Here is a 72,089-nt window from a genome sequence, read left to right as displayed (position 1 = left end):
AAATGCATATAAAACAGTCAGAGCCAGATATAAGAAGATTACCTGTAAGCTGTGAGAGTTAATGGCCAAGAGAGGGAGTCTATGCAAACTATGTGGACTTGTGAACTTGTCACTGAGAGGTTCTACTGAGCTATTGGGCTAAGAGGATTGCAGGCCACTAATCCAAATCAAAAGACATACCATGTGAATTATTACATTCTGAGACAGATTATTTTTCCCCCCAGATTAGGGATTCAAACCAGCCAAATCTTCTCATGTCTTGGGTGATGAGGAAAGAAATATGCATATTTGGAAAATCAGCCGGCGTTTCTTCATGTTGTCGTTAGTGTTTTAGGCCATCGCACTGAGGGTGATCCCTTCGATCCCTGAGATATTATCTCGATACAACTAAGACACACACACACACACACACACACACACACACACACACACACAAATGAAAAGAGCATTACACATACAAAACCTTCACCACCAGGACTTTGCGGTGCAGACCCAAGCTATGCACTATAGCTCCTCTTGACGGGTATTGCTTTACTTTTAAAAACGGCCTTTTAGAAATGATGTAGCACGAGTCAAAACATCCGCAAGATGGGGATTAGCCTGAGATAGTTAGAAACATGATGAGGACTAAGTCCGTAGTTGAGTACTACAACCAACGTCCTACATAGAAACCAACCTTTACACATGTGAAGGGTCCACCAGGAGTCCCACTGTATTTAGTGACTATGGGCTATAACACTACTTGGTGTATTGTTAACTCGTTGTCACAATTAGGTGTGGACATTTCATGACATTTAGCCTCGGCCTACCCTCCCCTCACACGGACCCCTGCTCCGTTCACTCCCTACACGGCTGTGAAGATTGGCCAAATCTTGTCGTGTGTATCTATTGTAGCGTCTCTTTTATGTGTGATGTATTTGAAAAACTGGACGGTGGTTTGGATATGCGCTGTTTCTCAAGGCAAAATGATCTTTAAGCTTTGGCAGCAGCACAACAAATCTATTCAACCACATTAAAAGGAAGTAGCCAAAGTAATATGATGAGAGTGATCATTGACCGAAACAGGGTCATATTCTATCTTGCTCAGAATATGTGAGATTTTAGACACTAATGCACATTGATGGATGCAAAGTATGATCTTCCAGTCTTGAATTCAATATTGTGTTTTCAATTGTGCAAATAGTGTTAATATGTCCAACAGGTGATCTGGACATTCTCATTAGTACGTACAATTGAAGTTTAGATTGTGGATCATGATTGTATGTTAAAATGATCGGATAACATTTCTTTTTGGGAAGACTGCCCGCTACTATTCACTACCATTTAATCCCCACTGGACAAATTGAATATTGGGCTGCGTGAAACTGAAAATTAGGCTGCTCTTTTCTGCTCCTGCAAACTTTGAAGATATGAGATTCTAACCCAACAGCATCACAGTTACATGAGCGAAGCAGAATACAAAAGAGTGAAAGAGAGAGACTGCAAGCCAAAGAAGGTATTTTTGGCAGTCGGTGGAGAGAGAAGTAATCCCCCATGGATGATTCATTCTGTCGCACTTTGTAGACAAGAAGAGTCGGCAGGAGATTGAAGAAAACACTGAGGGGGGGGAACTGATTCAGACAGAGACAGTGTGTTCTCACCAAAGTATTGGATATTTTCTGCCCAGTGTCTGGACTGAGAATATACCTTTAAGAGCTTGTTAACTAGATCCTGTCCCTCTTTTCTTCCCAGTCAGCCTCATGTCAGTAGTATCCGACGATATGGATGAGAGCGTCTACAGACGTGCAGCCTGTCTGAGTGATTAGCTGCTGAGAGGATTTACTTTAGCCGCAGAGGCGCTGTGTGTGTGTGTGTGTGTGTGTGTGTGTGTGTGTGTGTGTGTGTGTGTGTGTGTGTGTGTGTGTGTGTGTGTGTGTGTGTGTGTGTGTGTGTGTGTGTGTGTGTGTGTGTGTGTGTGTGTGTGTGTGTGTGTGTGTGCGTGCATGCGCGTGTATGTGTGGTCCCAAATCTAGCGTTTGTTTACAAGATGTCAGGTTAAGTGGTCATTGTTGATCATTAGCCAGTGCAGAAACATATTCACACATTTTTGTAAATGCAGACTCAGACTTAGAGATTTATTCAGACTCAGGCGCGCATGACACACATCTGCACACAAAAGCGCTCCGCTGAAAAGAGGTAGAAGTTGAGTGACAGTTCAATTCCTTTTTTTCCGTTTTGCAAAGAGCTCTCTGCTCTCACACGGGGCAATCATACTTAATTTAACACGATCTGCAAGGGGGAAAGAGGGATTTTGGGAGATGCCAAAAGGGAATTAGAGGAAAAGTTGGATTTCTTACCGAAGACTAGGGGAGTATAGCATGATGAATGAAAGTCAAATTGAATGTGATCTTTTTGTATGTCTAAACTATGAGATGTGAAGGGATGATTTGTCATTGCAGCTTCAAGGTAAGTGGTTTTTGGATGTCATTGTAACCTTGAGAACTTAGTCATACACATGACAGAATAAAATACCCCCAACGCAAAGTAGTCTAGGAAGGTAAATATGTTGCCTTGTGTATCATATCTACCGTGGCAAATATGGTTTTAAAAGTAAGCACTCATTCACAGCCACCTAGGAACAAATGCATTTCAGAAAATATAATTATAAAAGTGCTAAAACTGAAAGTCTCCGCTTATTGTTACCTGGATGATGACATCATGTATCAATATGTGACCGACACGGCACGTTAAGTGGGCGTGGCTCACGGTGATAGGCGGAGACTTTCAGTTTTAGGACTTCTGCTTTGGGAGATAGAGTCCAGCTCCATGCGATCTTACAAGTGGCTGTGAATGAGTGCTTACTTTTAAAACCATATTCGCCGCGGTAGATATGATACCCAAGGCCCCCCCCCGCCCGCCCTGCTCTCTCACATCTCAGCTACAAGTGCAGATCAGTTTTGCAACACGCTGACTGCAAGAGATGTTTCAAAAGTCAAGGCGCAGATTCGTCACTTGTGAAGTTGCAGTGGCAGATTCGAGCGGTTGTAATGAGTGAGTTGTGGCTGTTAAAAAATAGTAATCGGTAATGTTAGATTACAAGTTTGCAGCTGCCATTATATTCATGTAAATATCAATCTACACATTTGTGACTTCAAATTCAGAACACAGGTGTGAATTTTTTCTGTGAGTGAAAATGTCAACATACAGGTTCAAATTTTTCAAAATTCTACAAGTTCTCACATTGTTTCACAAATCCAGTCTACAAGCTCTTGCATTTTGCAACATATTTACCTACATAGTAATCCTTCATCCTTGTTTGTTTATTTGTCCTGATACTGCGTTTTTTAAATTTTTTTTAAATTTTTTTTTTTTTATATCGTGTTAGAATTCAATGCATTGTACAGGTGTGTGTAATAAACTCAGTGCAGTCTTGGTATGAACATAAACAATATTCATTGCAAATACCCGCAGGACACAGTGCTATCTGAGTTTTATAATTTGCATCTTCTGCGATAACACTGGCAGTTACAACGGATACAGTTACTCTCGTATGATCACACACCACCCGCCTTGATCACAAACATACAGACCTGCCCTCCTAATCTTTTACTGAGTGTTCTATAACATGATTATCTTAGCCAATCATTCAATTGAAAAGTTAGTCAGTTTGGGAATTTGAGTCTATTGTTGTTTCTCAGACCCTGTGACCTGGGATGTTCGTTTACGACGTCATGCTTTATTTCCATCCTGGTCGGATAAATGCAAACAACTTGCTTTGAAGGCAAAATGAAATAGGTGCTGCTCGCCATCCATTTGCATAGATGACAGATGGCTGCTAGTAAATCTTCACATTAACGGCCGCTAAATACAGAAGGGATAATGCTGACACTTGCACATAAACATTTCACAGCTACATGTGTAAAAAACGGACACATACGTAACTCAGTCAAGCAAACAGTGGGAACCCCAGGCTTAGAAAGCGCACAGTGTCTGTCATTGTCTTTCACCATGTTCACAGACCTGCTCAATACCCACACTAACAGTCATTCGTGTTAGCCATTACTGTTACTGGTTCAATTTTTCCTCTTTGGTTTCCATGGCGCCTGCAGAAGCATGTCAATCATACACAATTTCCCCAGTGGGAGCTCGCTGGTACAACAATTGAGTGTGTTTGCGCATGTGAATGTGGGTGTGTGTGTGAGTGGCAGGCAAACTGCTAATTTGCAATGTGTACATAGCACATGTTCTAGACTTTATAATGCATTTGTGTTACGCTGTGCGTGACTGTTAACGTTTGTAGTTTAAAAGATGTTATTTCAAAAAATAACATAAGAAGTGGTTCCCACCCAATTTGTGTTTGATGAATTCATGGTAAAAAGAGGACACTGGCTTTTATCGCTGACTTACATAATAAATATACTTATACCAATAATATGTGCATTTCTTAGTAGATCTGTGTGTCGTGGCTCCTGTCCAAAATAACTTTAGTTCCTACGTAGCTTGAGGTAAAACAAAGAGATGGGGCATAATGTATTATTTAAACCTGCTGTCAACAATAAAAAATCTTGGTAATTGTCAAATTAAAATGTATGACAAAAAGATGAATAGAAATTCTTAAAATGTAAAAATGCCCCAGAGTTGAATTGTGCTCTGGACCAAAGGGTTGCCAGTTCAATCTGTGGACTGACAAGATAATTCTGAAGCAGCTCCCTCTCGTTACCACCTCTGAGGTGCTGCTCAGATCAGACGGATCAGACTCTGGTTGTTCTGGGAACCAGTGTAACCAGTGTGGGACTGTGAACAGATTTTCTTTAACATTTCTTTAAGAGTAAATGAACACTAAATGCCTATTTTGATTTGGTAAATTACATGCACATTCCCCTTTACACTATCTTTTCATCCTGGACCCATTTTACACTGTTGAGTTATTTTCTCTTTTCCATAGAACATCCATTATTTTCATCCACATGATAGCAAAATAATCTAATAATAATCATTCTAGAACAGTCTGACAGTTCAAACTAAAACAGACTGTTGAGTTTCTCTTTAAAGGAAAATTGCTCGTGGCAAAACGTTCTATTTTTGATCAAAATAAGGCGATTTCTTATATTAATATTGTTAAGCTAAAGCGTGTATCTAGCAATGAAAAGGATTTCATTGTCACAGAAAATAGTCATGTGATTTTGAAAGTAGAAAAATGTAGATCTGACAAACATTAAGCTCGTGTTTGAAGATGATGTTACCAGAGGAATTTACCAGGATGTGGTTTTCCATAATGATGGAAAAGTCACTGCAGTTTGGCAATTTGTTTACAACAAGAGAGGTTATGACACGGCCTCTGAGCAGCGCTGCTGCTTCAGGGTGGACTGGACGTTTGAGTGACTCACTCTGAGAAAGTGAGTAAATGGGCCGATGCAGGTTGGTGAGCACGGTAACTTCAGTAGACATTCATCATCATGATTACGATAATGAACATGTGATTAAGGTTCAGGAACAGGATCTTTAGGTGACTCCTCGAGTCAACCCGACTTCCTGCTTACGCAGACTTTGTCTCTCCATAATGATGTCAACTGACTTCCTGCTTTGCTCCCGTCATCATGACTACAGACGCACATAAGTCATCTGAATGTAAACGTATGTGGTTTTGGGATACTTGCTGAAATGACGGATGCTGGCACTCTTGTTGGGAGGACCGTCTCAGATGGACTCATTTCATTAATTGTAGGATTGGTGGTTCGATACCCGGCTCCTCTTGTTCACATGTCCATAGTGTCCACGAGCAAGACACTGAACAGAGAATATGTTATGGCAAATACTCTTTGTTTGGAAGTTTTATTCAGTAAATATTGTTCATTTGTGTTTTAATAATCAGTCGGTCATTACAGATGGCTTTCCCGCAGTGTAAATATCTGGATATTAACACTTCACTCCTATCATGTAATCCGCTGTTTGAAGTCTGATATGATGGAAACACAGCGCTGGCTCTAACCAGCATTTTTTTGTGGTGGCCTCGCCTCGGTCTGTGGTTTCTGTTCGTTTAATCACGGTGCCTGTCTGTGCTACTTGATTACCGGGGCCAGCGTGGTGTCCACGAGGTGCTTGAGGTGAAACCGGCATGGAGCAGTGGCCAACAGCCAGGCACAGGGATTTGGCCGTGACGCTTTCTCTTTTTCATCCCAAAGTCTTTGTTTATGTAAAAACAGGAGTGAGCCCTTTACCCCCAGATTACTCCCTGCTGGGAGGATAAAGACACACACACAGCCTGGGAACAGGCCCTGGGCCAGGGCCAGCTCAGTCCAGGGATAAAGAGATTGAGGCACAGAGACAAGAGGCTTGACTAAAAACCATCTACCCTTTGCCACAATGTTTTCACTTGTTTTCAGCATTAAATATTCACAATGCAATTCTGAATGAAGGAAAAATATTCAAAGTCTTTCAAACTGTAGAAGTGAGAAGATTGGATGTTGGCTGGAAAGTAAATGGGCTATACAAAGATGTATCCCCTTTATACCTTAACAGAGAAAGCACTTCACAATTTGATTTTGATTAGTTGTGGCTTTAGAGCTGTGGATCCTGGCGAGCACAATGCATATAGCTCTCTTCCACACAAAATGCTAACACTGTTGAATGTATTCCTTCGGCTGAGGAAGCTCATTCAGCACCTTGGACAGTGCCCATTTTCCTAATGCAGAAAAGGTGCACTGGTCAACGTGGTTGGGTTTTCTCCCCTTTGGGGTGTCAGACATCTTCAGAAACTTCTTGCAATAAATATCTTGACCAGAAAACTTATTTGTTAATAGCTAAATCCATACTACTACATTTTCATTTAAAACGATCCCCGTCCAGACAAGTGTTTTAGCCCTGAATCAGAAATCCTCTCCGTCCATACCAACACACCTGAAAACGCATATCATGTTAACGTTTGCGTACACTGTGCATGCGTGTGCCTGTTTAGACAGGAAGCAGAATGTCTTCTCTGCAGTTGGTTACTTAGCTACAGAAAATACTATTAAAGAGAAACAACAATGGTCAAAGGTAAGGACAGGGATTTCTTTTATTGGACGCAGCAGTGATGCGTTTTAAAACTAAAACATAGTAATGTGGATTGAACTGCGGTTGTGTCTCTCTGTTGGATTTTCACAGCACAATGTAACTTCACCGGAATCTGCTTTTTAGGTCAGTATGAGAGACACTGTTAATTTAACTATCAGTTTGCTGAAACAAGATAAATACAAATAAGAAATTATATAATAGTTTAAAAGGATTTTTTTTTTTTTTTAAACTGGTGAAAAGTTTGTCATGTATTAACATGTTAACATAACATGTCAGCATTAGGCACCTGAAGATGATTTTTATTCCAATGTAGTTAAACCCACCTGTGGCCATAAACACAAAATGTTTCATTAGCGTAGTACACTTGTGACTGACTGCCCACTGTGGGACTTATCGACGAGTTATTATGTACAGCATGTAATATCACAGCAGTTAGCAAATAAATAGCCAGGAGATTATGATCATTTCTGAAAATTCTAGTCTTCAGTGAAAGAAAATTCTTATCTGCAAAAAATGTAGACGCATTGGAAACTAGTGTTTCCTACAGGTTGAGAATTGACTCATGATGGTGGGTGGTGTGACAGATGTACAGGTGGAAAAGAAAAGATCCTTTTGCAGTGTTAATAATTAAAAAGCTTTACTGAACATTTTACTTAGAGCTATACATTGCAGATATTTTTTGCTTTTTGTGTGATACACATTGTTTTGAAAACAAAATTACAAAGAGCTTTATAAGTTTCAACAAGGATTGAAACAGATCGGTCAATAACAAAGACTATCTGAAATTATATCTGAAATATTTGCATCAATGTATCAAAAATTGCAGGTGGTCTGACTATTTAGACAAAATACTTTAACACCAGCTTCCTTCTTTCTGCTTTTACCTTTACAACAATCCTCTGTACACCTTGGCAGTGTTACCCACCTGCCTCATCTTCATCTCCCACCACACTGAGCTAATCTGGAGCTGATGCTTCATTCTCTCCAGCACCTTGTGTAATACCTGAGGGACATGTAGTACGACTTGACCTCACCTACTTCTCAAACACGACAAAGCCAGTCCATGCGGCCTTCAGTCCGCCCAGTAATCCTCCGATATAATTACAAATACCTCTCCCCTCGGACGTCTCAGCAATCTCCCAGCAAATACACAAGAGGCTGGAGGTGGGTGGTGGCAGAAATCAGACTAGGAGGCCTCTCAGCTTCATCCAGTGTTCACCTATCAGAGACTAAAGACACTTAAACAGTACATGGACACGAGCACATTCACACAAACACAGAAGTACGTTCTTTCTCCCAGATAGACGCACATAATGCAAACAACCTGGACAAAGCATGAAGACGAATGAGGAATAAATAAATAATTGTGTTCAGCGGCGGCACCCACCGTTTGACAGTGATTGTCGGCAGAGCTGATTGACCGATAAATTCATGCAAATGGAAACCTTTTTTCAGACGACCACTTAAATTGCTGTTTATCTCTCCCACTGGGAGGGAGCAATGGAAGGAGGGTTCCCAATCACCCACCCGTCCGTGGTTGAAGCCTCTGGAGGGAAGAGGGGGGAAAAGAGTGGGAGGCTTAAGTAAACACAAGAGAACAAATGAGCTCTGTGACAGCTCAGCGAGCACTGCTTCCCTCCGTGCCTGTCTGAATGCCTGTCCTTTGTTGATGGCTGAATAGGGGGCTAAATATCCCTTGAAATCAGAGCCAGCGCCACCTCTCTGGAGGCTCCATTCTGAGGCTGAAGCCTTTCATATGCAAATAGTAACTGGGTTAGGATTGGTTCTTCCCCAGTGGTCGGTGTGCTATAGTGGACATCACATTTGGGGTCAGAGGACGAGTAATGGGGAAATATTTGGGCTTCTCATCCTCAGTTAGCTTTTAGAGTCTTTTGTTGTCCTTTGGGTTTTTACCATTGTGCACTTTTTCGTGCTGGATTGATCTGATCTCCCTTTTGAAGGGAGGAGACCAGATGGTGTCCCATGAAGTGGTGTTTAGTATGGCAGGAAGAAGGGTTGAGGGTGAGAGTAATGCTTGGTTACAATTCACTGAAGGATTAATGTGTGTGTGTGTGTGTGTGTGTGAGCGTTTGTGTTTGACGAAGACACATCCATGTGTGTGTGTGTGGGTGGGTGTGTGTGTGTGGGTGTGTGTGGGCTTGGCATCTCATTCATTAGGACCCGCATCACCAACTAAATACCCTCTGTGTTCCCTAAATGGGTTGGCTCTTCAAAGCACAAGCACACAATCAGTGGTGACTTTGGTCTCATGTTGTTACACACATACAAGCACATAAACATCTGCTGAAAAGTAAAGTTATAAAAAGCTACTACTACACAGACTACTTCTCCTCCGCCATTTTCGCAGTGAGATAGAAAAATGACCAAAATGAGCAATCAACAAAATTCAAAAGTCCCAACTGTGTCTCTTCACATTTCTCTTGCACAACACACAACAGAACATTTTCCCAGAATCAGAATCATCAAACCGTGGATGAATTTTAAAAAGGGCAATAACAATTTTTGTTATGTGAAAACACTGTGCGTCATTTTACTGTAGAAAAAAGGTCAACGAGAGAATCAAAACTACTTAATAAATACCAAGGTCTTACCATCATGTCCTGGTGGTAAGCCCAGAGCCAAATTAGAGTTCAGAGGTCTTCATTGTCCCGCGAGGTTAATTAGATTCACTGTAGAGGGTTAAAAACAAAGACTAGATTTCTAGCAGGCTAAATATCTAGAGAAATGAGCGACACCATAAGCCGATCAGAGCACAGGACTATGGAGTAGTCAGGGAATCCTCCTGGTGTAGTAACTGCAAAACGACCGCAAGAGTCCAGATCACAAGTGAGCAAGTCGTGTAGTCTGAACTTGGCCTTATGTACAGTAAAGAGGTCAAAGTGGAGAAGCTGATCACCAGCGCTGTACACATTCTACATTTACATAATAATCTGGTCCATGTGAATAGTCTTAACTGACTTCGTCCACTATTTAGACACAAACTGCTAATTAGCCATTTCACATTTCTGTGTGTGCTGAGTGAACAAACACCTATTGCGATACAGTGAAAATGTTATACAACACAAGTAGGAAATAAGTTATTAAAACAGAATGTAATTCAGGAGCATCACATCAGCTGCCTTATGAAGAAGAGAGAAGATAGTGTGAATACAAGGTTTTTTCAAATGGGGAACCTCATCATATCCTCAGATTGGAAGTTGTCTTGGGGGGAAAGAAAGAGCCATACAACTTTGTGCAGCCTTGAAGAATCATTGACTGACACTCAGCAGTTTACTTAAAGAGCAGCCAGAGCATTGGCCTTTGTCCTTGGCAGAAATGAGGGCAATTACCTGTGCCCTCTGCAATCTTGCTGTGGACAAGCTGAAAGGAAAATATGAGACTGCCTAAGTACATGTACTCTCTCTATCAAGATGATGCACAGCTTTGTGTTTGGTCAAGATAGAAGAAGTAGAGGACATCAGGTAAGGGTGATCCTCATCTGAGGATATAAACACAGATACCTGGTTGTCTCTATGTACTTTCTGAGCCTTTGTATAAAAGCTTGTCCGTTCTCTTGCATAAATGTTGCCCTTTGCAAACATTTGTTATAGAAATGTCTGGAGTAGGAGAGTGCATTGTACAGTGCTCAACAGTAGACGTGTATTATTGACCCTCTGAAAATGCACTTGGTGCCTTTCTGTGTGAAAAAACTGTGACTTGTTGTGGTATTTAATAGATGTCTCAGTCTTATATATATATATTTCTTAAGGGTTTGCTAGAGAATGGAAAAAACCCTTGGCTTGTGTCATATTGTCATTTTTGATAGACCAGTATAAATTTTACTTTGACAAAGTTTAGCAAAATCAAAGGAGTGATAATATTTGAAGTCGTGACTGTAAGCACCCCATCGGGAAGTGAAAGTGGATTTCTGTGACATCATTTTCCATAATGCAGTTTTCAAACTAAAACTAATTCTCCATTTTAGGGGCTTGAAAGTTCTGGATTGGTTTGGATTCAAAGCAAAAGTGATGTTTTTTAAAACCTTAAATGTATTACTGGCACTGTAGCCTGAGAATCATGAATGTAATAAATAAAACATTTCAGTTTGTTGCTATTTCTGACGTTGCCCCTTAATTGGAGCAGAGTGGCAGATTTGAATTAATTTGCATTCTGAGTGACGGAAACATGGCTCAGAGATAAATACACGTTGTACGACATGACGTTCAGCAGAGCCTTTTGTAAACAATACACACAATTCACTGTCAAGTGTGATTCAAGTCGTACTGTGATATGCGTCTAACCTCCCATCCATGCATGAAGGCGCACACATGTAGAGAAACACCAACAGTGCAGACAGAGCTGCATCAAGTTGAAGGGAAAATGCCAGTGTACTTAGAAAACTCAAGGGGACCTGTTATGTTTGTCCATATATATATATTTTGTCAAAATATATTCTGTTTTATATATGATGTTACATTGCTCATCAAGTTAATGTATTCAACAGTTCTGCTGCTACCGACTTGCTGCCTTTTGGAGACAATCAGCGTTTTGAATCCCAACAGGTTGTTTGTGGGATTCATGTAAGTTTGAAACTGGAGGGTTAACCATGGCCCTCACCCACATACAAACACATTAAGAGTGAATTGCGGAAGGCCAAACTTTTGTGTCAGCAAGTTTAAAGTCAAAGGATTTTGTTGAGAGGGAGGGCGACAGAGAGAGAGACAGCGTTAGCCAAATAGCACTGCACACAGCTTACTTGAGTGAAAAGTGACACTTATGTGTTGTTTGTGTGTAGTTTGTGTTTTCATATCAAATTAAACTAATAGCTGTAGTGTCCTGTGAACAAATCTCTATTTTTATCCAAGCAATTCTCTGAAAATTAAGCTCTTTTCCATTGTTCCACTCAGCCTTCTGCAACAACACAGTCTGCACTATTTGTCCCTGCTCACCCTGTGTTAGCTCTGTGACGACTGTGCGTCTATTGGATATATACGCAGAGAGAACCATTGAGATTTGTGTTCTGTCCAAACACACATCCTTGCTCGAACCCATTCCAGACATAATGAATTAGACTCTGGGTTGAGCAACTCAAGAGTTGGTAGTGACTCTGAATCTGGTGCTATGACTCCAAGGTCAAGAAGTAATCTCAAACATAACGAAATTATTTCGGTGAGTTTGGTGAAGAAGAACTTAAACCCTGACCTCAGCCCTGTTGCACATTTACGTTGATGTGGATCGCCCTCAGTGAGCCGGGCCTGTTCACGCTAAATCAGTGCACAACCTCACTCATGCTCTTGTGGCTAAATGGGAGCAAATCCCTGCAGCCAAGGTCCACAATCTTGTGGAAAGCCTGAGAGTAGAAGAGTGGAGGTTGTTGTGGCAGCAGATTAGGGTGTCCCCATACTTTTGGCCACATAGATTAGCAATATATGAATTATCATGGATGCGTGGTGAGTGGGACGCATCACAACAGACCACTGACTTAAAAGAGAAAGGGTCAGTGGACTGGGAAGCTGCAGTCAACTGATTTGTGTATGTGTGTGTGCGCGCGTGAGTATTTGAGAATTAAACTACTCCAACTCTGTCCACCTGTACATGCTTTTCTTTTCTCTGACTCACACACACACACACACGCACACATAGGCACACACACACGCATACGAGACACACAAAAACCATTTTGCACTCTTCCTGAGGACAATAGCTGTGCAGTGAGGTGATACTGCAAGAGGAAAAGCATTTATCCTCGTGGTGTAGTGCTGATGACCTTCCCTGCCGGCTCTCTCTCGCTCTCTTTCTCTCTTGGGGCTAAAACAGGAAGCTTTTGTGTTGCCTGGGGGGAGTCGTGGCGGGGCGGGGGTGTTGGGCGGTCGAGTGCGTTAGCGGCAGGCGGACTGCTGTCACACCGCACACAGCTTTTTCAGGACACAGGCTGTACTTTTGACATGTGTCTACTGACATTACCCATGATGCCGCCCCTCCTCCCCCTCTCCCCTGGCTTGGGTTGTCTCCTCGCCTCAGAGGGGTAATGGTGTGTGAGACAGGTCGAGAGAGGGAGAGGGAGTGTGCTGTGCATGTGTGACGGAGAGAGAAACTCAGACTGAGAAACCGAGTCGACACACCGAAGGAGAGGAAGAGCTTCCTTCTTCTGCAATTCTAGAAATGACCTGTTTTTTACAACAGGTTTGGTCACAAGCGGAGAAAACTATAGTCTGGTTTAGCATTTACATTTGTGTTTACAGAATCAGCTTGTCTCTATGTGTGAACTGTATGTTAACCGAAAGCTCACTTTAAATACAATATTCTGAAATCTAAGCATTGTTTGAAAAGCTCCTGAAGCCTGAGGGTGTTCTGGAAAAAAAAAGATAATAAGTGTTCAGTGAAAACCTTTACGTCTTAGCCTCTGAAGCAGATAGACACGTGGAATAAAAAGCATTTGGAAGTTCAAACCTTTGGCTTTTATTGTAATTAAATTGTAAGCTGATGTTATTCAGACATCTGCAAAATGTTCAGGTCACGTCCAATATGTCTGTGTCTGAGTGTACATGTGTTTCTGTGTCAATGACAATTAAAGTGTTGTTCATTTTGTCGTCACTATGCAAATTGTTCAGTTCTTTCTGAAGTTATGCGGCCCCATCGCCATTCACATGCACTTCAGTACAAACAACAGTAAGTGAATTTATCATGGTTTCCATGGCGGCGACCTTCAGTGCTGACTCTGACTGTCTTCAAGTCTGTTGCTCTTTCACTCTGTTCATAGTCATAGCTGTTACAGTTCAGTTCAGTCCAACACCGACACATTCAAGAACTGCACTTTAGGTCAATGGCTCAGCAGTCTAATAAATGTGACTGAGCTTTCATGTTTCTCTTTCACTGTCTCCACTGACTCTCTGAGTGACGGAGGTGATTCAGTGAACTGTAGTTGTTGTTATTGTTGTTGACAGAGATTTGGTCTCTAGCTACAGTGTTGGTGTGTCAGTCTTCCATCTCCTGCACATCAGTTCTCATTTCGACTTGACTTATTGTGACGTGCCATTGTGCACTTAATCACGTCGGTGCACAGATTGTTGGATCGTGCAGCTTTTTGTGCTGAGATGAAGATACTTCTAATAATGAGTTTTGTTCCTGGAAAGTACCTAAGCATAAATGCTGTCAATAGTGGTTGGAAGTAAAATGAAGTATATAGGTAAACATGCCAAAACCATCCTTACTTCAAAAAACATACCAGCTTTAATCACCAATAATAGTATGGGCTGATTATTTGACTCATTTTACAAACAAATCCAGTTTCCAAACCACTGTTATATCCAGTCTGGTGTGCAGAATTCTTTGTGATGAGACCCTCCGTCCTCTGCTCTGACTGCTGCACTGAATGGGCAGTTCTCCTTTTGTCTCCTGCGTTGCAGAAAGCCCATAGAAATCCTAGGAACAGGCTCACACTCTTTTCGCCTGTCACATTAACTTGGCACCTCACTTTCCTCAGGCCCTTTAACAACAGTGAACCAGCCAAACAAATGACCTGTTCATACGGCACAATGCCCCCTCCCTGCGTCCGCCTTCCGGCTCGTTTCACTACTTCCACTTTGCACTGACCTCGTCTAACCCTCCCTTCCTCTTCCTTTTTCCTCTTTAATTGTTTTATTAAGTTAAAACTGGTCAGTCGTGTTGCATAAGTAAGTTTCATAAGAAGGAACTTGATTCAAAAACGTGTCATGATAGCACCTCCTCTATTGCCCCGTACATGCTCAGTGCTGTGTACTGTGGCTCTGCTTTCAGAACATTAAACAAATCTATATTCAAAGGATCTATAATATAAAGGAAAAAAAAGTGTTTACAGAAAAACATCACAAGTTTGTCTACAATAATAAAAAGCAAATAGTAAAACATATTTGTAAAGGCATTACCATACTTTTTAAAAATACATTTTACAAAGTAAAGTACAAAGTAAAAAGTGCTTAAAATTAGCACAAACATTTTTTCTGTCCACTGAAAAATGCCATCAGTCAGAAATGAGTCAACTCAACTTTACAAGATGTTTGTTGTGTAACAGCTGAACTTCAGGGACATAACTACTGCAACGAAAGACGTTTACCCATTGCCAGGTAATTCATGCATGTGGATTATTGGGTCGACTGAATGACTGAGATGTGACACAAATGTTCACTTACATATATTCACACTTGAACTCACAATCACATATACTAAAATCACACACACCATTTGGCAGCTACCTCCGTTTGGAGGATTGGTCGGTGCAGACTGACGAAGCTTAAATACGTTGTCTACCTAATGAAGTTGCTTTGTTGCAACTATGTGGTTATGATATATAAGCTGTGTTAACTCCTCACAATTTCTTGACCAGCAACGTAAACCAATTACATGTGTTTTATATTTGTTAATCATATACACTTAAATGATTAATCCAATATTCGATTTACATATTAACTATAACAATTAATATAGATTCATTAATAGTGTAAAGTAATCTTGGTGTCAGACTCAACCAACTTGGAAAACCACCGTTATAGTTAAAAAGAAACGTAAAGCCGCACTTTTACAGATTTTCCGTGGATTTCTGAGCAACACGTTTACAATATACTTTGTGATTGGATCACCTCTTCCTCTGTATCTCCGATCATCGCTCCATGCTGTGTTTTACTGTTCTCCCTCTGAGCTCCTCTAAAGAGTCACTTTTGCTCCGTGATCCTAATTATCTCTGAGGACCTCCTCATTACAGCTCCAACTGATGGAGGAGGAAGTTTGTAATCATGTTCAATTAGTGCTCCTTCACATTTCATCTGAGCCCTTTCACTGTGCTAATGACATATTTGTACCAATTATTTGCTTTGCTGAGCTTGTTAAACCCCCGTTTTCACCTTGGCAGTTAAAGCGATTGCTGTGAGCCGCACAAACAAATAAAAGAAAGAAGAAAACATTTCTCTCCTCTTTGTTTTTGACCCTTCCTCAGTAACGGGGGGTAATGAAGGAGCTGATCGACCTGAAAATCGTTAATTCTTGTCGATTTGTGTTTACTTCTTTTGAACTCTTAAAGTCCTATTTACCATGATAATAAGGACTTATATATATACTTATATATTAATCTTCTTCTATCTAACTATTGGCAAGAAAGCTAATTTCCCAAAATGTTAAAACTATTCCTAAATCCATTAAAAACATCTTGTTCCCTCTGGAAGAAACGGAAACCAATCGATTGTACAAATAAATGTGTACATATGTGTGTAGAATTGTCGGGACTTTTGGAGATCCAAAGATTTTATAACTGAAATTCATGATGACAAGTGAAAACCAAGTTTGTGATTACTGTTAATCACAGACAAATGTTGCAACATCATGGATCTTTTCAGACACATATTGACATGAGAAGCATCACAAGTGTAATATGTATCACAGATCCCTTGGGTTGTAATATAATGTGAAGTTTCTGTGGTTCCAGTCATCTCCTGTATATAGAGCTGACATACTTCATATTCAGTATATAGTCAGGGTTCTGTTCGCTCTCTGCAGGACAGCCTCCTTTACTGTGTTGTTGTCCCTTTTTTTTATTTTAACCTGAAATCCTTTCATATCAAATTCCACCCAGACAAATAATTTACAAAATTTGGTTTAAGTACTGTTCTACCCAGCCTGTGCCAGATCAAAGGAACGGCCTTTATAATGGTAAAAGCACTGAATTATACATAAGAATCTGAAAACTCAACACACACCCACAGCAAGTCCTCTAATTTGCGCCCCTGATTCTGAGTGGGCTCTTGTGTCCGGCAGACACTGATGAAAGCTTCTCATCTTCACGACGGGTCAGAAGATGGAGCGCGGCCCCGATGTTATCAAAGGGACCCAAATGACCTCTGGGAGCTGAAGCACCGGCACTCTCCCCCTCTACACAAGCTCCCTTTAATCTCCCTCTGCTCTCCACAAGCACTTGGTTATCCAGTGAGTGACAGAGAAAGGAGGGAGCTTCTCATTTTTTATTTGTTGCTCTCTTAAAAATAATAATATACAGCATCCTCAAACAGTCCTCTCCATTTTTCTTCAGGCTACTTGGTTGAGCCCAGTTGATGTGCTTGTAAGAGCTACTGCTGCAGAGGAAATGGACATGAAGACAGGAAACACAGGAAAGAAAGACGCGGAGGGGAGAGAGTGCTTAAAATGGGACGGAGACGAGGAGACGTGGAAGTGGAAGGTGAAAACATTAAAAGGCCCTGGTGAGAAAAGAGAAATGGGAAATGAGAGAAAAGGCTCATGATTTTGCTCTCCACCTCGTCTCACGGTGCCATAAAAGAGAGATGAAATCAGAGGGCTGTCAGGTAAAGGAGAGTAAAACCTTTGCCTCCCCGCTGAAATAGGCCGTGAAGATAAAATGGAGAGGGGAGGGAGCTGGAGGCCCCCGCATCACGTCTCCTTCACAGCAGAAGCTGTCGACTGTCAGGAACAAAAACACCTTTCATCAGGACGTTACAGGCAGAGCCTTTCACAGTTGTTAGAGACCTTTACTGGTGCACGGTTGGCTTTTAGCAAAGATTGAGGGGAATGTTTCTATGAACAGGCTGAAATGGATCTTAAATGGAAAAAAAAATTCAGACCAATAACAGAATACATAGAGAAAAGAGAAAGAAACAACTAATTTCTGTTTTGGATACAACCTTTCCATAACTCTTTCATTGCCTCAACTGCGTTCGGCGTTCATGGTTCATAGATCAGTTTCATTTATGAGCAGTTTATTGTGGTGTACCCCAAGGTTGCATTTTAGGCCCATTTTATTTGCATCGTACAGTATTCGCTCCCTCTGTGGTCTGTTTTTAGAAAGTACACTATCCTTTATCGCTGCAGCTTTTTGTAAGTGCTCTGTTAATACATTTACTTGATTTATGAACTTGTTTATGAAAAAGGCGATAATTTACAGATTGCCTAATTTACACATTGCTGAGAGTTGACACACATTAATATATATAGCATTAAGGGCCCACACTGGATTCAGCCATGCCCTAACTGGGAATCAAACACTGAACCTTCTGTACCGAGGTCAGCAGGGTAACCCACTAAGCTATACCTATAATAAGAATAACTTATCCTGACTATTTTGTATGATGCCATTTATTCATTAAGTCATGCATAGACTTAATTTATAGAAGTCAGGGTTACATTAGGACAACTGTTGCTCCTCAGGCTGGTACAATTGACGTTAAATTATCTGAAACAAAATATGTGCATGTATGCATGCATAGCTCGACCATATGCCCCGAGCCTCCAGCCCACTCAGTTGGGTGAAAATGTGTGGCAGAGAAATCGCCCAATATTGCATCACTAACCACCAAGTCTCTCTCTCTCTCTCGCACAGTCAGAAATCACAGCCTCACAGCCAGCGCCCCCACAAATGTGAAAATGCAAGCTCCCACCACCTGTGGTGGGAGCAGAGCCGGAAAGTGTGTAAGGACGTGGGAGAGGAAGAAAGAGGAGAGAAGGGAAAGACAACTTCTCAGAGCGGTGAGTCAGGTAAACAGAATTCACTGACAATAGCGGACATGTATCACGAGTGTTTGTATGGAAGCCTGTCCCTGACAAAAGACAGAACCGAAAAAGTCAAACGTTACAATTTCATAACCACATCCTTATCGTGATTGGCACAATATTCTTTTATGAAATGTTTTATATCAACAACTATCGTTTCACAATCATCACTGATTTCAGCTTGAAGCCACAAAGTAGTTTGTCCCATTTCTAATTCACATGTGGGAGTGTGTGAAGTATGAGTGCGGCTGAATGTGTCTGTGCTGGTTCTGTGATTCAAGTGAGGCAACAGAATAGCCGCTCTCTCTCTCTCTGTGTGTGTGTGTGTGTGTGTGTGTGTGTGTGTGTGTGTGTGTGTGTGTGTGTGTGTGTGTGTGTGTGTGTGTGTGTGTGTGTGTGTGTGTGTGTGTGTGTGTGTGTGTGTGTGTGTGTGTGTGTGTGTGTGTGTGTGTGTGTGTGGTTTGGCAAGCCACACTGATCCTGAGCTGTGTTTCTCATCCCTCCCACCATAACTCCTGTCAGCAGGCCAGAAACCACAAACCATCCCGTCTGGAAACAAAGACATTAACTCACAACAACAACCGTCTCTCACGCCCTTTTTACTTCAGTGTAGAACTCCTCCCTCTGTGTCACACTTCGCTTAATTCATATCGGTTTGTGCAGTGACAAACATTTAAAGACGTCTCTGTGTCCCACCGTGACATTGAACTGTTGACCGTTGACCCATGACCAAGAAAACGACCCCTACACGTCACCACGCTTCGGCATCGCTCCTGTTTTTACTGAGTAGGTTTATGAATTTACAACAAACCCGCCTGTACGTGAATCCAGAGCAGCATGAGGTTGTTTAAACTGGCATTGTGTTAAATATTGACACTGGTAAATAAATAAGGAGTCTCTTGAGGAACAACTCCTGCAAGGTCAGGGTCATGTGACTGACGGAGACAGACGAGGCTCATCAATAGGCTACTATTGGTCAGAAAAGAAGCGTGTACCACAACTACAACAAAAACTCCTTAAAACTCTCTACATGAAAGGGAAACTTGTTCAGAAACCTGTTGTCTTCCTTTAGTTGTTCCAAAGGAGTGGGCACCCCTGGGCAGATGACACACTTTATTGATATAAGAAGTGGGGGGGGGGGGAAATGTGCCACCTGCAGCACACAGTGCCTCAACAAGGTCTTACTTTTACTCGTCTATTACTTTTTATTTCATGAACTTAAAAGGTAGGGAAAAAAATAAAAACAGTAATTGTGGGGAAAGTTTGGTTAACTAAACTTTTATTAACTTGTTTGGTCTTACATGAAAAGTAAAGCAAGTCAAGAATTGTGAAAAGGATGTGGAAAAGCTAACTGGGTTAACTTCAAGATGTCAAATCGTTTCCGTCTTGAAGTTTCCACTGTTTGAAGTGTCACCAAGAGGAATTGAGTAAGTCAAGACAAGATCAGACAGTCACAAAAAAAGTTTTAGATAAAACTGCTCCGAAAGGAATGTGGGTCGGACCTGTAGGAAGGTTTACTAAAGCTCAAGTGTCAATTAATCCTAGCTGCCATCTTAACAATAACATCGCCATTATCTGTTTTCCTTTTTGACAGGCATCGGTATGGAATTCAGGAAACACGCCCAACAAGAGTTCACGAAGGCAAACACACAGATGAGCCAGAACCGATCATTCAGACAAGTGTCGAGGTATTTTACAGTCCTCAGATGCTGGTTTACTTTCTGACTCCTCAACTCTTCTGACATACAGCAGAGATGTGTTGACGTTGGAGGGTGTGTGGAAAATGTTTCATCAAAACTTCAAACTGACAAATCTGACCAGGTTTCTGACATTTTCTATCCTCGTTAAAGGTGCAATGTGTAAGTTTTCTACGCTGCCAAACAGGGTTTCTTGCGGGTGGTGGTGAAGGCCGCTTGTCACCAACATCAGCTTTGTTATGTTTACAATCCAAGAGGTTATAATACTCCATCTGGCCAGACAGGAAGCTACAGTGATGAGACTGGCCGGGGCTAGCTGTTAGCATGCTAACTTCAGTAGAAGAGATAACATTAGTGTTTCTTTCCACCACTGGAAATGGTGACAAGTTTATAAAGTTTGACACTGATCTTGCATGATATTTCTGCCAGGCAGGTCAGTTAATAGAGGCTAATGCTAGTGTTGGCTACGAAGCAGTCGTTAAAAAACAACAACCTTTCAACTATTCAGTTTTCCTTTCTGAACATTTCATTGTTGATGCATTGAATGCAGAAGCCTCGCTTTGCTTCCTATTTGTTGATGAATCTAGAAATACTAAAATCCCCTTATAAAACACCCACAATGTGCACGAGAGCCAGGCTAGCAATTTCCTTTCGTTTTTATGCAAAGCTAGGCTAGCTTTATATTTACAGTTCATGAAATGATCTGCAGGAAAGCAAAGAGGTGCATTTCCCTCCTTTAATTGTAGGAAACGTCCTTCATTTATGCAAAGTTTCTATGGTGATGCCAAAACTGCCCTGATCTTACTGTATAGCCATTTTCAGACATGAATCCAGCAAAAGTCCAGAAAATTGATCGTCTGAATCAGACACGTTCATAATAGCAGGAAAACTTCTGGAACATTATGGTGTGGGCATTTTCTGGAATTGTGACTAGGGCTGGCATGAAAGGTTCTGGAAAACCTCCAGAGCAACATTTGCGTCCTCACTTACACGCCCCTCTGGAAAAGTTCAGAGAAATGGTCAGTAGGTCAGTCACAAGGAATTGGGCCATTCTACAAAAACAGTTTTATTTATTTATGAACAACTGTACATTTCTTTTCAGTGCTGACAGCATTTGCTACATACTTTGGTGTGATTCAGAGGGATTAGCGCATTTCTCCCCCTTTTGTTGTCTTGTGGGAAATGCTGACAGGATCAGGAGCAGAGTGTAGAAACCAGAGTTACTCACTGTCGTCTTAACGTCAGCACTGGAGACACTAACTCGTCCTGAATTTTCATCGCGTGCCGTTCCCTCCTTCCGCAGGAGCATTTACAGGCACTGAACATTTTATAAAGACACACTGATCTCTGCGTTCAATCGGGACAAATGTCACTCGACCTCCCCGCCCCGGCCGACCAAATATATTCCAGGAATATTGATAAGATACCAAGGGCAGGAGGTATCCAATATTGCAGATTGGACTGTGTGAGTTTAATCTGTAGCCAAGAAATCAATGGTGCAATTCAACATCCGTGTTACGTCAAGTTAGCAAAAAAGCACAGTCATTCAGTTTGTGCCTGTGGCAGTGCATCTGCTGCCAACTGAGGTCCAAGGGTTAGGCTAAACATTAAACGTTTCCCAGCTCCAATAATCGAACAAGGTAAAACAGAGAGAGATAGCACAGACGGAGCAGTACACTTTAAAAAAAGGTCTTTATATATATGAATTAAATTTACATCCATCTCTTTTCCTGAATCAGTGTCCCACTCAGTCCCACAGTGGTCCGAACCAGCCGAGGCTCTGCCTGAGTCGGAGGGCTCCATGTTGAGAGATTATGAAGTGACAAAAGGCCATTTTGAAAATCTCCACAAAATGTCCCGGTTTAAAGGTTTTTCATGTCCCTTTGTTTGATTTGTGAAAAGGTCGGCCCAGAGAATGTGCTTTAAGAAAATCAAATAGTTAACATTGTTAAAAAGTTCTAATCTAGTGGATGTTCTGCTCTCCTGCTCAAATACCATGGCAAGAGAGAGAGAGGGCCAAAAAAATCCATCACAAGTACACCCAGGACATGAAAATATATATTCTTATAATATATATAAAATGTCTTTTATTTTAATCCAATATTTACACTTTTCACAAGATGTCTAGGGAAGGTTCTCAAAAAACGAAGCACTGCTTCAACAGGTTGCACCCAAATATTCTCACAAGAGGAGAACCTGGAAAAAGCAGGAAAAAAAGGGCAACCCAAAAATAAACCTCCAAAAAAGGACAAAAAAAAGTTAGCTTCTTTCCAGCATAAGCATCCTTAGGAAACAGATCCATGGATTTCCACCAGTTAAGTTCCTCAGTTGGTCTCGGCCTGCTGTCGGTGGTCCGGGTGTCAAAGTAAAAGTCGTCTCAGTAGAAGTGCTGAGGCAGAGCAGCAGACTGCTTCCTCTTCAGTAGATGACCTCGTACACTGTTGCCTTCTTGTCTCCGGATCCCGTCACGATGTATTTGTCATCTGCGGAGATGTCGCAGCTCAGAACGGAGGACGACTCCTTCGACTGTAGAAATAAAAAATAAATAAATCACTGAAGTCATTAAACCCTACGCATATGTTTAATTTAACATTTCACAGATGTCAATAGGATATAATTTTTCATTTCTTTGTGATAAGTAGTTTGTTTTCTCTTCATCCCATCATTAATCTTACAAACCTTTACTTTTTACATTATTTTAAATCTAACGACGTCACATGAATCAAGTTGCACTAAGACGATCCATTGTCAGTTTAGCTCATATAGCAAACACTAATCAGAAAGCTTTAGAATGACACTATTCATTAAAAATAATAATAGTTTTGACTGATTATAATGTTTAGAAATATGTATTGAATTATATGTCAAACATCTTTAACTGCACTTGTGGCTCAAGGATCATTTAAGGTCAATATGCAGCTTTTTCCTTCATGGACTGATTTTTACCCATGTGCTTTATATATGAGAATAGGACTTTAACGCTTAATTATCTTGATTATCGATTAATCCACCAATTATTTTTTGTAACTAATGAAAGTCAAAAAATGCCCATTGTAACTTCTCGGAGACTAAAGTGACATCAAATATCCAGTTTTTTCCAAAACATGGAGATCACAGTAGACCTGTCTTATTTGAGGCTGGAGCTCGAGACATGTTGATTTTTTAATTAATATATCATGAATTTAGTTGCTGATTTTCCATCAATTGATTAATCAACATTTTTTTCAATCTTTTTGGCACATAATCGGACAGTATTGTATTAGGACAGAAGAATAATGCGCAGATTGTTTAGGGCAACAACAATTCTGTAAAACGCAGCCCCTCGTCTTGATTTGACTGCAATGTTCCGTTGGGTTTCATTGTCTGTGTTTATCCTCGTTACCTGGAATATGCTGGCTCCATACGGAGTCCTCCATGCGTTCAGCAGATTGTCCTTCCCTGTGCTCACAAACCATTTACCTGCAAAAAGACAAACAGACGTCTTGAGAACATCGTCAGGAGGGATGTGTGCTCAACACACACAGCCGTGTTTATTCTCATAAACCTGGCTCGCAGGAGGCGTAACCCCGTCCACCTCAGACATTATGGACCTCCATCAGCTCACAGGGGAATCTGTAATTACCTCATCAATGGCCATAAAAACCACACAGAGGAAAATGCTGTTACATTAACAATCATAAACAGCACATAGTGAAGGCGACTCGCACATTCACACTGACAATTATTTAAATCACCCTCCTATTAATTACCCTCCTGACGAGTTGGTAATGATTTAATTAATGACGGCGAGAAACAGAGTGCGCCATCTGAGTGAAGTAGTCGTGTAGTCGCAGAGACAGGAGGCTGTGCTGAGGGAGGGGAAATAAAAAGTGACATTTTCTGGAAAAAAGTGAGGCGACTGTAAAACTTCATAGTGTGAGCATTAAACCTGAAACCAGCTGCTCTGCACAACAGATAGAATAATCTGAAGTGAACAAGCAACATCCAGTTTTGCTCAAGCGCATGCTTGTAAAAAAAAAAAAATATATATATATATATATATATATATATATATATATATATATATATAAAAACAGCCTCCTTTTGAGGCAAACAGCTGCAAGACTTTATTTTGCGCAATTTAGATTGATGAGGATTAAAAAAAAATGTGCTAGAGCAACAATAAGAAACGCAGCATTTTAAACACAATTCTGAGTGTCAAAATGAGTCACTGGATGTTTGACTCACTTCAGCATCTACCGAAACTATAAAGACGTCTCCAGTTAAATGTTTGGCAACACGACCTGACAAAAACCAATGGAGTTCACATTATAAATACAGGATTGTTGGCTTGATGTGGCAAAGACAAAATCATCGTCTCGTCAAAATCTTCATTTGACAACCATGAATATCGACACCAAATCTAATTGTAGCAGGGCCAAAACTCAGTCAGAGTTATTCAAGACCAACTGTTGCATCTTTAGTTCCCACCACGGAACTCTTTGGCCGTTACTTACCACAGTAGGCGAACTTGAGTGAGAGGACGCAGCTCTCGTGCAGGTGCAGCTGATACTTGTCGGGCTTGGTGTGATGAAGCACCTCCACGTTGCTGCTCTCCATGCCGACAGCCAGCCATTCTCCGGTGGGACAGTAGCCCAGCGAGAATATCTGAGTCAAGGAAACAAGTCTGATCAGCGAGCGTCAACAGTGTGTCATCATGTCAAACGAAGCAACTAAAGCTCGATTAATCAAACAAGACCAGATGCAACAGCTGCAGGCTTCGGATGAGATGTACACACATTAGAGAAACTGTGTTTTGTTTATTTCGTAGCCTACAAATTTTTTTTGTCACTGTTTGGACAAAGGTTAATGAAGCAAAGTACATGAGTTACGCTGGTGAGACACACGTTTGAGGAGCAAGTCAGAGGTAAAACTGACCTGATGCACCACTGTGACTAAAACCTTTATATTTCAGCCTCTGATGCAAAGAGACACAAAATTAAAAGCGACTTGAAAGCTGAAACCTTTTATTATAAATCATTGCCTTTACCCTAATGTTCATTGTTAAAAAGAAGGAAAAAAATCAATAAACAAATACACTGAGCGTCACTGAAAATGTTGACAAATGTGCTTTTTGTTTCCAGACGTATACAGTTTCAAGGAAAAGACAATGATTTACAATAAAAGAGCAAAGAGTTTTGCCACTTTGTGCTGATAAAGTGAAGGGCACAGTTGTTTTATGCGGGTTTCTCTCTACCTGTGAGGTAAAGTCGTGTTGCTGGAGCTGTCGTCCCTCCCTCAGATCCCAGGAGCGGACGGTGTTGTCGAGCCCTCCAGTCCACAGTTTGGTCCCATCATGGGAGATATCGATACAGCTGGCTCCGTCAGTGTGGCCCTGGAACTGCCTGGAGCAACACAAGACCCAACATCGGGTCAGGAACAGCTCAGAAAGCCTCGTACAATGACAGTGTCCTGAGTTGTCGGTCAGATATTTTATTCCTTGAAGAAAAGCAGAGTACCGACCTTACGAGGGTTTGGTTGTGGAGGTCCCACACTGCGATGTTTCCATCTGAGCAGCAGGAAAAGCAGACCTTGGCATCAGGGCTGATGGCCAGTGCATAACAGGCCGGAGCAGAGGAAGTGAGTTCGGCCTTAATGCGGGGCGTCTGCGAGGCCAGGTCCCAGATGGTCAGCGTGCTGGCCTCGCCACCCACGATCAGGGTGCGGCCGTCAGGCAGCAGCTTGCACGAGCGGATGTAATTGTCTCTGTTCTGGAGCGGAAACAAAAGGAGAGCATTGTCGTAATCTTGGTAACTGGATGTAATTTACCTATAATTTTGTGAAAGAGCAGCACGAAGAAACTCAATTACAGTTGTGTAGAGTAACAAAGAGATTAACAGGGTACTGAGTCCGAGACGAGACTGTCTACACTTCCACTCAGGAGGAGCTCTTCTTTTTAACAAGTGTAGGTTTTAGACTGCAGCTGACTCTTTCATGTTTTTGTGAAGATGTGGATGTCAGCTTTAACAAGAGATTCAGGGAGAGAGGGACTGGAGCTGCAGTTGTTGGCCAGGCTCCAAGAGAGCAGGGAGAAAGATCAATAGCAGTGTGGAAGCTCTTGGTCGAATTAAAACAGCAGCCTGATGGCTTCATGAGACCCAGCTGCACTCTGGACACACCTCGAGGGCCGGGCGAGTGGAGCGGCATGAAGCCGCCGTATCAAAATGAGAAATGGGAGACAGTTGGGAGGAAGTAATGAGCTGGGTAATGGCAGACAGGGTAGGCCAATCGGAGCGTCATTACTCAGCAGGCTTTTTTTCTCACTAAGGATAATTTGAGTGCAGCAGTTGGCTGAATTATTTACATCTCTTATCTGTTGGGATCTGAAACTCGACCACACTGCGCTAATGAAACACGAGCACATCATGTCTCTGTTCTGGTTGGAAGCCTCATTTCCTTATAACAAAAGTAAAAAAACATTTCACATTTTCTCTTGTCGTAACGGACAATAACATCTAGTTACCAGGCAGTCGAGTTGGGACACTGGGCTCTTGCTGCCTGGTTGGCTGATGTCCCAGATTTTGACACAGCCCTTGCCGCCGGTGTAGACGTGACGTGTGGGGTTGCTGATGGTGACGGCACACACCACCTCCCCGTGGCTCAGTGTGTTGATCTGGCGAGCGTGGCGCGGGATGCCGGGGCCTACCAGCGCATCTGGAGGGAAGGGCACGGGCTGCATCTGACCATCTGCACTCACGTGAAAAGAATAAGCTCTGCAGAGGACAGAAGAAGGGAAATGTGGTCAGTTTAAGCCAATTCATCCGTTAATAAAAGCTAGTTTAACACAAAACTCTTTCCCGGACTCACGGTTTTCCTCCAGAAATGGAAGTGAGGCTAGATGGCAGGCCTGGAGCTCTCAGGTGAGAATGAGGGTCGAACCCCGCCTGCACACGCAAGAAAGGGGGACGAGTTAAACAGTCAATAATCTGCAAAGACAAATTAGACTGAACTAATATTCAAATTGAAAACTATGCTTCACTTTAGCTGCTAATGCCCTGAGGAACCATCGTTTCCAGGCAAATCCCTTCAAAAGGTGCAAATTCAGCTTCACTGCAAACAGGGAAGCTTTGCACAAGGCTCCAACATCCCACTTGCTAATGCTAATGAAAGCCTGGGAGATTTTCAAACAGAGAAAATGCATTTTGGGGGTGAGCCTTTAAAAAAAAAAGCCTTTAGAATGCTAACTAACTGACATCAAAGTAAGGGAGCGAGGCCGTCTTTGTACTCTCATTATGTACACACAACAAGCCGCAGCCAGCCAAGCAGAAATATTCACAATGTGTTATGGAAATACAGGATGAACGCTCAAGTTTCTCAAAGTCATTCTGCAAACACTTTACAACCTACAGCCGCGGTGGACAATTCATACAGATACTGGTGAGAGCGTTGGAGGTGAAATATATAAATGAATATATTGTATTTGTCTGTGCAATAAATACACATTTTCATTCATTAATTCTATATAGACGCAGGAATAATTACAATTGGCGAGCGTCCATAGGCGGCGGCAGCTGCAGCGCTCATCTGTGGTGAGATGAGACCTGGGTAAACACCGGGGCTGGTCAGGGATCCATTCATCTCATGGTGACTCATCATGGCAAACGGGGTGGCGTAGGAACCAGCGATGGACAGCGGTGTTCGCAGGGCGGGAGCAGCTGGAGGGGAAGAAAAGATGGGTTTATAGAAACTCTGCAGAAGGAAAAGATCATTTAGTTTCAGAAATATAGAACTGTGGTTCATTACAATGTAGTGTAGGGCTGCAACTAATGTTTCCATATGATCTATTTCCATGAAACATGAAAAAGATCACCAAAACAGCTACAGATGTTTTGTTGAAATAGTTGTAGAATGATCATGCGTGATTATATTAGCTGGTCCTCATCATCACAATTTGTTATTGTCATCAATATACTTTTTTGTTGCTTTGAGCTTGAAAAAGAAAATTTGTTTTTTTTATGAATAATAAATACGTGTGACGGTGAGGTACATGAGTCGTGTTCACGTACCTAACGCCTCCATGCCGGGTGGTTTTCCCATCGTCAGAGGCCGTAATCCTGGAGTGGTGCTGGTTCCTGGTGTCGGTGCCTCATTCCTCGGTGTAGGCGTGTTGGACTTCAGGCTCGGCGTGGACGACTTGTCGTTCTAAAAACAGAGATCATCTTTAACCTCTGTGTGCAACCTTGTCTTGTATCCTCTTACTGAAATAATCAAGTTACTTAAGAGGTACACTTCCTCTTACTCTCCACCGCCACAAACACGAAACTAAAACAGCATCCATGTCAGAGTAAAAAAAAAAAATCCCCACTGGCAGGGAAATCCAGAGTGACAATCTGAGTGGATGGCTCAAGCTCATCCAATCTAACACTGACACTTCATTACAGCCATGGTGTGTGTGTGTGTAGGGGCATAAACCTTGGCTTAGACGTCAAGCTTGTTAAGAGTGGCTAGACAAGCAAGATGGTGACCCGACCACTTTTCTCATAATTAATCCATCTTCTTCCTTTGCAGATCGAGTTAGAGACGTGGGGGTTTAGCCTGGTGACGCTCACTAATGAGGGACAGAGCTGAGCTGGGTGCCATGTGAGGTGAAGGGTGGTGATATGGACTAAAAATATACCCTAATCCACAGTGAAATCATAACATGGAACAAATGCATGAAGGCTGTTTTTTGGTTAGTAAGAGCTTCAGTATTAGAGAAAACGGGGGATGGGATGGAGGGGGAGAAGATGGGGCGAAGCAAGGAAAGGAGACAGCGGCTCCCTCGCCGCTGTGTCTCACGGTTATTTACAGCCTCGGGCCGAGGAAGAAATGACCATTTACTGGGTAAGCCATAAAGGAGATTGAGAGGCGCGAGCCACGGGGTTTGATTTCCTGAGAGTGCATCCACCCTCTGCCCCTTCAAGCCCCTCACAGCAGCAAACTGCTAAGCCGCCTGCGTATAAGTCCTTCACATAGACACCCACTTCACTTGACAAATGCCCTTTAGTCTGTCAGTTCACCCATCACCCCTTCCACTGTAACCTCCTTATTTCATCATCTCTCTCGTCTTTCAGCGTGTCCCTCACACTCACATGGGTGTGGTCCTTTGCTTTGGAGGACGGCGTGCTGCCGGAGGAGGCGACAGAGGCGGGGCTGTTGGGGGCGGCATCCTTCTTCAGAACCCGTGATTTATCGAGTCCGTTTTCTGGAGGAGAGTGAGCTGGGCTGACACGAGGGGTGGCTGGGTCCTACAGAGTTAAACGAGACAGACAGAGGGGACGGCTGAGCAAACAGACCGGAGGAAAGCCACTAGCATGTACATGTAGGTCAAACAAACTGAGGCCTCGTGTGCAAACAGAGATAAATATACTCATACGTGCTTGTACTCTCCTTCACATAGATACACACTTTTCATTCACCTGTCACTCTTTGTATTCTTTGTCTCACTTTCCGCATGACTGGCAAAGGAAATACAGCAAGTAGGCACACACTCACGGCACACACAACCAATATTGTGACAGACTTTTTTGGGGGTGTTGAGGTTTCCACAGACAAACGACAAAGAGCAGTGTTTGGTTTCGATGCAGCATTCACACTGGAATGTGACTAAAGCGCTCAGTTCAAACGCAGTCTCACCTCGTTGGAAACGTCCACCACCAGGTCGTCGCTTTTGTCTCCGTCACTGTCCTGAAATGATGGAGTCACATGCTTAGATCACTGGTAAACTTTACAGCAAAAACAATAATCCAGTGTTTTGACTAGTAGATCGAAAGGAACATCTGATGTATGCATGTTCCAGTATTTCCTGGAAAAACTGTACAGACATATAAACTTGATCTTTATAGTCAAAGGAATTTCTATGGAAGAACTGCACCGTTGAAACCCACATAAATCCATATTCATTATCTGGAGGAAACTTTATAAGTCATAAAGGAATTGTCTAAATCAAACACTTTTACCTGTAATTAGAGCAGTAACATGCCCAGTTCCAGGACACTTTATAGAACATTTTGAATTTACAGACCCATAAAATAAAGCATTACCAAAACAGTCGTGGTTATATAATGAAATAACACGTAATAAAGTAGTTGTTAAAAAGTTTGTTTGCCAATCAATGATAAAATACAAACAGCTCAAATAGCAGAGCTTAAAACTCATTAATGTGAACAATAGAGATGAATACTCACGTATCGGTCCTTGTCGTCCACTTTGCGTTTCTTGGAGTCGAGACCATAATCTGAAGAGCTGCGGTGCTTCTCGCTCGCTGCCCGGAGGCTGTCTGATGGCGACACCGAGTTATTCTGCCAACAACAAAACGCAGACAGACGACAGGATCAGATCAGTGTCCAGTTCCCAGAGTCTTCTGTACATTCGACTCCTATAAAATCCTATTCCGCACGCGGATACACTTCCACCTCTATGAACATCACTGCATGTTGCATCATGTGCAGCTGCAGCAAGGAATGATGTGAGGAAGCACCGGGGACAATATTGTTAATGTCACGTAAACCCATCATGTGAGATCGAGTGACAAACTGTAAGACTCGCCAATAAATACATTTCTCTGTTGGCTAAAAAAAAAGTCAGCATCGTCCTGCCACTGTCCAGACAAATGGTGCATTTAAGTCCAGACGTAGATCTGGAGCTTTTCCCTTCATCAGAGCAGCGACAATATTGACTGTGAAGCTAAACGTTCAATGCTCCTGGACTGAGCTGGTCTGATAGAAGGGACAGAAGAGGATTCTGGGACAGCTTAGCCCTGCTGCTGCCACCGATTGAGCAAGTAGGAAACAGGCGAGAAGCAGCTGAACAAACCCACAAAATACCACCGACGACAAAACGTCACTGGAAACAAAACCATTGGGCAGATCGAGTAGAAGTGAAGAGAAAGTCTGAGAACAGTGCAGCCTGGGATATCTGTTGTATATATATACAGATAAACACACAACCTGACATTTGATCCTGGTGAAGACCCTCAGGCTGACCTGGTCAGACACACTTCATCAAACACAGCCTGCATTCCTGACCGGGCTTTTTCCCACCGTGACACGCAAGTACATGCAAGTGAAAACAAAAAATGACCAAGATCAGTCACTGTGTAACCGTAAAACACATGTTAATGACTGCTGGAGAGTGTGTGTGTGTGTGTGTGTGTCGGGGGGAAACCAACTTAGAATAGAATAAAGAAGAGGAAGGAAAGAAGGACGCCATTGAGGTCACTGAGGGAAGCTGGACAAGCGTGTGATGTGAAGACACAAAGAGAGTGTTGCCAGCGGAGAAAAGAGCCTTGAAAGAGGCAGAGTAAGAAAATTTGAAGAAAAAAAAGAGGAAGAAAGACAAGAGAGCAAAACAGGAAAGGAACCTGGCGAGGAATGAGAGCGTAGCAGTGTGGCAATGAGTTCTCCCCACTAGTGGGAATGCCCGCACAGGCTGGCACTGTCTCAGAAACAGCAAACGGGGATTTTGTAGTCTGGGCACTGGTGTGGTGGAGGGGCTGCCAAACAGCCTGACAGGCAGGCAGGGAGGGAGGGGGGAGAAGGCAAGCCAGCCCTGAGGCCAGCCCAAGCTGACGGGCAGCTCAACAAATCCCTGCCTTCATCAAAAACAGAAACATGTGGCCAAAGAAGGAGGGGGAAGATGTCCAACATCTTGGCTGCAGAGAGGAAGGTAACGGCCTGAAAACTGAGTGAAAGGGTGACATTAGAAAAAAAGACCTCCTGAACCAAGGAGAGAGGAGAGTGACAATTAAAAAAAAACACTGTGGTTGGGCAGTTAATGACTCACTCACTCACTCACTCACTCACACACACACACACACACTTGTACCACCTCCTTCAGAATGGCCCCTGCCTTGGCCACCACACAGAATCAGACTTTCCCTGAAGGTTTCAGCCAAACAAGCAGCTTCCTGTCATTTCCTCATCCCTCCTTCCAGGGTTAAAAGATGGAAATTTGTTCTGCTACTGTTGTGGAAAAGAAAAAGCCACAAGAAGAGTTTTGCTCTGGTTTGGATTGAAGATGCTGCCTGACAAAGAAAAAAAAATCTCCAACATCATTACAGCCTGTCTGGGTATCTGAGTCTGTGACCTTTAAAGGACTGCTTACACTCAATAACCCTGCACTTATCTCCAACTTTGGTATCAGATGACCTGAGACATCAGTACAGGACTCTCTTCGTGCAAAAGAGAGAGAGAAGAGTGTGTGTGTGTTTGTGTGTGTTCGACCACAGGGAAGGAGGGAGATTAGGTAAGGTAGAACTGGCAGACGCTCGTCACCATACGAGATGAGAGAGTTTGGGTTCCTTCAGACATGAGTGGGCCCATTCAGGATGGCCGGTCAATGGGAACTCAATCTGGTCGAGCAGACCCAGCACAGTGTTGTGCTCCAGCTAACTGAGAGCTTTAAGCCAGTCCAATAAACAGGGACTTTAACATGAGAAGGAAGAGAGAGAGATGGATAGGGATAGTGAGAGACGGAGGGGGGCAGAACGAGATAAGAAGAAGGGAGAGCAGAAGATAAAGATATATGCAAAATAAAAAGGAGAAAGGCCGATAAAAGGAGATGAAAAGGAGTCAGGCATCAGACGCATGCAACAGTAAATCCTCTGAAGAGGTGAGGAAAGAGAAGGAGTCAAAGTCGTTTTTAATTGTGCTGAAATTAAAGGAGGTAGCCGACTGTTAATCCTCAGCTCGTGATTGGAATCATTTTCCACCTGGATTAGATGGCCACTGGTTTATTTGTCCAGACTTAATTGTTTGCTTTTAGCCAGCTTATACTCTCCGGAGTACAAAAATGTGTATGTTCTTATGCACAGAGCATTAACTTCTACTGAACAATGGTCCAGAGTCTGTGTAAAGTACACCCAGACACCATACAGTGAGACAGGACCCGGCAAAGTCAAGAGGCACAGGGGAGCAGGAGGAGGAGGAGTCAACGTACCGTGCTCGACTCGCGTTCTTTCAGAGGAATGACCAGAGGCGAGTGAAAAGATGAGGGTCCAGGAGAGAGAGAAGAGCAAAACACAAGTTAGTATGGGTGTCACCACAACTGATAACAGTTATTACTCTCATACATGGACCTTAGAATAATCCATGTTGTTACCACTTTCTAACAGTGTTCATTTTATAGAGGCTTCATAAGTAATCTGAACTGAACAGTTGTACAGTCCTTTTGTGCCCGTTATTAAAACTTGTTTATCTTCGACATACACTGTAGTGCTCAAACTTCTACAAACTTTCCCGTTTCCTGACGATAGTATGAAAAACACTTATATTTTAATGTCATAATGTATCATGGGTTGAGGCCAAAAAAAAAAATCATCCATATAAAAAATCATCCATATTAATATTTCATCACCCTGTAGTTCTGTACATAAACACTTGAAAACAAACAGTGACATGTTTCGATGATAAATGTATCTGGCTGGTGAAACCTGTTCTTGGCAGTTATGACCCATCAGTACTAGAACTGCTGCAGGCGGTGTGTGTGTGTGTGTGTGTGTGTGTGTGTGTGAGAGTGAGAGAGAGAGAGAGAGAGAGAGAGAGAGAGAGAGAGAGAGAGAGAGAGAGTCTGGCTGTGCTCCTCACCTCTGTGCTCCAGGTCATGGTGGTTCTTCTCATCCTTTACAGGCAGGTGGGCCTGGCTGCCAAGAGCTCCCAGGGCCAGCAGGCCGGAGCCAGCACCTGTCACAGGGGGGATGCCAGGAGGCTGCAGGCCTGAGGGGTGTGGGGGCAGCTGGACCGGGGGGCCGTGGGCCGCGTGAGAGAGGTGCTGAGCCTGAAGCTGCTGCTGCTGTAAACAAACGCAGAGAGACGGGAGACAAGACAGAGGACAAATGGGTCGGCTGGGAAGCGAATCCATGAATGACTGCACTCTACTCAAGCATTACAGCTGGCTCTGACGATATTTAGTTCAAGTCCAAACCATTTATACATAATGGCAGACGATTGATGCCGACTGCCAACATGCTGATCCAGCTCATTCACTGTCTGAGGGGGAAAAACAGATTCTGTTCATGGCTGTAGATGGACAGTACGTTTATCATTGGGCTCAACCTGTTGTATGACTCAAACAGTAGAATACATCCATTCGTTATTATTAGTTTTTACTGGTTCACATTTTAAAGATCTTTAGCATTCGTCTGTGCATTATTAACCCCGTAGAGACTGTAGTGTGTCATGGGACAGCATTTAAAACATAAAATACCATTTAAACAGATTGTGTCTTTAAATATGGATGTGCTGAGACAGCAGTGCAAAGTAGGGCTACATCTAACAAGTATGCTCCACTTTTTCTTTGACAAATAAATCAAATGTTTAATTAATTTTGGAAAACAATGTCATCACTTCTCTGGAATCCTAACTGGCATCTTCAAACAGCTGGTTTTTCATTGACCTAACAGCTGGAAACACTTATTAATTCATTTTACAATGATAGAAAGTAGCAAATCATCACAATGGAGAATCTGACACCACTGAATATGACATAAATACTTAATAAATTATTACAACTGCTGTTTTAGTCCATTTTTGCTGAACAAGTTGACTGAATCAGCTCTGTCATAAGGTTCTGCAGATGTATGTGTTTCAGTGTTGAGCCAATGAACACACTGCCTCCAAGTTTATGACACAGATCTGCTTCTCTTTTCATATCACACTTTGCTTATTAAAACACTGCAGCACTTATCACTGTTGCTTCACAAACTGCGTGTTGTTTCTTATTTGGGGCCTTTATGTGACAACTATGTCTGACAACATGTCTCCTCTGGTTGTCAGAAAAGATATAGAGCATTTTTTTTTTTTAAACTACTCTGCTCCAATCACAGTCACAACTGTAAAAACAAAAAATCAATATGTCTACATTTAAAAAGCTCAAAACCTTCAGCACTCTGGAAAAAAACAAGCGAGCATACCCACTCTTCTAGCAACATTCTGTTAAGCACACACACACCTCCCAAGAGGCCATGAATATCTGCGTGAGAGGCAACCAGAGAGGAGTGAGTAGATAGACAGGAGTTAAATAGCCACTCAGACAAGAGGGAAGCAAGTGCTTTAAAACAAGGTTAAATAACACTTAGCACATCCATCAACTGCCTCTCTAAAAAGAAAAAAACATGATTGCTATTCTGCTTGCAGGATAGAACTTCAATAACCTCAGCCATACATTCATTACATGACGGGGGGGGGGGGGGGGGGGCTAGACAGGGTTACATTTAGCGGCTTACCGCATTTAAAGGTTTATTTAGCAGCTGGCCATTATTCAGTCAGCTCATTATATGGAGCTGGACCTGAAACTGCACAATGGATGGAAGCAACTGAGGGGCGGCATTGTTAATCGATATTGAACTGGTGTGCCCAGCAGCCCATTTGTTATGAAAAAGGAAGCGAGGGCAAAAAAAGAGAGAGTCGGGTGTTGGGGGGTTTGGGGGGGCGGGCAGAACAAGAAGAGGGGGGAGAGGCAGAATCAGAAAATAACAAGGGAATGAAAAAGACAGCGAGCGAGCGAGGGATTGAGGCAGGGACGTCCCTATTGAGTGTGCCTAATGAGGAAAACCGTGCAGGGATCATTATCAAGAAGCCTCATTAGCAAGCTATGGCTGAGGAGAGGAGCGAGGGGGGGTAGGGAAAATTTCAGAAAATAAATTGCTTCCAATTCAATATTCATGGATAAAGAGCTGGCTTCCTTTCACACTTATCTTTTTTCATTATGTGTAAATGCCGCTTCAGCTCAGGCAACTTCCACAGGAAACAGGCAATTAAAGTTAACTAGGCGGAGCCGGTTCCCTGCAGAACTGTACTGTCAGGTGGAACAAGCATCAACAGCAGCCGCACACACCAGCTGGCAGACTGGCTTAATATGTCTGGCAACCACTGTTACTTTACCTACTTATCTTTTGTACTCCCAGCAAATTTCCTTTCAGTTGTCGCGACAAAGATTAGACTACACTGTCCATTAACAACAGAGCTGACTCAGTTCAGTATCGGGATCGGACTGACGCGTGGGCAACGAAGGAAGATAAAGGACAAGATGCCAAAAAATATCCAAACACACCTAAGTCGTGCTTTGTCTCCGTGATGGCATCATCTCCCCTCACAGACACACGTTAGACTTCCAGCAAGCAATTCAAAAGAGTTTCTCTCTGTTTCTCTACGTCTTAGAACTTCTCTGAACACTGACCATGAAGGATGGATAGATGCTATGAGGAGGCTGCTGCTGCTGCTGCTGCTGGGTTGAAAGAGAGAGGAAGAGGTTCAGCAAGAAATGATACAAGCAACATAACCAGGCCAGGGGAAAAAATAATGGTTAATTTCTTCAGTTAATCTGCATTTTCAATTTTCTTGATTGATCGTTTAAACCTTTTGTTTATTAGAAGTCCACAGTCAAAGGTGTTACATTCAAAACAACAGTACAAAAGCCAACGATATTCATAGATAATTCTATGAAATTCAAAATAATAATTCACATTAAAGAGATTGGAAGCACACACGGAAGGATTTTTGTTTGTTTAAAACAACTCAAATAGACAATGATGAGAGTAGCTGTATATCGACATCCTGACGATCAGCTGTTTGGGGAAAAGGGGAACTGCTAACTGCCTGTCGTAAATGGGTAGATGCAGAGGAGTCAAACTATGTCAACATTAAAACCACATGGAAATATGGCCTTAAGATGCAAATGTTTCACAAAGGACATCACATAAGCAAATGAACCAAAGGGAAATTAAAAGAAAAAAAGGCAGTGTAAAGGTAGTGGTTCCACAGATTAGCATTCATGTGAGGGGGAGGTGAAAAGCAGCGCACCACCTGTAACTGACACGTTAACCATTATCTGAGCACGATCTCGCCCTGTGTGGAAATAATGGAAATGAGAGAACAGCTCTGACACTTGTCAAATCAAACTCATATCTCACCTCTGGTAATATGCAAAGCAGTGAAGAGGGAAGAGGACAGTTTGCATCTTAGTCTTTCAGCACAGTTCAGTTTGGGTGAAAGGTGACGTCCTTATGTACATTTTAATTTTACAATTATTTAAGGGAATAAGACATAATGGCATTAATTACTAGTTTCCTTCACATTTTCTCACATCTGACATTACACACTAGTTGTTTTGGGCTACAGAAGGTTTGGTTTATCAAATATAAGAAAATCCTGAGGAATGTCTGTTCCAACTTCCTGCAGCCTGAGGTGACGACTACGCATTACACTTTATTATCGGTATAAATGGAAATATATTTGATTTAAAATGATATAAATACATAGAGCAGCTGGATTCACTCTTTTTGCTCAATTAAATGACAAAGAATTACGTGAATTGTCAAAATAGCCAGTGATTAAATATTATAATATATTAATAATCAATTGACTAATTGTTTGAATAAAATGTAAATAGTACTATGGGTTGGTGTTTGGGAGACTTATGTTAACTTGACACACACACACATATATATATATATATATATATATATATATATATATATATATATATATATATATATATATATAATATATATGTCCCATACTGAGACCCAGTGCAGCAGGTGGTCGCTGAGGGGCAAACATGGGAGTTGGATTTTAGTCGTGTGTGTGCGTGTGTATGTGTCTCAAATCAATTTTTTGATATAGCTGCTGTAGAAAGCTGCCAGAGCCTGATGCTCTGAATATCACTGCGACTTCAATGACAAGACTCACACTGTGTGGACATGGACATGATCACTTGCCATTTCTTCGCCCCAATAATTAAAGTCAGTTTTCTTCTGTGTGCATGTGTGTGCGTGCGTGTGTTCAGTCTGGCCTTGCCAACCCTTAATGAAGACAGGGTCACTTCCTGTTGTAGACGGTCTCACTGAGCCAGGTTCAAGAAAAGAGAAAAAAAAAAAAAGCAGGAGGAGGAAATAGGAAGTCATTACATTTGAAAACGGGGGTTGTGCTCCTGGCTCATTTACCTTAATCGAATTTCGATATCCGCCTCTCATTAGACTTGACCCCCTACCACTGGGACAAGCTAACCGCTAACTAACCTCTGCTACAGAGGGCTAATCGAAAGGGTCAGCTATCCATCTGGGTCCAAGCTGGCTATTAAAATATAGCGAGCCTTCTTTTCTTTTTAAACAAAAGCAGATGGAAGCTCAAATCACTCAAGTAGATTTGGCTGTAGTGGATTTTGTTTGTGTTCAGGGTTGTGGCTACAATTAAAGGGTCAATTACTGAATTTTTCTTTTCCTCTATTAAAGTTTGGATTGCCACAGATGCTCCCAAATTAAAAAAAAATAAAACTGATCAATGGAGACAATAAAGCTTACTAGGGGACCAAATTTTAAGTACAAAGTTTAGTGCCAGAAACATTTATTCAAACCTTAATTATGAGCAGATGAGTAAAAGAAAAGTGTTCATAACAGTCTTGGAGTTGTAATTCCAAGTTAGACAAATCAGGGTAATTGGGCAACTACGAAATCTCCCTCCTGGCAAAAAGACCTGCCGTTAACAAACTGGTGACAGAATTGCTGCGAATCCACAATGGCTGGTTACATGCAAATAAAATCCAATATTTACAGTAATAGGTGCCCAATTTGAAAAGGACCTCATAATACAGAATTTGTTAGTATCTGGTTTCACTCATTAACATAGTGCAAACTACACGTAACAACAGATGTAGTTAAGTTGGGTGAGTTAAATGATGTGACTTCATGTTAGCAGTGTGGGCTAAACATCATGGAATAATGTGAGAAAACTCTATGAGGTTGGAATATTAGGAGATTTTCCTGCCACTTTGACGATGTTGCTCAAGTCCAGACAAAAATCTCTTATCCACAACACCTCACAAATGATCGGTGTGTGTGGAGTCCATACTGCTGTAATCTCTGTCGCACACAAAATGCTCTTCCTAACCCAAATGCTCTAACTCCTCCTGTGATTGGGTCAGAGGTAGAGGTAAGCCTGTTGGCTGGAACCTTTTATCTAATTAAAGTGCAGCCAAAGTGAAACGTGAGAAACGCCACGATCTGATCTCAGCCTGGACTGTGTTACTCTATATCAGATGATCTTTGACTCTGCCTGAGAGGAAAGAAATCAGAGCGGAGCTGCTGTGAGCAACTGCACCCTATAACCAACAATCAGTGAAATTACAGCAGTGAGCGTGTTGAGAGCACATTACAAACACTGTCAACTCAAATAAAAACATAATAAACCACTGGCGACAGGGGCAAGTCTGCATGAGTGAAGAGGACATGGCACATTGCTAGTTTATATTCAGCCTGAACATTCAAATGCCACAGAGAGGAGGAAGAAAATGGAAGCAGATTAATACACTAAGCTACTCGTATTCCCTTCTCGCCCCTGTTTTCCTCCTGAATCTATTGCCCTTTCCCAGGTCGTCCTTGACATGCAGCACTTCAGCTGAAGCCTGTGTGCGTAATGTAGCATGCTTGAATAGCCTATATGCCGATTTTCCTCTGTGCACGCAGTTTTGCCCCTGGCCCTCAGGTCAAATGAAGGAAGAAAGAGGGGGTATACACACAGTGAGAGGCAGATTGGGAAGTCCACGTACCCCGATGATCGCATTCAGCTCAGTCATTGTCACCTGCTTGGCCCGTTCAACAGCCTGAGCCACCTGCTGTTGATGCTGCAGGACACATGAACACAAATATGAGATTCGTGATGGTAAAGGAAGTCTAAGAAAGTCTACAATACACAGTTTGACTGAGGTAAAAATGAGCTCTATAATGCACAGAAGTAGTTCAACCATATTCATACATTTACTCTGAATCTGTATTATACAGTTAAAAATTGGCGGACAGAGTGAAATCTCTTGTCAAGAGATCAGGACAGACAATTTTAGTTCATAACATGTTTCGTCTTGTCTACTCCGTTTCGCAGAAAAGCCTGTAGGTTTGGCAGAACGATAATTTCTATTTTTTGTTTGGCAGATTGTTTTAAAAGGTGGAGAAGGAACAGGAGCAGCATGTTTCAGTAACTGTGAGTGATTAAAATAATTTGCTTGATTGCTGATCCAAATTACGGTTAGTGCGGTTGAGCTGCTAAAACTCATATTCTTACTGAGCAATAACGGATGCACGTCTTGCAGTGTATAAGACGTCATTGACACACAACAGCCACTCTTCACAATGTATGTACAGTTATTACATTGCATAGTCTCATTCACATTCTTAAAATGCAGATAGCTGTGTTGACACTCACCTCTTGTGACAAGAAAGGCATGATCTGAGCCAGAATTGCATTGAGACGTTTGGCAATCTCAGTCTGTGGGAGAAGAGAGACAGAGACAATATTAGAATAATAGTCTTTCAGTATACTGCAATGCCATGGGCAACACTTTAATTAAGCTGTTAAACTACCTATAACACAAATGTTTCCAGTGCCCATTTGTGTGGACCGTGTATTTCTTTACTAAATTGGGGCTGCCAGACCAACCCCACCCCCTCCTCTCTCTGTCCTGCCTCCATTAGGCCTTATTTCATTAGGAGGCTGAAATATGCTAATACCATCTGGCTGGAGAAAACCTAATGAGGTCCATACTTCATAATTACAGCCCACAGAGAGAAGGGTGGGGAATGCTGAAGCAGACAGGTTAACTCCCTGGCCCGATCTATCAGAGCCATCTTTGGTATCGACCACGGAATATTAGCTAGGAGAGTAAGACGATACAGCAGGGCTCGACAAACATTGAGCACTTTACAGAGCTCGATTTGGACAAATGGATGTGCTGTGCAAGCCGTCTACTGCACTTGAATGTCCCAAGACACTTTGCCCAAACCCATTTCCGTTCTTTTTTCTTTTTAAAAAAAAAAAATCTGTACTTTGCACCAAGATAGGAGCCATAAAAGGAGGAGGAGAAAGAGAGGAACACAAAAGTGGAAAACAGGATAAAGAGAGGGGGTGGGGGTTGTGTGGAGGTGATGAATAGACAAGTGAAACCTTATGATTTGACACAAAGGTAATGTGATTTGACTGGACTGAGGGAGGGGAACTAATTGATTCTGAGAGATTAGGGGTGGAGGCCCAGCAGGTGTGTGTGGGGTGAAGGGGTCTTTCCCGCCGCTTTATACGCTGCTGCATTCCACTCATTTTTCTCCCTTAACCTTGTTTGACTGTGAAAGGGGGAGGGAGGAGAAAGAAAATGAAAAGGGGGGTGCCTCTGTGTCACTCTTTCCATTTTGCAGGAGGTGAGACACGAAAAGAAGGACAGAAGAGGAGGGGAACAAATCTTTTCTGGCCTGTCAGGAATTATCTCACAACCCTCTGTCTGACCTTAGACACACTCTGCTTTCTCTCTCCATCCAGTCACCACCCTCCTCCGAACGCTTCTACACACCCATCCATGCTAATCTCCACTCCTCTCCCCGGTGCCCTCCCTCCTTCCTCCTCTTCCTCTCTCATCTTCCCCCTCTTCTGTTGCTGAGGCAACGCTATCTGGCACGGCTGATCGTTATGTAAATTGGGTTGGGGCCCTGACCAGAACAGCCTGTAAAATCATATTAGGCGCAGCACAGAGGCAGGTCATTAAATTGAATTTTCGGCCTGTCGATCTGATCGGCACGGGAAATTAATGAGGGATAACTGGGAGTGGGGAAGAAGCAGCACGGTTGGGGTGGGGGGGTAGAGAGGACGGGATGCTCTATGGAGACTCATAAACCATCATCATTAGCGGGGGCTGGATACAATACCACACAGCAGGATTAGATTGTTTCAGTATCACACCACTTCTCTGGAAATGGCTGCAAGGGGAGCAACATGGGGCTTGTAGGGAACAGTGGTATGCTGATACGCCCGGCTATTAGAGAAACAACATTACGAACCCTCACCACAAACCGTTTTCACAAAAAGTCCCATCCATTTGTTTCGAAGCAAATCATCACTCCAGAGTCTTCATTTGAATCCAGAAACATTGGAGGAATGCAGGTGCACTGTCTGTAAAAACACAGGGTTCTCCCAGCAGTTCATTGTGAAAGCTGCAGGGCTGAGACCATGCCGTGTTGTGTTCAGGGGTTTTAAGGTTAACTGTTTCTGAACCCTTGGATTCCTTTCAAATTTTCCCCCAGAGTTAAACTATTAGTTTGATGCGAGGAAATAAAACAATAGAACAGACCTCCCTTTTGAGCCCCAATTATTGCATTTTCATTCTTCCGCAACAATTTCAGAGATTGTGAGGGCAAACATGACTCACTCACCAACCTGAGAGACGTACATTTAAAACCTCTCAACTGAATCGCTGTGTTTATCGGCTGCATCCTGTCCTTCCTTTTCAAATCAAGTCACTCCACTCTGTTCAGGCAGAGGTCACATGTTGTGGGAGGCAAATGGGCACACAGCTTATTTAAAAGACTTTTTGACAGCCATTTTGAAGGGGGAAAAAATATGATAACACATCACATCCCATGACTCGCAGCACTCTTAAATGACTTGCACTTTACTTTGGAAGCACAATTTTCCACAGTGCTTTTAGTGCAGAGACGGGCACTGCAAAGAGTTTATTGACACTTAAAGCCACGGAAAACAGAAGCCTTTGAGCCAGCAGGAGCTTTTCACCGCAGCTCCACAATTACAGGTACTCAGGGTTGTCTAGTAGCACCACAGCTTGGAGAGGTTCTCTCTCCACCGCATCCCTCTGTCTATGGTGCGTTGAAAGCCATTTGGCTGTTTGTCGCTCTAGGCATTAGCCCCCAAGTGGGGAGCAGAGTCTCTGACGAGGATTCAATTGGCGAGGAAAACAAGTGGCATATGATGGGAGGGGGGCAGAGATGGCTGTTTGGGAATTATCTTCTCAGCCAGAGCAGTGGAGGAAAGAGGCACTTAGAGGTATCTTGTTCATTACAAATGCATGAAGAATATTTTGCATGTGCGTGTCATTCTATTTTGGGCTCATACACACAAAGATGAAGTAACATGCTTGACTGCAGGGGGAACATATGGAAATGGGCTTTTTTTAACAGATTACATTTGATGAAGTTGAGAGTTCAAATCCCCATGATGCACACAATCTCTCTTATTTTGAATTATGCAGTTTATATGCACCGACATATGCACACAAGTATTTACTTCCATTTCAACACAGACACAAAAAACCATCATCAGCTTGCACACACACACACACACACACACACACACACACACACACACACACACACACACACACACACACACACACACACACACACACACACACACACACACACACACACACACACACACACACACACACACACACACACACACACACACACACACACACACACACACACACTAATTGTGTAACTCTGTTCTACCAGCCCTTCTAGCCTGGCTATCAAAATAAAGCATGTCTCACAGCCTCCAGTAACCTCGTCAACCTCCCCTGAGAGACGGTGTGTGTGTTCTCATAGTCAGTTTGTTTTGGCTTAGAGAGAGGTCGGCCATCATCACCTTGGCAAACAATTCCAGGAATCCTGCATAAATTATTCATTTGCACAAGCTCTCTTTTCTCCCTCCCCCTGTTCCTCCTTTCATCCTCTTCCTCCATCCAGGAAACAGACACGACTCTCCTTGATAAAGCACTTTCTCCATTTCCCTCATTCCCTCAATAAGTGAGAAAGTGGGTTCATACAACAAATTGACAAAATGGCTACCAAAAAGTGCAACTAAAATAAGCAGCGAAAATTCATTATTAAGACATAGGATGCACTGAACGTTCATTGGTTACTTTTGCTTTCTATGCAGCAAAGAGAAAGAGCTGAGATCACAACGTAGGCAGCGTAGTGTAGGAGAGATAAACAGGGACCACAACAGAGAACAGAGGGAGTGAAAAACAAAGCAACCCCCACCACAAAGTCAGCAGGGCACGTTGCTGAGGCAGCCTAATGAGCTGCGCTAATTAAAATCACTTATTGACAGCAACGCAGGGTGATTACCTCCACCCTGCACACTTTGCCGTCATAAGAGACACTGTCTAAACAAATTACCCCCAGCAGCCACTCAGATCCCTTCGCGAGCAAACCGTTCAGATCAGCAGGAAGCATTGTGTCTGTCGGAACTTGAATTACAGTGTTTGTGTAAAGACAAAATGTGTGTTCCCATGTATGGGCTGTGTGTATTTATTTGTATGCATGTGTGTCTTTGTGCCCATTCTCTTGCTTTTAAATCCAGCTTTATAGTAATAACAACACAAAATGAGTTTATCGCATCTTTTTTTTCATTCCGCAATAAATCTTCTACACAAGCAGAGTAATTTGCCTTCCTGCATCCAATAATCCGACCAATAACAGGGACAGCTAAGGGCTGTCTGTTTACCTCTCGCTGATGTCATCACAAACACTCGTTCACCAGGGGATGGGAGAAGGGGGAGAGGGGGAGGAAGGTGGCAGGAATCATACATTATTCACACTGCTCCGTTGACTTCACCGGGCTTATTGATAAACAAAGAAGATGCACAGGAGAGGACCACTCGATTAACCCATTTACCCTGAAGCCTCTCACTCCTCCATCCCTCTTTCTGCCAGCTCGTCATGTCCACTGCCCCCCGCCTCAACACACAACAACCGGTCCCACCTCCCACTGTGCACTGCTTCAGCCTCCTTGTGATAAGTGGCTGGCAGAAACGCTTGAGAATGGGGAGGGAGGTGAGAAGCAGCGAGCTCCCTGATAAACAGAAAACCCCTAGTTAGCACTCATCACCACACAGATGCAGCATGCCCACAAAAAAAAACCTCAACACATCTACACCTGATGAATTGTGCAGTGTGCTGCTGTTCCAACTGGGCTCCCCTCCCACTGATGCCATTAACCTTCTGGATCTGAGGGCCATGAAGTCTCCGCCCCACCTTTCCATCTCGTTTTCTCCCTCTCTGACAGACTCCCACTCTCATACATCATATCAAACAGCTAATGACACAAGGGCCATCATTCACATCACTTCAACGGGTTGGCGGGAGGGGAAATAATGAAAAGACATAAGGGCAGAAGGAGGAGGTGGGAAAGGAGAAGTGAGGAGGCAAAGATGACAGAGGGGAACAGAGAGCAACACAGAATCTGAGAAAATGGAAATGTAAGTGTCAAAAGAAAAAGCATAGCGAGATTGTGTTCATCCTTTTTCTTCTCTTTTTAAGTGAACAGAACAAAAGATTATGCTGATACATAAGAGATTGGTAGGAATAAAAGAACAATGTGGTGTGTATCACACAGCTGACTAAAGGCCAGAGTTAATAGGGTATTTTGTGTTGTTTACAGGCATAATCTGACTTTTATAGGAGATCGGGTGTCTTACAGTTAGGATTATGGTGTCTGGAGCGGGTGTGGGAACAGCAAATGACCACACTAAAAGTTAACTAGCTAATTACAGCCAACCAGATGCCACGAATACTATGAACCACGTGGTCATAAACACTCCGATCAATCGTCAGAGTACCCAACTCCAGATGTCTAATCGTTATCATACATTTTTTAATTAATTTGCTAACCTTGATCTGCAACTAACATGTAAATACTTATGTAATACTTCATCGTTATCATATTAATCTCTCAATTGCTCTTGATTGCATCGCTAAAATATAAAAAAGGGAAATATCTTATGTTCATCCAGAGGAATATCAGAGATTAGCTGACAAAAAAGCACTAGTTGAACTCCCACAGTAGAGTAGCCATCCCCCCCGCCTCCTGTCTACTGAAGGTTCTCCTTGGGTGGTGTTGAGGTATTTTAGCCCTGTTCATCAGTCGAAGTCTTTCCACTGCAGCATGATGCCCAGCGCTGGGTGGCAGCTGAACTAATGAGCTTTTAGCCCAGCTGGCACTGGAGAGGCACACACACAGAATGGTGCGGGCGCACGCGCGCGCGCACACACACACACACACACACACAAGGACACACCGCACAGAAACACATTCTCTCAGACTGTCTGCCAAATACTTCGCTTTAATCTTATCAAACCATCCCCATCAGGCAGTGTGCCCTTCGTGTTGTTTAGCCTGTCAGCATTTTCACTACAGGAAGCCAGTATGTGTATGCCTCCTAAAGGCATTTAAGGATGAGGGCAGAAACAAAGGTCAGGTAGGTATGTGTGTGTGTGTGTGTGTGTGTGTGTTAGTAGGTATGTTTATATAAGAAAAACAACAATACACAAACCCTCTTCGATATGGCTACATACCTGTTTGTGCATCTCAATGTTGAGCCCATACGACATCTCATAGTACTGTAAAAAAAAAAAAAAAAAAAAGAGAGGAGAAAACATTTTAAAAAGCAAAACTTTTGTATTTTCATTTATACATTTGAGGTAACATTGTACCCTCCATTATATACTATATGCACTCTCTTAATTGTGTACAACAAAACAGGAATCCCAAGTTAGTTATGACTTTTCTCGACCAAGAACCAGAATTTGTTAGTACATCGAAGCTGTAAAAAAGTGGCAGACTTACTCAAACAACAAAAGAGAAGTTGAATACATGATGCAGCACATGAGTGAAGCATTAAAATCGCACCAACGTGAATCAAAGAGGTTGAAAACTTCATGTACTTTTTGCCGACAGGCGACTGGCTACAGTTCCCGTTTACTTCTACCTCTACTGGGCACGAGCAGCGTCTATGGTTAAAAAACCAAGAGGAAAGCCAATTCTATTATTGAAAACAACATTATCTGATATTAAATGCCAAAAGCTTGTGAGCCCACCACCAAATGCAAAATAAGACCTAATAGTCAGCCTTGTTTATCAAAGACACGGTAAACAGTTTCCATTTATTACAGCTACTCCCACAACCTTCTGGTTTGTCAGTGGGAAAATGATATTTAACAAACGTTCGGTTAAACTAATTCCTTGCATGTACAAACAAGATAAGCGCACACACACACACACACACTAAGAGTTAAGTCACATCACTTGTCAAATAAAGGTTGTTCTTTTTCCACACACACAATGCAGCTTTTCCTGTATCAGAAATAAACTTTGAGTTGTTTTTTTGTTGCAGAGGCTCAGATTTCATTGTCTATCCGATCATCGGGGAGCTTTGAACCGAAAGTAATATGATTTAATTGCAGTTTTGGAACGTTTTTACATTTAACCTGCCACACCACTTTGATAGAAATCAAACACCTATCTACAAAAGTGCCTGGTCGCTGCAAGCAGTCCATTATCTTTATGGTTGGAGAAAAGGATGCAAAAGTCAACCTAATATCTTAGAAACCCCTGGGCGTGTCTCAAGTGTCTGAACGAGCCCATGGTTCACCTTAGGGGAGTTAAAAAAAAATTACAGGAAACCCTCTGATTCATGTGCAAAGCCAGCAGACCAGTCATTAACCCCCAGTGGGTCATGTTGGGTGTGTTAGGGAGGGGTGATGGAGGGTCATAAAGAGGACCCGAGGGCCAGAGCCATGGTGGGGGGGTTGTCACACCACACAATCAATAGTTGGACATTTGACCCCTGCAAGATTCTCCACTGCCTCTCCACACACCCCCACCCTGCACCTCCTTATCCAATGAAAACACAGGCGCGAGTCAACAGCACCGAGCAGGAACAAATGCTAACGTGGCCTTTGCAAACACCGGGGCTGCACCACCTGTGACTGTTCACCTGAGGCAAAAAGGAGGATATGCTCTTAAATCAGATTCACAGTTTTACGACGATTGCTCTTACCATGACGTAGTGACGCTGCATCTCTGTCTTTTCATTGGCCAGTTTATCGTACTCCACTTTAAGGCTTAGGGAAGAAAGAGATACGGTAGTGTTTAATTTCTGACAATAGTTTCTCAATAGATACTTGAGAACGAACACCTTGATTTAGATTTGATTTGGGGTTAGAAAATGTAGTACATGGACATTTTCGTGTGTTTCGTTGGAGTTAGTGGTTGAAGCAACACAAATGGAACAAAACAGAGACAGCTTCCTCTTCCTAGTCTTTCCAGGAAGCCAGTGTTGTTGACAGAGGGGTAGTCATTACCTGTGGTACTGGGCCTGCAGGAACTGAAACTCGTCTTTGATCCTGTCGCAGGACTCTGCTACGGTGAACTTGAAGCCAGGCTGCCCTGGCTGATGAGGTGCCTGAAAAGTGCAAGGTTGGAGACACCACGGGTGTAAATAAATACCACCATCACAGCCAAGATAATACTCTCATCTCGCTATCTGGCCACTTCCTGCTTCTCTTTCTTGGTGAACTTGTTTTTTTTCTTAATGGTTTGTCCTCACATTTCCCCTGAGCCCTGGCTGTCGGAGGACAGAGGCGCTTTTCACTCAACAACATGTGCAATGACAGAGGAGGGTCACTTCATCCATCCTCCAGGTAATGTTACATGGTGAGCAGAGAGGACGGTGGGGGGGCTTCAAATCAAACACTGTTTGTGGGGTTTCAGTGTGTGCTGTGCAACAAGCACAATTAACCTTTTAGCACTGAACTGTAACAAGAACTGCGAAAGGAAGTCGGTTTCCAGAAGGAAGTGATGATCTGCGTCTTCGAGTTCAACCACGATCTTTGATCTGGTGGCCAATGAAGACGATCTCACAGGGATTTTTTCCCCCTTGCAGAGTGAAGCATCTCGGCAGCACCGACGCAGCCCATACATAGTAAGGTGTGGACGAGCAGCTCCACTCCGACCAGGGAATTAGTCTGTTGTGAAGGGCGGCGCAGTTTGCATCAATTTACAAACAGTGACAAAGGCAGCTACTCACCGGATGCCGGCCTTGTGGATACATGTCGAGCCCGACACACGAGGGAGTCCGTGCGGTGTCTCGCTCCGTCGTCCCGCCGAAGGTGCGGTAAATCACCGCCACCCCCTCCCCCGGATGCGCACGATGGCGGCGGACAAAGCCCTGTCCTCGGCTTCGAGGCGCACCCTCGGACCCCGACCGGCTGGATGTCACCTCGTCGCCGGCCCTTTTTCCTTTGTACCTAAACAAACAGAAGAACGCGGCTGAGTCGCAGCGAGCGAGCGAAGCGCCCAGGTCGTGAATCGACGAGAAATCAAGCTCGATGAACTTCGCCTCGCTGTCTGTTGCCTAAAAACGACACAACGACCTTCTTCTTTTTTCTTTTTTATCGCGCTCATGTGATTAAAAATAAATCAAATAAGTCCTACTTTTTGTGTGTGGAAAAAAAAAGAGATCTAAATCAGATTGCAACTACAAAGTGTGGCAGTGAAACGTGCATGAAATAAATCCCGAAGTTGAGACTTCTGATCTGCTTTGGGTTTTCTCGTAAATCTAACGACGTATCTTCCACGAATGGAAACAACGAGCACGCGGGGGCTCGTGTCGGTGGTCCGGGAGATCACAGAACAAGGAGCTGCTGCCATGAAGCCTCTCCTCCTCCTCCACCTCCTCCACCACCTCCACCCGCCTCGTCAGCGCCGCTCTCCGCTCCCCGCTTTACCTTTGTCTCGACCGATTCCTCCTCGTTCCCTCCGCGCAGGTAGAACAAAAAGAAATAGTATCCAGACACGAGGCTTAATATCCCGGACCCGTAACCGCCACCGCGGAGCGAAGGAAACAGGAAAAATGTCCGTCACCGTTTGGTGGTTTTTTTCATACACTTCTTCTTCTTCTTCTTCTTCTTCTTCTTCGCCTCTTCACAATCCCCGGTGACCCGCGGCGGAGCGCGTTCCTCCTCCTCCGTCCGTCCGGTCGAGTGTCGGGAGCCGCTTCGGCCGGGACGAGTTGTCGACGGCAGGCAACTTCAGAAGAACATTACATCCGGTAAATGAGGGAGAAATCCTCCAGTGAGTCTCCGAGTAGGACGTCGACGCGCGCGGACGGTGTGTGTCGCTCGTCTTTTTTGAAAATGTCGTCCGTTAGTGAGATACACCACTCGCTTGTTGTCGGGTGTAACCAGCTCCTCCGCCGCTCGCGGTACCACACACACACACACACACACACACACACACACACACACACACACACACACACACACACACACACACACACACACACACACACACACACACGAGGAGCCGACGAGGAGAGGGGGGGGCCCCGTTCCGACCAATCACGGCTCTCCCGACCACCTCGGCGACGTTGGACCAATCGCTGCGCGGCAACACCCACGTGGGGGTCTCCAGAAAAGCCGACGTCGCGATTGGCCCCCGCGGTCTGTGACCTCACGCGTTCACGCCATTTTGGATTTGAAGTGACATTCGGTGCGTTTCAACAACTTGTTCAAAACAAAGGCAAATCATTGATTATGTCCCGTGTATTTCCGCCGGTGGTCCGGCGTGTGTACCGGTGGGTTATATGACCCAGCGCGATTCCAATTCATATTAACCACGTATTTGTGTAAACAGGGGGAAATAACCCCACCGGAGCTAGAGAAAATGTATCATTTTAATAAAAATATATGTCTGTAAAGGTGCTTGATATGTTGAAGTGAAGCTATAGTCTGACGTTTGACGGCAGGGAAATCACGTTCTCTGCTCTCAATTCAAATAGATAGTAGTGTCCTTTGAGTGACTTGAATTGATCGACACATATCTTTTTTTTAACTTTATTTTCAAGTTTTTCACAACAAGAAGTGCGAAACAAGATACATTGATACAAGTTCCTACACTAACTCCCTTTCCCCACCCTCCCACGGTCTGTTCACTTATAGACACACAGTCAAGGAAATGCACACAAACTTATCAGTATACATCTGCAAGGCCAGCCATACATTTGAAGATAAAGGTAGATAAATAAATAGGGGAAATAAAAATAATAATACAAGTAAATAAAAGAGACAAGCAAGTCAATAAATTAAATTTAGACGAATAGAATAGTTTATCGACACACATCTAACGAGACATCGAGCGTCCACACGCTCTCCAATCAGCAGCTCGGGGCTGCTGCAACACGTCTGCGCTCCGGGATATTAGCCTATCACGTGTCGTTCGCTTACACCCGGGCCCCCACGTGGGTCCGTCTCCTCCCCTCACCGCCCGTCCCCACCCCCCCTCCGCCGCCTCGTGTCCAATGGCGTCGCAGCCGTCCTCCTCCGCCGCTCGCGATTGGCTCCGGGCCTGAGAAACTGTCAGTCAGCAGCCGCGCTTGTCAGTTAAAGCCACGTTGGTCCCGGCGCTGACAAATGCCTGCGCTCCTCTCCCTCCCGCCCGCGAACGGAGCCTGGAATGGCTGCTTAATTAGCTTCGAATGGCTTTTCCTTTCAGCTCAAACAATCTGTCACTACCATGTGGTAAAAAGAGCCCTGCATAAAACAAAAGCAGGAGGGGGAAAAAAGGCAGTAGGGGCTAAATATCAGTTTGATCCCCCCCAAACACCACCACCACCCCTCCCCATGAAAACATTTGCTGCTAAACAAAGCTTTTTACCTCGATCAAACATGGGCTACTTTCACTCCTCTGTTCCTGCTCTCATTTTCATCTACAATTGTATTTATTTGTTTGTCTGGTTGTCCAAGTTTGTCCCTGCACATTTGAATTCATTTGGCGCTTCCTGGAAGAAGTACAGCTGCTTTTTTCTTTTCTTTTTTTAAACCATCGTATATTACATTATAATTTTATTATATAATTTGATTTATTGGGAGGTTGTTAAATGTTAGGGCCGGTAGTCAAATGGCCTGAAGCGAAGATATCAATCATTATGCTAATAATTTAAATAATTCCATACCCACCTCCAAGATGATTTTAAAAGTGAAACCTTTTAATATGCATCATACATTTACAGATGTCAACATGGACATTAAAGATTGAATTACAGCTGTCTGTGAATGATATGATACAGGATATTGAATTAGTACTTGTCAATGACTAAATCCGGAGCAGCTAAATCAAATATTTGAAAATGTAATTTTTTTAAATATTACTTTGCAGCGCCTAAGGTGCACATCGATTTACAGAAATACACTTTCAGTTCCTCTCTAAAAATGTACAGCAGTTTTATTTTGTTATATATTTCCATTATGTCTTTAATGCAAAGATCAAAAAGAAATCTAAATTTAAGTTAATCAAATTAAATTTTGGTACATTTCATAGTATTTGCAGCAGACAAATGTGCCCAAAAGTCAAGAAGTCTGCCAAATTTTAACATCTCTGTGTAGCTATAGCTGCTGCGAGCTTCAGCTGTTGCTTAGCAACAAATGGATCCCTCCTGCAGATGCTCCGACATGATTTTGGATGATAGCTCTTGTACTGAGGACATGTCAGTAAGCTACATATACTCACTGGGAGACTTTCAAGAAGGTCTGTCACAAAAAAAACCTTCTAATGATTAGTTATCTGAGTAGCCGTATAGTTATAATCATAGTCGTTTGAGTGTAGGAACAGACTTTCTGCAGGCCACTTCCTGGGGGAACTTTGCTACTGGCAGCGAAGAGAAGTAATAATCACTGACTTGCACCGACAAATCAGTCATCAACTGACATGTAGAATCCAAAAACAGACGTTGACTGTAAAAAAAAAAAAAGTGGTCTACCATAATTAATTTATGAAAACCACACTTAAAATCAACCCCTGGCGCCATGTTGTGCTGTCAGTTTTAATGTATGAAAATAAAAATTCAAACCAAAGCACAACAAAATCATACAAAGTGACTTACACCTTGAAATTACATCCTATAGACATTTTTTTTTCTAATATTGTCCTTGCCAGTGATGCATTATGGTGACATAACACAGGTGTAGTGTCAGGATGTGCAGACTGGCAGAGACTTCCGTGATGCAGCGTTGCCAAAAAAAGTGGAATTATGCAAGAAAGGTTACACAAATGTTAATTACATAAGCCAAGTTATAATTTTGTGATATATTCCCATCTTTAGTATGCTTGATATATTTTAATAAAAAGTTTGAAAGTTAATTATCGAGTTATGAATAAAAAAAATCTCATTATTAACTAATCTTACAGTAAAAGAAAAAAAAGGGAAATTAAATCATTTCCTCTTTGCCTCGCCATTGTTTGACCTTTGACCTTGAACACACATACTTGCAGACTGTGTGAGTCCTGGCTGCATGTTTCAGAAACGTGGACTGAGAGAAGAGCACATACATGAATTCAGGTTTCAGGAGCAATTTAGCCTCCAACTTTGTGAAGCCTCAGTTGTTTTGTTTCACAGAGCGGTTGAAGAGCCGATCAGTGGTTTGTGTGTGTTTCCACTACCTGCTCTATTTTCCTCTCATACTCCAGTGACATGCGAGTTGGTTGTATGAGATGTTACGTTTCCCAAGGCTGAAAGCTTCACTGTATTGTGGTATGAATTCACTGCGACCCTTGAAGTGATTGTATAGCTACATGTGGTGGAGGATTTAGGGAAAACAGAATATCTACAGTATTGCATTTTTTTTGTAAAGTTTGCATGACTGAAGTGCCCAAGAAGAAGAGCGGCAGTGCTCAAAACCTCTTTCCCCTCCTCAAATATGGGGCACTTCCAAGTATAAAGTGGGAGCAAATGACTTAATATTTTATGAACACTTGTAAGTCACTTGCCAAGGCAATATTTCAACCTTCTTATTTTCCTGCCACTTTACTTCAAATGTTTGTCTCGTGTGAAGAAACCGCTGTGTTTACTGTTACCCTATATACTCACTGTTTACACATGTGGTCTCACTCTGGCATTTCAGACTTGCACCTACTATCTGTTTCTTTCAAGCTAAATCGTTCACTACATTTTGCACAGAAATCATATACATTTGTCTTGTCATTTTACTGTAAAGGGATGAAAAAATCTATTAGGATAACCCCTTCGCAGCAGACTTCTTAATGGGTCCAAACCTTTGAACTCTGTCTGAAATTAGCTTGTGGAAACAAAAAAGAAACAAACTGTCATGTATACATTCATTTTTCCATAAAAAGAGGGAACTGAAAGGGACCCAAAGACAGTTGGACCCAGTCAGAATAGACCTACGTACAAGTTCGTTTTTACACTCTCCACTATCAGCTGCTTGCCTATCAAGATCATCTTTTATTCATCACATTTGTACTGTACTGTACGGTACTGTTGAGTTATGCAGAAGGGTTGGTGAGCGGTGCTGACATTTGTCAGTTTGCTCTGCGTTGAGGATCCTGCTCTCGGTATGTGTAGGTCCAGTGTGAGGATGTGGCTTATCTGGGAACTAGCAAACACAGCGGTGGTCTCACTGATTTAAGAACCACATACAAACATTATCACACAGCTTCATCTGAGGTCTGTGGATATGTCACTCAGTCACACAAGCACACACAGATCCACTTTTCATCCTACTCAATAGAGAGTGGCCTAGATTAGGGAGCAACAAAGGGGTGGGCTTCACCTCTGGTATAAGGGGGGGCAGTCTACCCTTGTGTAGACCTCTGCACTGTTTATTTGCCCTGGAAACCCAGACGCTGTGAAACTCCCACTCTGAGGCACTACACAAATATTGGGGCTATTTGCAGAGGTGGTTTTAATTCTTCACAGAGCGATGATTGGCCCTTTTCACTCCCATCTCTGCGAGAGCTTGGCCACTGGATTCATCCAGCCTCCTTCGGCCACCCCCACCCACCCCGACTCACACCAGCCCCAGAATAAATATATCTGATGTATATTTTCAATAGCTTCGTGGCCACTAAAGACTCAAATCCAATTTACCCTGCTTATGGTATCACATTCTTTGCTCAAACAAACCCTCAGTACCAAGACCACAGCTCCTATAATGAACCAATGCAGGTTCCTGCTTCTGCTGTATTCGAGGGTCTGGATACTTCCTGAGAAGAGAAACCATGCTCACATGCCTTTTGAAGGCCTGCAGTGTGAAAACAAGGAGGGGCTGAGCAGAGCACTAAAGCTGTTCTCTCAGATATTTGGTGTGGCATGTGAATTTATAAATGAAGAGGGATTGCGTACACTACACTGATTAGTGTCTTTGTTTCTTCTTGTGTAACTAATCTCACCTCTGTGAAGTTGTTTATGTATCAGCATCCATCAGATTTATTGCCTCATTTATTCAACTGTCCATTCTTTCAACCGTCCCGGTTACTTTTTCTTGGCAGCGAACAAAAATGGGGCCTATTTCCATACTGGTCTGGTTGGTGGGGTTGCTCACAGCAGTATTGTGAAGCACCCACTGAATCAGGATTATTGACATGCTTTCACAGTGGAGTTCAGGCCATGAAAGGAAACATTCCTTGTCACAATGGACCCAGTGTGTGTCACGGGGGCTGGGGACATGAATAGGGCCCCTAAGTGTATCAATAGTCCCTTTTATACAGACATCCCGCTATATTGCCGTTAAGAAGACCCCTTATTGTGCTCCCTTTGCTTGTTTACACTGAACCAAACAAGCTGGCATGTTGCCGCCCAAGTGTGTGATTTTGCATAGCGTGCCCTCGTTCCACAATCAGAGGTGTGACATGTAACACAACAGCGTCAGCGTCTGTCCCAAAGTTCCGGCTCTTCCTTTTACACAGACCTCGATTTGACTATCTCCGCTGTCCGCTCAAAGGCAGAACAACAACTGCCTCCCACTTCCGAGTTCGTACCTTTTATACGTAACTGCGAGGTGGAATAAAGGTACAAACTTCCTGTCTTTAACGGACTGTGTAAAAAGGGACCCCTGTGAACGGTCAGCCTGTAATCAATGCAAACAAGTGGAAAGTACCTTATCAAAACAGACAAACACAGACAAGAGCAGTGTGTGAATAGAAAAAGGTGGTGGCTTTTTCTGGTTAAAGGCCATGTATTTGTTTGTCCTGTTCAGTGTTTACTGTATGTGTTTACATATATGTATAGGCCTGGACACATGCATGTTGAGAGAAGAAATAGTCTGCTGTCTTTTCTCTAATGTTATCAACCAGTTCATAATAAAAAAGCATTGCCAAAGCCAGCCAGTCTGAAATGTAAGACATACCAGAAGAAAACAGGAGTCATTTCATTTCATTCATTAACAGTCAGTTGAGTCACACAGAACTGAATTTCAAATACCGGGAGGAGAACTTTGGGAATTTCTTGTTTTAAAATCTTATCTGTTGATTCGCTGTAATCCCTCCTTGAAATCGGGCCCCATCCTGTGACAAGTAAGCTTTTTTAAAACACAGATGTCTTATCAGGGCAATTTGTTAAGGTACTAAAGGTAAACAAGGGGAAGAAGTGAGACAAGACAGGAGGCTCCTCAAAGTGCCTTGACAAATTCTCCCTTTGTTCTCATTTTTTTACAGGGAGCTTGGAGATATTAGCACTTCGAGTTGAAAGACTTATTCCAGCTTGCAGACTTCGGTTAAAAGATGCTCAAATTTATTTGTAGACACACGACAGTCGGCATCTACAACTAGCAGGATAATTCAATAGCAGATTCACAGTTTAAAAGTGAATGCAATTTGACTCATTTGTTTATTTTGTTTCATCTTACTCATGAATTCAGATTAATTGTAGTGTATCATATGGACCTATTGCCCTGGAACATAATATTAAGCACTCATGCAGTTTGAGTGTTTGTTGAAAACAGTGTCTATTTGAAATGAGTTCACAGTTGTGGATACCAAAAACATGATGGAGTCTTTTGTCGGACGGCTCTGCTGAGCATTAATGAATCCACAGTGGCTCTGGCTCTGGTGCTGTCTGTGATTAATACGCTCATTAGTCAGCACTCACTGTGACCGAGTCTGCAGGCCAGCCCAGGGTAAGGCTCTTTAGGGGGTTGGTGTTATTTTTTGTGATTACCGTCCAAGTGGCTGCTGTAAAAGGCAGGTCAACGGAGTGACCTTATCCCGTCCTTCAGCTGGAGAGGGAAAGGGAACACAGTGATGACAGTGAGACCCACTTTGCCTTCACCAAGTGACTGACAACACACCCAGGGAGGTGCCAAGTGCCACTTCTACTACTGCTGCGACCACCATGAGAAAAAACAAAACCCAAAGAGAGAGCCTGGTCCAGCAACCCTTTATGTTTTTAGATAACCAAAATGTTTTCCCAGCTATGTTGTGCTAACAATTGTAATCGCTGCCCGGATAAAACTAACAGGCAACAGTTTGTGTGAGTGAATGAAGCGCTACATTAATAGTGGTGGGCATAAAAACCACAGGATGTGACTCAAGAAACCAGGGTCTCTTCTCGCTGTGGTTTGGTTTACGCAATAAAAGCACTTTAGTTCAGGTTAGGGAAAGGTCGTGGTTTAAGTTGAATGTTAATAATTACACTGTGTGTCATGATTCAAGTCACTGCAGACAATTTAGAGATGATGAAATGTGTTCACCTAAAGCAATTGCAGTTAGAAAATCTCTGTTTTTGCAAGCTCCATCTCATTAACTATTATTACCCCTTGGCCAACCAGTCTAGTCGCAGTTTACATCCATGTCCATCCATATTTCATATAATATGTATAGTGAAGACATTAAAGGAACTTTGTAAAACATATTAATTGTAGCCATGTCTGTAGACAAAGCATCAATTATGGATGTTGCTGCCGAGAAGCTACAAGTTTCTAAAATGTGGATGATCTGCACACAGCTTCATTTTGGCAGCAGATAATCACCACAGTTTCAAGGTGAGCACCAACATTGATATCACCAATTCAGTATCGCACCAAATGTGAACTATGATCACATTTTCCTTCAGTTCTTGACCTATGGCGTTGAATAATGTCCAGAAAAGTGTTTTTGCACTATGATGTCGCAGCGAAGTTGACCTTTGACCTTTTACATTTTAAATGTCATCACTTAATTTTATCCTACTAGACATTTGCATGAAATGTTGTTATAATTAACACACAAATTCTTCAGTGACTTTGACGTTTGAAAATCAAATTCTAATCAGTTCAAGTGAACGTGAGAAATTAGAACTTGTGTTCATTCTGGTGAACATGATATCTAATTTTTCACATTCAGATAGATAGATGTGAATAAATACTTGATAAATCTGTTGTATTACTATAAATAGAGGTTGTTCCTCATTGGTTCAACTATGTGCCTCATTGTTGCAGCACAAACCTTCTGTTAGAAAAAGAAGAAAACCGGAATCTACTAATCATTTGAGAGCAGCCTGACATCTTGGTGACATTTCAAATGTCTCCTCCATGTAATGGTCTTTTTTTTTTTATTTATCAACCACTCCACAGGTTGTAAGATAAGCACGTTTATAATAGACCAGAACAAAATGGTGCCAAAGGGAACAAGCCTCTACATGTACGGACGGAGATCTGTAGGCACGATAGGGGGGGTTCCCAGTGTTATCGTGCGGTATTTATACATTGCTTATGGACAGTGTGTGTGCGTGGCCTCGTGTTCTGTTTTCCTGCATGTGGACCCACTCAGCCTTGAGAGATAAATGGAATGAGGTAAATCACCTGGGAGATTGCAGCCAGGCCATCGATTTCACGGGTCATCAGATAACACCAGGGCCTTGCTGAGCACATGCCCTTCAGCACTAGACAAAGGCTATCGTTTAGCCAGATCAATAGCTCTAATTACCCTGCTCCACCCACTGCAATAAATTCAGAACCCATCATATTGTCTTCAAGGAACTGGAACGGGGGAAGTACAGTATCACTGACGTAATCACATTGAAGTAAGAGTCTGCATTTGGATCAAGGTACCTATTCCTCTAGCATCACATTCAGACTGGGTAGTCATGTATGTATCACCCCTTCATCCAGACCAACATGTAGCTTTAGTTAGTTGTTTTCTGTCTGGGAACATTTTTCCTTTAACCAATCACTAGTGATTGATCAGACCTGCCTGCTGTTTGCTTCTATATAATAGTGTAATGTGGCATAATGTATATAATTTCTGCAAAACTTAGCAAATTTTCAGAAAATAGAAATTGATAGTTAGAATACAATTCATGAATTTATTTATTTTTCAACCAGATAGACGTCCACTCCTTTCATGTATAAAGGCCACAAACTTTATTCCTCACAGAGGCCCTAATTGGCTCAGGAGCTTTTCCTAACAGCCATTCTGTCACTGCTCTGTATGACTGTTGGATATTTCGCAAGTCTTTAGATTAAAGCATAGTACAGTTTTGGTTTACTACTTCGAACAGGATGTTGCTGTGAGATAAATACACGGCGCATGTGAATACAGCCTGTCAGTTGCAAACGTGGTTTGTGTTTTCTGAGTCTTCACCGGATCTGAAACAAAAAAGTTCACGCAGTGCAAAAGGAAGCATGGGACCTTGTGAGGCAGTTTCACCTCTGCTCTGGTCTAGTTAGATTTCCTCTTGGCACAACTTCTGCTTTGTGTGTCATTAACTAAGTACACACACACACACACACACACACACACACACACACACACACACACACACACACACACACACACACACACACACACACACACACACACACACACACACACACACACACACACACAGGCAAACAAGCATCTCGTGTTAATATCTTCAAGCCGTCCACTTAAAAGTAATGCTGTTGTCAGAGATGCGCCCTCCCTCCCCCTGTCCCTCACCTCTAAGATGCTGAGTGCTGCCATCCTGCTATCAGGTTTCTACACACTCATAACTCTGCAGTGGTCCACTTATCACTGAGGCTGGCACGCAGCCCGCTGCCCATCACGTCATGTCTCTCACTTTCTCTCTCGCTATGACGGAGGGAACAACTCGCTCGTGGGATGCTAACCTTCACATTGTGACCTACTGTTTCTAGGGTCACAATGTGAATATATTTATGATATTTTTTGTCACATCAGCAGATACTGACATACTCCACAATATTAAGTTACTATTTTTTGGTGACCTAAAATATTCGAAGTAGTAAACCAAGGTAACAATAATGACAATTACAAAATGATTATAATAATAATAACAGTAAATAAAAACAGTAATTGAAGGTTTAAAATTTCCAAGTGGAGATTAGGATTCTGAGAAATAATTATATGAGAAACAGAAATTATCCAAAAATTAACCAAGTTCCACATATAAATCCCAGTGTTGTATGTTGGTTGCCATGGCTCCCAGTTTGAATCAGCAACAATCCTTAGTTGAAACCCGTCATGTTCCAATCAGCAGCAGCATGTGTGATGTGACCTGTCAACGGGGGAGAAAGTACATAGCTATGTGGTATGTTGCGGGTTATTTCAAGGGATGGGTCTAATTGATGGAGTCAAGAGGTTCTACTAGTTGGTGGTATTTCCTTACTTTTGGCACATCGAAATTTTTAACTAATTTACAGTAACAGTAATACTGCACATCACCCACTGTGTGTACGACTCATCACATCTTTGAAAGCCAAAATAAATTGATATAGTTTCATCCATACCAGGCTGCTTCTTGTTACTAGGAAGTGTGTATTTGTTTTCACCGTCAGTCATGTCTTTGTTGTGCCGGTGTACAACTATGTCTGCGTGCGTGCGTGCGTGCGTGCGTGCGTGCGGTTGGCGTGCGTGCGTGCGTGCGCGCTCTATCAAACTGTGCTGCCCCCATGCTGGCAGGCCATTGCAATGCAGGCACACATCCAAACGCATCCAAACAAGCCCAGCAGCTGGCCTCGGGGCCAGTGTAGCTGTTTAGCCCATAATAGTGACTGATTAGAATACCAGAGGCCAGAACTGAACCCAAAGCAGTTGTTGACAAGGGATATTAAGCAAAGTGGGGAGTCGAGCTGCGGGGATTTCATGATCCCACCAGGGAGACGTGTGCTGGCCCGCACAGTGGTTCTCTTTAACACCATACCATCCAAACAGCTGATAACTCGAGGCTCGAGGAGGGTTACGCTGCTTCACCTCACAGTCCTGCAAGAGGAAACTGTGAACCAAATGATTAAGCTGCATGACAGCGCTGAAGAGACCCGACTTGTGTCACCATTCTTCCACGGTATTGTTTTTCTTTTCTTCTTGGGTGGTTTTAATCGTTACCCCCATCACTTTTTTTTCATATTGTTGCTGTAACTACTGTTTGATTCAACTCAATCATATCTTACCAATTTGGCACCTCAGTTTTAGACAAGGAAACAAAATCATGTTTATCAATATGTTTTCACCTTTTCTTTCACTGTATGTCCAATCACTCAGCGACCTTATAAGTTTAACACCAGGAACTGGAGGAAACAGAGATCAGCCGAAATCACTTCAACTCTTTGGATTTTTGACCCATATTACTGAACAAAAATAATTGGTAATGCTTTGTCTGAAAAATCTTTAATTTCTAATCCATTTCCTTCAGTTTCCTAGAAAGAATTTAGTTTTGTACTGATAACAGGAGAAATACAGACAGTTCTTTAATTTTGGTCGTCAGTTCAATCATGTTCCATCTTTTATTGGCTGTCAGAGGTATCTTAATGAAAGAAAATGCTCTATTAAAACCCTGGTGAATCATTTTTTAGAAAATCCATTCATTTTTCAGTAATTTCATTATTGGGAACTTCTATGATAAATTTAAGCTTACTTGTATATTTTTTTTGTACACACATTTATCATTTAACATCTACCACTGCCTTTAGAAGCCAGATGTGCTTGCATCTTTAGAGATTACAATTACAATGGCAGATTTGCCAGGTCGATAATTTCCCTTTAAAATTATTGGATGCAAAATTGACTTTAAGACCAACACACCCATGGGTGCTCAGGTGGGTGCAAGTGCATCAGACCAAGATCTTTGTCTTGGTTAAAAGAGAGTATTTTAAAATATTCAACCACCACAACTGGGAACTGTCCATACTGTTGACCTTGTGTTTGAGTAGCGTAAACATAATGTTATGTGTAATACAGGATATGAACACTGAAAAAAACATTACCAACAAACATAAATTAGGCAGCATTAAGTGTTGGGGTGAAAAACAATTTAATAGTATAGAAAAGTAAATTTTGCTTAAGTTATTCCGAAGTTGTGAGGTGCTGTATCTAACAGAGCAGAAACACTATGAAAAAATAATCCTAAAACATGAAACAAACTTAAGTATTAATGAGCTTTTGGTCTTAAGGGAAATTTCATGTAATTCGTTTTGTCATTAAAAGAGCTATTAGCACCTTGCCAACCTCCCCCTCCCAGAGATCCACCCTCCATGTCTGATTGTGTTCCGCTGCTCTACGAAGTGCCACCTCAGTGTAATGACTTGTTCATAATGTCACCACTCTGCCTCTTTCAACAAAACAACCTTTTGTTCTGCGTTTGCTCTGTCCACTTCACTGCAGTCTCCCAGGAAAGGCTTTTAGGGAAGAGCCGCGCGCCGCGTGGAATGCGACATGTCTGGTACTTACATAATTCATGCAGAAAAATGCATTTAGCTCCAGTCTGATCAAACCTAATATTATGTTAATAAGGAGCAGGGGTCATGGGAGATACAGCACTCGTACAAGGAAGAATATTCAACCATAGACATTAAAAAGACTACCATTAATGCACTTTGCTGCTCTTCTGCTCCTGTATGCATCGGTTCGATGGTAATGGTCCATCCAGGTTGATCTGAAGTCAGGGATGCTGCCTGTGCAACAACAGCATTGCTAATACAGGAACAGTCTTTTATGCAAAAATAAAGGACCAACAATATAAAGTAATTTTGTAGATATCTAGATTTAGTTGTAATTTTATGATATGTTACTTCCACTGCATAATTGTGAAGAGCCAACAGCTTCTCACTGCCAATGTGTAGCTTTGGGTTCATATGCTGAATTTGCGCATATTTGTGCTACAATTTTTGAATTTTGTTTTGTATTGGACCTACTTGCTATCAAAGGAGTTATTACAGATGAGGGTCACAGTTGTAATTGTTCAGAGCTAGTGATAGAGCATCCCTAGTAAAGTAATAGAAAGACAACCGAGCAGGTTAAAAAAGGATCTGAGAATTACACAACTGCACAAAATGAAATGAAAAATGTTTACTTGACGAGGTTGTAGTTCTGTTATTTTTCTTTAGATAAATAAATGACATAAAGGAGAGCCATTCTGCTGCTTTGTAAATTAAGATGCTCATACTCATAAACACTACAACCATTCATGCTCATTCAATATCCAGCAGCACTGCATTTATTCCAGGTCCAAACATCCGTGGAGACGCATCTAAGTTTATATCGCTGGTAATCACTGATTGATGTGCCTCATATAAAGGTCTTTACACACTGGGGGCATTTTGTGCGCGTGATTAATTTGCACATCAATATATTTTTTATGAGCTGTTGTACCTTCATACTGAAAATAAATATGTGCAGAAAAAGCAACATCACTTTTTGGGAGGTGAAGTTTTTCAGAGCTTTCACACCACGAATAAAGGATTTCAATGAGTTCTTCGCAGTGATGTATACAGTTTTTCAATTTGAGGGCAAAACAGAGCAGCGGTATTGGATTAGTATTTACCAGCAGATAATCTAAACTTGAGATATCAGAATAAGAATTTACCAAGAGAGAAACAGTGTCCGAACTAAACAATCTGTTATTCTTTTTGAGAAATAGATATTTGATTTACTCAAATAAATGTATGCGTGAATCAGTTTTGATGGGTTGAATTGTAAATATTTTCAATGATTGTTTAGATGTTTTTGGTGAATGCTAGCCTGCTAACATCAGCAAATGGATGCTACTGCCAGTGACTAACAAAACTCTTCCTCTCGCATCAATGGACTAAGAATCAATGTTCCATGTACATAGTAAAGCCATGTCATCATGTTGTTATGTCAAAATACATGCACACTGACTTTTTATTGGGATATGAACAAGTAGCTTTAAAGGCACCAACATATTTCAGAGGACTGATCAGATTTGACTAAAATACAGCACCACGTTTATGTCACTGTCGTGTGAACGTGTTTGTCACCAGCACATTCATTCTAATTATCCACTGTGGAAGCGGAGTAGACACAAAATGGCTCCTCGCCTGAAAGCTGCATAACTTGCACGCATCCTCTCAGAGGACATATGCTCCACCATTAAACTGTATTCAGTTGTAGCTAAATGAATATGCAAGGAGCGCTGTCAGTTCAAACAGGAGCACAAAGCTGTCAAGTAGAAGAGATTGTTGCCAGAGGGGCATCACCAAAATTACAATTAAGCCGTCACAGCCAGAGTCAAGAACACCCTCCTCAAGCCTTTCTCTCATTAATTGGGATTTGGGGAGTACCTGGGTCTCCTTGGTAGCGAGGTTCAAGTGGTTGTTAGTGAATGACAGAGCAACTCCTTGAGCCGCTCCATCTTCCCGGCCTGAGAAGATGAGACGAAACGTGCTCAACAGCCTCTCAAGGGTCACGATGTGGAGCTTTAGCAGCTACAGGAGTACGTATTTTACTTCATGCTCTTTGTAGCATCACACACAAACATGTTTTAGAAACCGAGTGGCTCTCAAACAACAGACAGTTCTCTCATCCAAAGAGACACACAAAGAACTCCAACTCACCCAGGGTCAGGCTGCTTTTAAGTGGCTTTGGCAGCTGAAGTCTTTATACGGTGGAGGAGACAAGCTATTCTAAAATGCACAGCTGAGTAGTGTAGAAGTAGAGGGTGTCTTTATGAATACTGAATAACAGGACGGAAACATGCTTTCTAGTCCGTCTGACATAAACTTGCCGGATGGTTAACTTCAGACACCAGATCCAACATTCACATCCACATCACGCTGTTGTTGGTCACCTGTACTTCTCTTTGTCAATCTTTTTCCATTTGTTGTGGGATTCTTTTCATGTGAAAGTGCAACACTGTATGAATGTTGGCTTTTCACTCCACTTGCGAATGTGCTAATTTGTAACAACACTCCTGATGTCTGTTGTATTCGGATATTCAGAACATCTTAGGAACTAGTTCTGAAAGGCCAATAACCATCTCTCAGAGGCTACAGCTCATAGACTGTGAGTGAAGATGCACGATGCATCTCGTTTTAACATCTTGTACGTGACGTCATTTGGAGCCAGAGTCAGTCTCAGCTTTTATTCATGACGTTTCACCCAGTTTATATAGCATCAAATGACTCATTAAAACCAAACTGACCAGAAAAATAACACTTAACAAATAAGTGTGATAAGAACTATCTAAAATGACAGAACACATCTTGTGTGTATCCGTGTATCTATGTCCCATCTGCTAACAATTAGGAGGCAGGGTTTAGTACTTTTAGGGAACTGTCATGTCGTCCTTCTTTATATACAGTCTATTCCAAAGCTACAATACCTGCAATGACAATGTTTACCAAGATCACCATCTTAGTTGAGTATTAAACAAATTGAAATTCTGACCTGATAATGGCGCTAAATAAAAACGAGAGGATCATCACAGTTATTACAATTCATCACATGGGGGACAGGATTCTCTCAGTCAAATGTCGTGGCCCTACATCCAGTACATGTTAACACATTTCACTATGAGCCAAAGATGTCAGGCTGCTGACGGCGCTAGAGGCAAAGTCAGGGGATCACCAAAGTCAACGGTATTCAATCACTTTGAACCACGAGTGTCTGTGCAAAATTTCATGGCAATTTCATTCAATAGTAGCTGAGATATTTTAATCTGGATCAAAGTGGTGGACCCAACCATCAGACTGACAGACCAAGACTGCCAATTCCTGGAGGCAGCGTCTCATAAAGATCCACATGAAACAGATTAATATTTATATAGTGACACACACCAGAGGTCACAGTTAAGGACTGAATAAAGAGTGGTTGGCAGTTGAAGGGGGAAGATTTTGTCTCACTGCCAAGCTGTTTTTAAGCAGTAAGATAGAAGTTACAATAGATCGGGTCAGAGAGGTTTCAACAATTAAATCTGTACTGAACCACATCATATGCCTTAAAGTCATTTAGATGTCTTCCCAAAGATAGGCGTTAATTAGATTAAAGAACTGTGATCGAGCTGCGAGTAGCCAGCTGACGTAGGCGGACAGAGCCGGGGACATGCTGTACTGGCTCAGACCGAGAAGCCAATCAGCCTTGAAGGGGAATGTTTTAATATCAGCCATCTTCCCAAATTTAAGTGCTGCGTTATTATCAAATGAGTAAATCAGGCTGCAGATGTCAGAATTTGTCATTCAACACAATTAAGTCTGTCAAGGGCCTTTATTTGGGAGATCTAGCAGGACAAAAGGCTAAGGTCCTGCTGTTCAACAACAAATGATCATTTCCTCTGCCAAGGAAGTTTTTCACCTCTGTCTGTTTGTCTGTCAACAGGATTACCCAAAAATTACAATAGGGATTTTTTCACAGAACTTGGTGGAAGGATGGGACATGGGCTAAGAAAGAACCCATTGGATTTTATGAATTTATTAGATTAACTGTTGTCAAGACATCTCTAAAACTCCTTGTGTGAGTGAAGGTAAAGCAGCAGCAGTATGCCGATGCAGATCATAACACATCTGCCTATAGTGCAAAAAACAAAAGGCTATCTGTCTCCAGAGGAACTCCTGCAATTCACTTTCAAGTGTCAGTTCCACAACCTTTGTGGAAATCCACATTTGTTTCTCTACCTGCTTTTGCCACACAGAGATACAACCAAAAGCCCCCCCGGGCACAGGACTTCACACAAACCCTTCAGTGCTTGGCAACTGACACAGGCGGCCTAGTTAAAAATACCATTGCTTCTTTACAGCCTGTACTATAACAACAGCATCTCATTCCAGCTGCTATATCAACAAGAGTGAGTGGAAATGACAAACGGACAGAGAGAATGCGTACATTAACATTCAATAAATCTAATAAATAGTAAATGGGATTCTGGTGAGGAAGTGGAAGACGTCACTTTCCTTAGGTCTTTGCTCACACTCTTATACCACAATGTAGGGCTTTAGGACTCTGCATGGATTAATGCAAGACACATAACAATGCCAATTCCTGATTGATAACATATTGATTACGGTGCTTCTCTGCCTCCAATTTGACTCCATTACACATCCAGAACACTAGTTTCATTATCTGAATTCAGTACTATAACGCCACGCTTTGCTGAGTGTTGGGGCTGTAAACATCATGACGTGATCTGGGCCTGACACACTCTGAGAACGATTAAGCAAATCAACAAGAACTAAAGAAATTCAACAGATAACACGCTGCTTTCCCACGCGTTTTCATTTATTCGTCCAAATTCTTGCATTCCAATTAAACTTCTGGACCATCCACGGCGTTGCAGAACTACAAACCTGGTTCTCGGCCAACAATGACCATCTGTGCTCCACATTTTGAGCAAAGGTTGAAAAAGCGAAGCATATCAAGGAGAATTTCCTCGCGCCTCAGGCATCCAACACATAAAAGGACTGGATGAAGAAGTGCAGGCACAATCTGGATACTATTCAGAAGATGGTTCGATTAAAAGCAGCAGCTGACAAGGCGAAACAAGCCAAGAGTCTCCTCACTGTCTAGGCTTACCGCAGTCCTGTTCTTCAAAACAACACTGACAGGCTCCGTTTGAATATAATTGGACTAGCAACTGATTACATTTACAGCTGAGTGACAATGCACCGGCAGAGGAAATGGAGTCATTAAAAAGTTTACCCTGGGCAATTTTGTAAATCATTACTCTGAAACGGGACCACGATCACATTTGCTGGCACGGCGCTGAGCGGACCAGGCCAAACATTGAGTTTGGAAAATATGGCCTAGATAAACTAAGACAAATTCAAATGAGCAACAGGATTTCATCAGATGATTGGGAATCTCATGGATAATTTATGAGACAGAAAGTCCCAAGCAATGATGAGATAACAATCTCATCGTGGCAGAAATGCTCCTGACGCAGTGCATGATGCTGACTGTCCTCACCATTACTATAATTTGAGAGCTACAGTACCCAGCGCTGTCGCCAAGGCTGAGTAAGCAGCTTCCTCGCTGAAATCTTAATGAGATCTGCACAGGTGTAACCATAGTTTCACAGCTGTCTGGAGGCTCTTACATAAAAGCACAATTCGCACAAGCACAATTCCTTCACCAAACAGTCGACTGAATCCTGCTTGAATTTAAGAGACAACAGAGGCTCATGGAATTCCTCCATGTTGTATTCTGTTTCACAAATGCTCAATTAAAGTTTAAGGAAACAGATTTTACAAGCCTTTGCAGCGACTCATCAGCTTCAATAAAACACTACAGTACTCGAACAATCAGGCATGTTCAGCGCTGCAAGCCCCACCCACAAAGGTTCCTGTACTTTTTTAAGGTACTAGCCCTCCAATCAGGGACCTTTCTACCCCTTGTCCACAAATGTTGCTCCGGACGTTTTCCGGAACTTTTCCTGCCATCCAGAGTGAACCCAGGGGAGAATACAGCAGGCAAGCGAGCAAGGTCACATTCTGACGTGGACAGCTGCTCAAACTGCACAGACGTTCTTCATTGTCTGGGTTGTTTCAGTGTATATTTTCAGCAAAGCTGAAATATGATTTTTAAACATACGCCCGCATGGACAGACCAACATCCCTCTATGTAACCATATGTAGGTGCATAAAGTGACATGAAGGAGCTATTATTTCAAATACTGTATCCTTGGAAGACACGTAGACGACTGTGATCTCTAACACTTGGTTTTGTGTCTGCTGAAAAAAAAAGGAGGCCCTCATCACTTCCATGCACATGTCCATCTTGTGTCAGCATTGGAAACCGTGGAAATTGAAGCTGCACGCCGTTTCTCAGTGGAGAAGAGTGTGTGTCACAGCACTTTTTCCTGATTACTCCAATGCAATCTGTCATTCACTCTCTCTCTCCCTCTCTCTCCCTCTGGACTCCTTCCATCACTCGTCCAAGTGAGAGAGTGGCGTGACAGTGATGTGATGGGGCTACACAGACTGTCAAGATGGACTGCTACCCTGGAGGATTTGCAAACACACACACACACACACACACACACAAAATGGATGTGTGACACACAAACTACAGAAGACAGTCACACAAGCCTGCATTCACCCATATTCCCACACATAATCGCACACATGCATGACCATACAATCACAGACTCTGCTGCACGCACGCACACATGCACACGGTCCAGTGAACTCCTGGGCCTGTCAGCCCAAGGTCGCTCAATCTGACAGTGTTCCAGTTGAAAACAGGCCCAGGGAGGCATCATGGCTTCACTGCCTCCACTACAACATCACACACCCCCTTTCAGACACACATATTCAGACACACGCTAGTTTTTCACACAGAGTTGAATGCAATGCTGAATGATTTAACCGTTAAGTGAAATTTTTAATGTGTAAATGTTAATGCTCCTACAACATGGACACACACATATCACCTCCAAAGAGATGACACGATGGTCACACTCCACCCTGTAATCTGATATTTCATATTTCTAGCAGACCTGTGTAAAACTGTCACACACAAGATTCCCTCATGCAAACAAACCTCCGTGGTCTTTGACCACACACACACACACACACACACACACACACACACACACACACACACACACACACACACACACACACACACACACACACACACACACACACACACACACACACACACACACACACACACACACACACACACACACACACACACACACACACACACACCAGTCGGCGATGATCACGGTGAATTCCTGCCAGTGCTTCCTCTCCTTCCTGACATATACACGCGACCACACAAGACCACAGACACAGACAATGACTGACTGACTGACAAATACACACACACACACACACACACACACACACACACACACACACACACACAAAGAGGCCTAACCCCCACAGGACAGCATGTCAGGCAAAGATCTGAGAACACATTTTCCACTTGGCTGAGCAATCGAGCGGCCCAGGGGTCCACTCGGGTGCCGGTCTCTGCCCACCCTCCGCCTGCCCCTCCTTCTGCATCGTCGATCAACAGCAAGCAGCCGATAAGGTCAGCCAGACAGAGATGAATCCATACTCTGCTGGCACTGCCGCCTGTAGGACTCAATTCCTGTCTTTCCTTCTTTATCTGTGGCCGAATGCTGTTGCTTTGTACGACACTCTTATCCAGAGCTTGAGACTTTGGCAGGTGCTGGTCAATTGATGGATACTTAAGCAATGACGTTGGGCTTTTTGGAGCTGTTGCTGCAGCTAAAACCACAGTGCATAGAAGTTAATAGAAAGCAAAGAGTAATATAAAGACATCATGAATGTGAAGCATTCAAAGGACGTGATCAAAGTACAACCCCAAGTGTCACGCAACCAACAAATAATCCACTGACATCATCATAACATTTATTTTCATTTATTTATTCAGTATTAAGACCTAAGCTGGATTTGAAGTTGCATGGTGAAGGGTTATGGTTCATAGGTGTTATAGCTGATGCTGTAGCTGATTTCTACCTCTTGAAGAAAGTAACTACACATCAGGTCTATGATGACAACAGAGATGAAGCCACCACAGGTGTGAAGCCATGTTCAATACAAACCTTCTACTCCCTGTGATCGCCTCACAGCGAGCGTAAGTGCTCAATATGGCAATTGCACAACAGTATATAGTATATCTATTGCCTAACACGAATAAATAATTACTTAATCTAAGTTTTAATGTCACTGAAGTTTGATTTACATCGATAATGTTTTTGTCAAATGTAGCAGAAAAACAGAATAACATTTGAAACCTTTTCATTCGTGTAGCAAACTAATTTCAATTTCCATTTAATAATGCACACACTTCCATTGTGTACATAATTATAAGTCTAATCTACTGATTGTGCCTTTAACAGTCTGAGAGGTTAATGGAGGAGGAGCATGAGGATGAAATAAACTGTCCATTTGAAGTAAAGTTCAAAAGAAGTTGCCAGTGAATTAAATAGGACACCATATACAGACGCTCATCTTGCTTTGTAGTCGAGCATCACTAAGCTGCAAAAGGTGATATTTGATTTGAAAGTGAGCTTTTCATTCTGATATTGACAAACTGTTTAAGCAACATTAATGAAGTATTTAATAGGTCACATTCCAGTTTCATTAGCAGACACAAATGTTCACTCCACACTCTTTTAACTTCATATATGCCAGATTGCCAAAATCATGGGTTAGACAAATGAGAGCAGGCTCATTTTCCAAAAATATAAACATGAAAGGTTTTCTTTTTCATCGTTCATGAATGATTAGCACCACATTAGTTGAAGGGCTAATTGGGCCTCGAGAGCGTGGACCCTGTTATTAACGAGCACTTGTCACATGTAGCACAGAGGAGAGCACATTTCCGCCCCACCGCTCCGAGCCAGGTGGCCTTTGTTTGTGAGCAGCAGAGGTTCTCAACAGCGATCGTTCCCTCTGAAGACCTGTCTTTTTCCCCCATGCTCCACTTAGACTCTGAGTCTGAAAGCCGCAGGGGACATGAAACACACTCGCAGACACAGAGGAAGTGGTGGGAGAGGTCACTCTAGTACAGCGACAGTTTATGGTACAACACAGACTGCGTCACAGACGAGACTGTGTCAAAACAAGAGACTTGGAAGACCTCAGCCACCACCAGCGCTCGGTGTGGGAGGGAGTGTGTGTGTCAGTGCGATGCAGTGCATGCAGATGTGTGCATAGGTACCGTGAGAGATGGAGTCAGCAGCTCACAGTTCCGTGTCGTTATTTTTAACCAGAACTGTGGTGGTTGAATGGGGAAGTGTGTCTGTCTGGTTCTGTGTGTTGCTTCAGGTGCACCAATCATCTCCCTCTTTCTCTTTCTCCAGTTCTCTCTGTGAGAGAGGCATAAGCAGATACACACACACAGAGAGAGAGAGAGAGAGACAGACAGAGAGGAAACGATCATATCTTAAAATGAAACGCATACGCAAACCTAAGCTGCTACTACATGTTTTGATGTTCGGCTGAGCGCTGCGCAGTGTTTAACGGTGTTTTGCATGAAGACTGAGCGCGCTTCTGCGTCTAGCAGTAAGCGAAATGAGAGGAAGACAAGAGAGTCGGCTAATGAGCAGTGTGTGTGTGTGTGTGTGTGTGTGTGTGTGTGTGTATGTGTGTGTCTGAGCACTGTGCTGACAGGAACTAACCCCGCCACTAGAGTGTGAGAGAGCTCGCTCGCTCTCTCACACTCTCTCTCTCACACACACACACACACACACACACACACACACACACACACACACACACAC

The 72,089-nt window shown here is 42.7% G+C and overlaps 1 protein-coding gene across 16 annotated transcripts; it reads right to left on the bottom strand.

Moving 5' to 3' along the window:
* Nucleotides 1-21,308: 21,308 nt before the first annotated feature.
* Nucleotides 21,309-50,164, bottom strand: LOC118302048 (transducin-like enhancer protein 3-B). 16 transcript variants are annotated; one of them, XM_035627835.2, is made up of 22 exons: nt 49,615-50,164; nt 48,915-49,134; nt 48,190-48,290; nt 47,886-47,949; nt 46,402-46,446; nt 40,466-40,528; nt 39,786-39,890; nt 36,450-36,497; nt 33,860-34,064; nt 33,213-33,271; nt 30,461-30,574; nt 29,910-29,960; nt 29,366-29,521; nt 28,301-28,436; nt 27,777-27,949; nt 27,102-27,178; nt 26,758-27,007; nt 25,758-26,005; nt 25,492-25,639; nt 24,752-24,902; nt 23,638-23,714; nt 21,309-22,781 (listed from the first exon to the last, which is right to left on the bottom strand). In XM_035627835.2, exons 2-22 carry the CDS (start codon nt 48,936-48,938, stop codon nt 22,674-22,676), a joined length of 2,403 nt encoding a protein of 800 aa, XP_035483728.1. In that variant the 5' UTR covers nt 48,939-49,134; nt 49,615-50,164; the 3' UTR covers nt 21,309-22,673. The 16 variants fall into 16 exon arrangements, with proteins under 16 accessions (XP_035483728.1, XP_035483730.1, XP_035483729.1 ...); XM_035627837.2 differs by having other exon boundaries at nt 33,860-34,061; XM_035627836.2 differs by having other exon boundaries at nt 36,450-36,494.
* Between the last annotated feature and the right edge of the window lie 21,925 nt (nt 50,165-72,089).

The sequence above is a fragment of the Scophthalmus maximus genome, chromosome 4 (genome assembly GCF_022379125.1).
Source record: "Scophthalmus maximus strain ysfricsl-2021 chromosome 4, ASM2237912v1, whole genome shotgun sequence".
Taxonomy (NCBI): Eukaryota; Metazoa; Chordata; class Actinopteri; order Pleuronectiformes; family Scophthalmidae; genus Scophthalmus; species Scophthalmus maximus.
The sequence above is the reverse complement of the archived record's forward strand: the minus strand, read 5'-3'. Positions and strand labels throughout refer to the sequence as shown.

Excerpts from the sequence above, each read along its gene's own strand:
- LOC118302048 (XM_035627835.2), bottom strand. The coding sequence starts at position 48,938 with ATGTATCCACAAGGCCGGCATCCG. Across the intron at positions 39,891-40,465 it reads TGCCTTTCTTGTCACAAGAG|CATCAACAGCAGGTGGCTCA; the intron begins GTGAGTGTCAAC and ends TGTGTCCTGCAG. Across the intron at positions 29,961-30,460 it reads TGGACGACAAGGACCGATAC|GACAGTGACGGAGACAAAAG; the intron begins GTGAGTATTCAT and ends CCATCATTTCAG.